The sequence below is a fragment of the Crinia signifera genome, unplaced genomic scaffold, assembly GCF_055691185.1.
Source record: "Crinia signifera unplaced genomic scaffold, ASM5569118v1 HAP2_SCAFFOLD_574, whole genome shotgun sequence".
Lineage (NCBI taxonomy): Eukaryota > Metazoa > Chordata > Amphibia > Anura > Myobatrachidae > Crinia > Crinia signifera.
Window position 1 is genome coordinate 1 of NW_028142467.1, and position 62,253 is coordinate 62,253.

At 43.9% G+C, this 62,253-nt stretch overlaps 1 protein-coding gene across 1 annotated transcript; it reads right to left on the reverse strand.

Annotated features, from left to right (window-relative positions):
- Positions 1-4,357: 4,357 nt before the first annotated feature.
- LOC146055757 (FERM and PDZ domain-containing protein 3-like) lies at positions 4,358-42,081 on the reverse strand. Its single transcript, XM_083168311.1, has 2 exons — positions 41,206-42,081; positions 4,358-9,113 (listed from the first exon to the last, which is right to left on the reverse strand). Exons 1-2 carry the CDS (start codon positions 42,029-42,031, stop codon positions 6,622-6,624), a joined length of 3,318 nt encoding a protein of 1,105 aa, XP_083024437.1. The 5' UTR covers positions 42,032-42,081; the 3' UTR covers positions 4,358-6,621.
- Positions 42,082-62,253: the final 20,172 nt, after the last annotated feature.

Below are 62,253 nucleotides of genomic sequence, written 5' to 3' on the forward strand. Positions count from 1 at the left end.
TCACGGGGGGCACTCAGGGGAGACAGCGTACACACGGGGGGCACTCAGGGGAGACAGCGTACACACGGGGGGCACTCAGGGGAGACAGCGTACACACGGGGGGCACTCAGGGGAGACAGCGTACACACGGGGGGCACTCAGGGGAGACAGCGTACACACGGGGGGCACTCAGGGGAGACAGCGTACACACGGGGGGCACTCAGGGGAGACAGCGTACACACGGGGAGACAGCGTACACACGGGGGGCACTCAGGGGAGACAGCGTACACACGGGGGGCACTCAGGGGAGACAGCGTACACACGGGGGGCACTCAGGGGAGACAGCGTACACACGGGATCGGGGCACTCAGGGCCCAGGGAGACAGCGTACACACGGGGGGCACTCAGGGGAGACAGCGTACACACGGGGGGCACTCAGGGGAGACAGCGTACACACGGGGGGCACTCAGGGGAGACAGCGTACACACGGGGGCACTCAGGGGAGACAGCGTACACAGGGGGGGGGGGGCAAAAAGAGGTTCTTCAGCTGCTCGGTCATACCTGTCGGCCTGGCCTCCTGGCTAAGCGTGCAACGCCATGCTGCGGGTGTGTGGAGGGATGGGGAGCCCCCCGGGAGCCGCTGCCTGTCACCGGCTGGAGGAGTGTGGACTTCTCCCCGATCTCCTCCAGCTGCAGCAGCATGCAGTAGGCTCCTTCTTCCTGAGCCATGCCATTGCGGGATGGGATGCCCCCGGGAGCCGCTGCCTGTCACCGGCGGCTCCGGGTGTGCGGCGGGATGGGGAGCCCCCCCGGGAGCCGCTGCCTGTCACCGGCTGCGGCGCTGTCACTGGCGGCTCTGGGTGTGCAGCGGGATGGGGTGCCCCCCGGGAGCCGCTGCCTGTCACTGGCGGCTCTGGGTGTGCAGCGGGATGGGGTGCCCCCCGGGAGCTGCTGCCTGTCACTGGCGGCTCCAAGTGTGCGGCGGGATTGGGAGCCCCCCCCGGGAGCCGCTGCCTGTCACCGGCTGCGGCGCTGTCACTGGCGGCTCCGGGTGTGCGGCGGGATGGGGTGCCCCCCGGGAGCCGCTGCCTGTCACCGGCTTCGGCGCTGTCACTGGCGGCTCCGGGTGTGCGGCGGGATGGGGTGCCCCCCGGGAGCCGCTGCCTGTCACTGGCGACTCAGAGTGTGTGGCGGGATGGGGAGCCCCCCCTGAGTCCTTTAATTCCGGTCTATCCCCCCCGCCCTTAACTGGAATAATATAATTGCTTGCGCCGGACAACAGGCTTTGAGCGGCCATCTTGGTACACCCAAGTGAAGCCTATTAAGTACTCCCCCTCCTGGCGGCTGTGTACTGCGCATGCGCAACAAGTTGGAGCTCCTATCTTTATAATGGGGGACGTTTCACTAAATTTAATAAAAACTGTACCTATCTGAAAATCCTCAACCCCAAAAGGCACTCCACTGGGACAATATCTACCTAATAAAACAAACCCCAAGTCTCAATTGTTCCTCTACCCCGAGTTATGCCTTCCCAAAAAACCCCTCATAGACTAACATGGGTGACAAAGTGTCATTTCTGAAGTCTCAGAAAAAAACTGGCAGTTGGAAGTTTAGATCGTTCCCAATTGCTCATTTTTTAATATTTCACCCTGAAATTTGGCACGCAGCACCGGTTGACGATTCTACGCGTACCTGCCAAATTTCAGCTCAGTACGCCCAGTCACTTTTGAGGTGCAGTCCCTCAAACACCATGCCCCCATCCGAAAAGTTCCCTATGGGAAAAATCCGTTCGTTGGATTCAGCCTTAATATAAGGGCACTACCGTGCCCTTATAATTTGTCAATTAATAAATTTGACATTCATATTTGCAACGCCAGCACTCATGTCTGTCTCATTATTTTAGTGTTAAGTTAAGTAAGGTTTAGATAAGTTATTAAAGTGTGGGGCATAAAGATTGCCGATGGTGAGTTTATGGATATCAAGATTATTTTGAGATTTGGTACATCTGCATATAATTTGGTGCTTTTTGAACACTTGTTTCTTTTGATACACTACTAATCACTTGTCTCCTATTTCTATATCTGGTTGTGAGCAACATATTGACAGGCGACACCCTGCCATATTAAATATTCCAGCAACCCAGATTTCTTATATTTTCATTTGCAGACACACTGGACCCGAAAGATACTGCTCATTGCCCATCAATGCTATAAGCACATGGGAGAAAGCAGTGTATCCAGTAATCAACAGTGTCTATCAAATCTTGCTTACAACCACTTTCCCTCATCCACAATTGAGGGAACACTACTCTGCGAGGGCAATTTCCAATCAGGAGGTTCCCCACTCTAACATGGAAAGAAGATACACGCTAATTTTATATTGAAACACGGATCAACCAGCTCTATTGTGGGGACTGGTTAAGCCAATCCGGATACAGCAATCAGTAGCAGGTATCGTGTATCAATCACATCGCAGGGATATATTAACATAAACTTCTCTTTTTCAGTCTTCTCTCCCTGTATACCTTTATCATTATTAGACCACTAGATGGCACCAAAGTCACATATTGGATAGCAGATCCAACATACTTATAATCCCACAGATACAACGGGCCAAAATAATAATTATCCTAAATATTGGTTCACCATATGCAGTGAAGTGTAGATAACAACACTATTTAATTACTGTCAACAAGATAGTTTTGTTTATTGGTACACTTTGTTAGTCCAGACATGTCAAAAAACAGAATGATCATATAAGTGTATACCATACGAACATTGGGGGAAATTTACTAAGAAGTGTTTTCTACCTCACATGTGATGTTGCTATAGGCAACCAATTAGAATCTACTTCTTATTTATTTAACCCCCTGTAGAAGATAGTAGACAGGATCTGATTGGTTGCCCATAGCAACATCACATGCGAAGTACAATACACATCTTAGTAAATTTCCCCCATTGTATCTTATTCTAGTTCACTTGCACTGGCAAATTCCTTCTCAAATGGACAAAACCATGTGCACTGCAGGTGGGGCAGATGTAACTTGTGCAGTGCAGAGATAATTATATTTGGGTGTGGGTGGGGCACACGAGTTTACTGCCAACCCTGAGAAATGTGCCATTGGTATTATTGAGGCCAAGTTTTTTGGGTACATTGGGGGCAGAGGACAGGTTAAACCCCAGCCTAGTAAGGTAGAAGCAGTCCTCACCTGGTCAAAACCTAAATGTACAGTAAGTCACAATTTAGGACATTTCTTGGTCTGGTGGGATATTATCACAGGTTTCACAGCTAGCCAAATGTCTTAGAAAACAGTCCTCAGACAAGATAACATGGTCTAGACCAGTGGAAACTGCTTGGCAGGATTTAAGACGAGTTTAGCATACCAACACTGTCTTGCAAGCTCCTGACTTTAGAAAAAAAATTGTGTTACAGACAGATGCCTCTGTGACAGGATTAGGAGCATTCCTCTTCCAAGAGGTAGATGGAGAGGAGAAGCCCATTCCCTACCTTAGCCATAAATTATTGCCCAGAGAGAAGGAGTACTTGGCCATTAAGTGGGCAGTTGAGTCATTAATGTATTATTAATTGGAGCAAGAGTTTTTGTTGGTCACAGACCATGCACCCTTACAGTGAATGCATACAAATAAAGAGATAAATAATAAAGAAATGAGAGGTTGTGTGACCTGTTGGCAGAGGCGTTGTGAGGGCGGTGCCGGTGGAGCACAAGATCTTGGCGCTGGAAGCTATAAGGGCGCCGGAGCCGTGCCGGCACCGCCAGCTCGCCCGCTCCCCTGCAATCTTGTCTGCCTACTCTGTCTCCCTATGCTATCTCCCAGCTCCCTGCTGTGTCCGGGAGACGTGGTGCTATTTAAAATTCACGTCATTTGCTGGACTGCTAGCCAATAGGCGCTTGCGGTCCAGCAGCCAATCAGCTGGTGGCTGCTGGGCCGCGAGTGCCTATTGGCTAGCGCTGTCCAGTGGGAGAGGTGATTTTTAAATAGCAGCACAGTCCACGTCTCCCGGGTACAGCGGGGAGCTGGGAGCGGGCAGGCCCGGCGACAGGGGGAAAGGGGGTGCACGGATTGCACACACACCAGAAAAGAGGTCCCCCACTGGTGGCCATGTGACTGCAAGCACCACTGCTGTGCCGACCGCACACTTCCCCTGACAGCTGGGGGGCTCCACACTACTCCCTCCCACCCTCACTTCACACTACTACTCCCACCCTCCCTCCCTTTTCCACACTAGTCCCTCCCTCCCTGTTCCACATTACTCCCTCCCACCCTCACTCCACACTACTACTCCCACCCTCCCTCCCTGCTCCACACTACTACTCCCACCCTCCCTCCCTGATCCACACTATTACTCCCACCTTCCCTCCCTGCAAGCAATTTCAGTCCCCCTTGGCAATGAGCAATTTCTGTCCCCCTTGGCATTGAGCATGAACCCCTGGCATTGAGCATATAGGTAAGTGGCACTTATGTGTTAAATGTGTAATGGGCATTACGGTTTGTTAAATAGTATGTGATGGGCATTTCGGTGTGTTAGGGTGTGTTATATAGTATGCAATGGGCATCATGTGTGGCATTATGTGTAATTTGCATTATGTGTAATTGGTATTGCAAAGTTTGCTAAAATGTGCAATGGGCATTACGGTGTGTGGTATAATATTGGGCTGTGCCCACTTTTCACTGCGCAGGAGCCTCACCTACTACAAATTGGGGAAGCGCAAAACATGCCCTTGCTCCGGGCGCCGTGGCACCTAGCTACACCACTGCCTGTTGGTTTTTGGCCTTGCAGCCATTTAAGTTTGAGGCGAGGCATCTTCCAGGGAAAAAGCACTTCAATACCGATTCCCTTTTCAGGAGGTCTGTAGGTCCTGATACTCCAAGCAACCCTATGGTGAAGCAAGCGGAGGATGAAGAAGGTAAGGTGAACAACCTCTGGAAAGTGGTGGAGGGCTGTTTACCAGGGTGGATGTTACCAGTAGAGGTGGGCGAGGCAAAATGCTTGCCTGCAAATTGTGTAGCTTCACTATGGTGGTTGAAGCTAAGGGGGGGGGGGGGGGGGGGAGTGTGGCAGAGCCAGCATACCCTACCACAAAAGTAATGTGGAGGATCCAGACCAGGTTTTGGTAGCAGTAACAGAATCCCAGGTGTAATCAGCAGCACCTGGGATTTCCTGATATAAGGGTTTCCATGGCAGTGTTATAGTATACAGACCATTGGAGCCTTTTAAGAGTGTCTGTCTGTGGTACCAACTGCATTTGAATTTAAAACCTTCTATGCTGTAAAATGCTGTTGAGAATAAACAACAAAGTTGTCATCTGAGTTTGTGATCCTTGTCACAATTGTCTATAAAAGAATTAGAATAATATAAATGATTAGCATAATACACAGAATATATGAAGAACACAAACATGTTATTAATATGTTCTTAATATGTTTTTATGATTCTAATGATTTTTTATAGGTAAATTGGGTTATACTGGGGTATGACAAGTGAGGCTCAGCCTCTACTGCCAACCCTGAACCCATAATCAGTTATGCATTCAAATGTACCATTGTAACAAGTACAGTTGAGCCCCATTGATCCCTTACTATAATTCATTTGTTTAAGACAAAATGAAACACACTAGTGTTCAGGTTATAAATAAAAGCATTTCACCTAAAAATGGAATGAGTGAAAAGATTGTAGAAAATAAATTTAATTGACACTTTCCACCATACTGATTTCCATACAGTATGAGACCAAAAATATTTTACATTGTTTTTAGGAGAGCATTGACAAAAACTTTATGTGCTAGTGCTGTAGGTATAATTTTACAGAATGAAATCTATTGCACACCCATGTATTTTGTAGTTTTTGATTGCAAAGGAACACATAGTTTGCCATAACTGTAAACTTTTCACTTAGGATGTGAAACTATACTGAATTTGATCACAAACCAATTTTATTATGTTGCCATACCAAAAACATTTTCATGATCTGAGTGAAAGAAATATTCCAGCTGCTGTATTATTTGATATACTACACACTGAGGAATATAAGGTACAGTAGGTAAAGACGAACACTAAATATTATTTTGTATTCCAATGAAAAGTCAGACCTGTGATGCTAAGATTATTTTGAATGCATAGAAACGTAGAAGCATTTATTTCTTAATGTCTTTTCATACTGATTGTTGCCCTACTGTGTGCTGATGCTCCCAATATAGTGTAAAATCCTGTTTCAGTCAAGAAGGGAAATTACGCAAACTCCCATCATCCCTTTTTCAGATTGTGGAATTTTCTTAATGTAACTTTTTGAAAGGATAATTTAGGAGTAAAGCATGTCACAGTGGGAAAGGTACTGTAGTTATGCACAAACACAATTCTGTTTGCTAAATAGATGTATGGCAGCTAGATATAGCATATTATCATACAGTCATAAGTAAGCTTAAAGTTCCTGCTCCAATATACTGTACAGTATGTTATGTACAGATAAAATACATCTAACTTAATAACCATAACAATCTATTACTATTGTTGATTAGATTCCCATTTCCAAGTTAAGGCTGGTACTATTCAAATGGGAACTCATTTTTGTGTTCCATCACAAAAGCTCAAAACATAATTAACAATGTAATCGTATATTCAAACATTACTTGCTCATAAGGGTTTTAATAGAACGGGAGAAAGTGCTAACTGCTGTTGCCACTGTGGCAGACTGCTTAGCTAACTGTCCCACTACAGTCTGACTTTGTCCAATTGTCCGAGCACTGGATTCTTCTGCTGCTCTGAGCAAGAATGTGTAATTTCTCACCACCTCTTCTACCTTGCATAACAGTTCCTGCCGTTGACTTTCTGAAGGGATCACAAACACCAGTTTTACAAAAGTCTCAATTAGGCCACAGAGAACCTTAAAACTGCAAGTTACTGCAGTCAGCATATGCTCTGGATTCTTATCTACTCCAGCCATTCTCCTGCAGGATGCACGGAACTCTTTAAAGCGCAATGTTAGTTCTTGTTTGCATTGAGCAAGATGTACTCCATCTAGCTTTGGCACTCCAACCTCAGTGCTGACCAGACATTGGCGTAGCACAGTAAGTAGTTCATTGGTGGCAAGTTGCACAGATATGAAACCATCAGGAAGAGAATAGGAATGCCCACGTAAAGCATTTACCTTGGCAAGGCTGCCTTCAAAAGTAGCAGTACGAAGATCAATTTCCTGTGTTTGATTATCTTTAGGTCCACTACACACAGTGGCATCTAGTACTTGAAGGGTCTGGCTTAAAATGGGTGTTGCTTCTGGATTAATTCTGATTCCTGGAAGTACCTGCATAGGAATGGAGTAAGATAATTCATCTCTGTCACTGTTCTCATCACCGGATGAACATCTTCGACAGTTAAAGCAGTGACGAATAGAACAACATTTCTCCCCTGAAACTGCTTCTTCAGACAATTTGGTCTGGACAGTAAAAACCTCTTCTTGCTGTGGGGTAATAAGTGGAGATTTTTTATCATCCCTGATTCCTGATATATCTTGTGTTTTGTTTTTCTCTACAATGGGCTCACTTTCTTTCTTCTGCGACTTAGTAGGAGGTGGGTTGTAGGGCACTTCTTTTTTTTTTTCCTCATTGACATTGTATTTTTGTGTCATTTTTGTGTATTGAAGAGTGCTTTTATCATGTGCTGCACAAGAGGTTAGACATGAAGTTATTTTTTCTGTACCCCTGGACTCAAGACTGGAGGAACGTACAAGTCGAATTCCCATATGACCTTTGTTGTGAAATAATGTTCTGTTTCTTTGTTCAGATTCCAGAGGAGGGTTTAATTGGACCTGTATGCCTCTAGTAATGCGTTTGCAATCACAACTGCGTCTCTGTTCTCTGGACATACCTGGCACTTTTTGTACAGGACTACTACGTACCTGACATGAACAGCGTCCAGGTACTAGTGGGCAAGTGAGTTCTTGTCGCTGAGAACCTAATTTACCCTGTGGCCTCAGCAGTTCTTCAAGAAACTCCATCTCATACTGTTTAACCTTGCGCAGCTGTGCTTGACGCTCATCAGTTTCACGTTTCATTCGTGTGGGGAATGTGGCAGAAAACAGTTTTCGTAACTTGAAAGGAGCTCTTGCTCTTGGTTTTGCAGGGGCATCACATTCATCAAGTTTATTTGGAGTAGCCACTTTTTCAGAAACATGTGTAGTTATGTCTATGTCTGATTTAATTGTTAATTGTGCATTGTTTCTAGTTATCATAATGCTGTTAGGAACTGAGGCTATTGTGTCTGGTTTTTGACTATGCTCATTTGTGTCTTTGTTTCTTTTGGTATGGTTTGGGGAACCTAAATCATCTACAACAGATTTATCAATCCCTTTATTTTCTGCAATTGTGTGGCTTTTGTGCTGCTCTTCCAAACTTTTGGTAGAACAAGCTTTGGCATGGAGTCTCTCATCATCTGTTGGGGATAATTGAAGAACATCATGACCCTCATGCCTACTTTCACCCAAAATGTCTGTTGAGGTCTCTCTTTGTGACAACTGGTAACTGCATGTGATATCTGGAGAGGTTTTATCATCTTTACTATCTTTATCCCTCTGTTTTTTAGCACTTTTACTGATAGACTTTTCAGTTGAAGATGACAAGATATTTTCTGAAGATTCTACAGTGGGAGCTAGATTTGGGCTAGACTTCTTCTTTGGAAGGCTCATTGCGATCTTTGAGCTAACTTGAGGATTTGTAAAGCTAAGTTCTTCCTTGGATTTTTCAGGAGATTTAAGTCTTGATTTTCCATTGTTTAAATTAAATAGTGGGTTTAAAGAAGCTTCTGTTGACATTTGTTGCAATCCTGCTCCTATTATATGTTGTTGTAAAAAAACAGGTTTTAATACAGGGCTAGTTTCCATGTGACCCAGTGAATAAGGAGAAGTGATTACAGCCTGAGCTGCGCAGGTCTGAATTCTAAATGGGAGCTCCTTCCGTGCAAGTCGACTTTCCTTGTTGAGGTGGTGGGCAAGGAAGTAAGCAGTGTTGCGATTTTGTTTCATAGTGGTAACCATATGTGATGCATCAGTCAATTGTGAGGAGTTTGTTTCATGACCAGAATCCAGGGATGACTCAGGGGTGATGGCTGCAAGGACTATGAGGCCTAGGAAAAAAAGAAATATTGGAATAACTAAGTGATCCTAACCAACATATTAATTTTCAGGTAACAAGAACTTTAACCCCACTCTATCTATGGTCACCATTGCTACATCGGTAGTGGGCCACTAGTGGGACTACAATACATGCATAAGACAGTGTGCATGCACATTGTGCCACACATGTCACACATGTGGCACAATGTAGCCATATGAGGTGGCTACATCTGTATATATCTACTGTATAAATATATTAAAGCATCTATCTATAAATATATTAAAGATGTCCTTAAATATAATAAAAAAAATAATTTTGGCATTCTATAAGTTGATAGTTCCATATTCTTTAGATTGCAGATTAGTTGAACATACAGTTAACAACAAATATTAAAGTGATTTTGCCACCATACTAATGTTGGAGAGAAGTGTGCTTCAATCTCCTTACAAGGAAGCTGTCCAGGCACCTTTACTAAGATGGCTGCTGGGTGTGCTAATGTGCATTCAGAAACCACTCTATTCTCTATTAAGTATTACCAGTACTGGAAAAATAGGTCCAGGAACTACAGGGAGGGAGGGAGAGAGAGAGAGAGAGACAGAGACAGAGAGAGAAGGTCCAGGAACTACAGGGAGGGAGGGAGAGAGAGAAAGAGAGAGAGAGAGAGAGAGAGAGAGAGAGAGAGAGAGAGATGAATCATTTGTATTTAGAAACAAAGGCAAAAGAAAATACATTTTAGTCCAGAACAATCTCAGGAACCCATTTCCTGATGATGTCATATTTCAGCTGAGTTCCTGTTGGTTCCTGCTAAAAAATGGCACTGAGTATTACAATTCTGCATAGACATTTAGAACATAGCTCTTTAGAGGTGTGAGTAGCTATTATTACTGATATCACTGGTATATGGTTTCAACACTGCTATATACATTACAGTTAAATTTAAAAAATTAAAAAAACTAAATTCTATTTCACAATTTTGCTGGTACGGTTATAAACCTCCATGGTTCTATATGGCACCGACAGGACATATAAACAATTGAAACTAAGAAAACTACTGTTATAGTGATCACCTTAGAAAATGAAGACAAACCAAAATATCATGATTTATGAGGTACAGAACTCTTTTTTTTTTGACAACCAAAAATAAATGAAGGTATCAAAAGTAATGCAGCAGTAATCAGGATAATACTTCTAATTACTTTAACATACATACATTTATGGATAGCAATATTAAGATGGCGCCCTTTATAGTGACTTTAGCAATTAGATCAGTAAAGCCTTATGATAATTTTCAAAACAAGCAAAGTAAAGTCCATAAATTTCAAACGTTTAATAAAAGTCTCTTTTTCCACACAATGTTAGTGGTTGTTCCAGACCGTTAAAAGGTTCAGATAATTCATAGTAGCATGCAAGCGTTCCCAATGCGTTTCATCCCCACATGGGACTTCATCAGGGGTTCGCAGGAAACACAAATGTTACTTTCAATGGCTTTCACAAGCGGAGTATCTCCACACTAGGATGATTTAATAGGTCCTTGCAAAGAATTCTAAAGGTACACTGTCACTCAGACTCTTTTTATTCAAAAGTTGGGTCCATGTAGGAGTCTCTTAATTCACATAAAAGGTCATAGCTTTAAAAATCAAAAGTCTACTGACCGCTCCATGCATATAGATGAATCCGATAAATGGTTTTTCTAAGCCCAGTTGGTATTTCTAGTGGAATGTGCTGTCTATGCTCAGTTAAAATAAAGATATATTCTGTACAGAATCAGTATTTATTCAGGATGCAATTCCCACTTTCTAGAGATGTGCACTAATAAAAAGGTTCTGTCAGAATGTAAACAATCTACGCTAGTCCAGGTGTAAACAATAGAAGATTAATGGTTAATCAAAACTGAACCCAAACAAGCCATTCTTAAAAATGTGCTTTCAAGCACGAAACGCGTTGAAGAGGCTCATCCGTGGTCCCTCTGTGTGCACCCCCCACCCCTGGAAGAAAGCTCCATACCATCGGAGCCGAAGCTGCACCCACCGCACCAAGTGTACCGCTCGGGTAGATGGAGGAGGAGAAGAGACGTGCGGCATTTCCACCAGCCGCAGCACGCCAATTTCCAACCCGACAAACCCGCTCCTTGGTTCAAGAGGTAGGGAAAGGTAGTCTAGCACGCACCACGGACATTCAAATAAGCTCAGAAGAGCTGTAAACGCTATATTAACCAAAGTTTTATTTTTTTCATACTTCTTATTTCTCTATCCTTTTCTTATTGTATCCCTTTTCAATAGCGCTCATCCCTCCAATTTTTATTTCACTTGTAACAGAATATTGAGCTGCTTTTCCCTTTTTCAGCGCGGTGAAAAAAACTTTTCTTAATCAAAACTGTTGATAAATTAAACTCAATTAAAATTAAAATAAAAGGCAAGAAAAAAGGTTGTGCAAACAAAATCAAACTATAAAATTAATATACATTTTCTTACATGAGAAAAACATTATGTGTACTGAGACCTGGAATAAAATACATTTTATATTACAGTAAGTGGTAAATTTATTAAGAAACATGTCTGACCAAGTGTGCATTGGGAGTTTGCTCATCTTTTCCAACAAAAAGACAGTAAAATTAAACACGGGATTAAAAACATGATTTGAACTGTGAAACTAGGGTTAACTTACAAATAAAAGTTAATACGCCATCAAATCACCTAACAAGTACATTCGATTTAAATGAATACAACACATACATTTAAAAAGAATTATGTTAAAAACGGTTAAAAAAGATTGCCAACAGAAAAATCGTCAGTAACTTATACCTTCCGTTGGTGGAAGCGAGAATGGCCTTAAAAAAGTTGCTCAATGAAGAACAAAAGCTTTCTGTCACACTGCTTAGATTTTTTGGAGTGGGCTTTCAACCAAAACCTAGTTCGCTGGTACATGCGGTAAATGTAGCATGTCTAATATATGATCTTCATATAAGAAGCAGTGTATATCATACGCTGCTGGCTATATATTTAATGACTTTTGATAGATCAATTAGTAATTAAATAATCAGTTCCATGAGGATCACGAAGACACTGGACACTTTAATAGATTATTAAATACTCCAGTGTTCGCGAAAACCACCCAAAAAAGTGGGTCCCGGGGACCCTTCACTTCTAAAAATTGGGGTCCTACCTGACCTTTTCTGGGTCCCAACGGAATAAATCCTCCTCTCCCCAGCATGGCACATGTTAGTCGGGGGGGGGGGGGGGGGGGGGGTATCAATTGGCCCACTCGCATAAAGATACATATATACTAGAAACTATATAAACCTGAAAACTAAACAAGTCACAAGCACACACAAACACAACACAGAATCAGAAATAAAATGAATGAAATAATGTCCAAATAATGTCCATATCAATCCACACAGCTGTAGTACAGAAAGCTTCATTATACACCTTCAGTTCTCTCTCAACACAAAAGTACTAGAAAAGCATAAGCACACAGCAGGTTACATACAGTAGGACAAGCCCTTTACGCTCCCAGCATATATAACATACATTGCCCAATTGTCTGCCATAGCCCCATTACACAGCAGTCTTCCATAGCCCCACTATACAACACATGGTACCTGGTGGTCTGCCATAGTCCCACTACACAGCCCATTTTAGCCTGAGGTCTTCCATAGCCCCATTACATAGCCCCCACTACCCTGAGGTCTGACATAACCCCAGTAAACAGCCCACATTAACGTCAGGTCGGCTATAGACCCATTACACAGCCCAAAATACTCTATGGTCTGCCAGGGCCCCATTATACAGTCCATGTTACCCTGCAGTCTTCCAAAGCCCGTTACACAGCGGTACACCCCACTACATATTATACGGTACCCCGTGGTCTACCATAGTCCTACTCTACAGCCCACATTACCCCGACGTCTGCCATAGCCCCATTACAAAGCCCACATTGGAACAAGCTCTATCATAGCCCCAAAATGCAGCCCACAATACCCTGAGGTCTGCAATACTCCCATAACACAGCCCAAATTACCCTGAGGTCTGCCATACTCCCATAACACAGCCCAAATTACCCTGAAGTCTGCCATACTCCCATAACACAGCCCAAATTACCCTGAGGTCTGCCATACTCCCATAACACAGCCCAAATTACCCTGAGGTCTGCCATACTCCCGTAACACAGCCCAAATTACCCTGAGGTCTGCCATAGCCCCATTATACTACCCAAGTTACCCTTCATTTTACCAAAACCTCATTAGCCTGCCCATGTTACCCTGCAGTCTTCCATAGACTCATTACACAGCCCTCATTATCCTGCCGTATGTTATAGCCCCACTACACAGCACAAGATACCCCATGGTCTGCTATAGCCCCAGCACACATCTGCCATAGTCCCATTAAACAGGGCACATTACCCTAAGATCTCCCATAACCCCATTCCGAGGCCCAAATTAGTCCAAGGTCTGCCATAGCCCCATTACACCTCCGCCTCCCCATATAGAATGACACATGAAGTATTATGGGGGTAACCTGATAGCACCACTTCTAATGCGGTGCTGTGCAGCAGTTACTCGTCTCCGTGCTCTCCCTCTGTCTGTGTCACTGACACAGCCCCGGGACGCTGCTGTACGCGCTACGTCTACGGACAGCCAGAAGGAAGCGGCGACTTCTGCCCACACTCTGATGTCACAGTATGGGAGGGGCACTCTGGCCTGAGGTGCTCGGCTCCTCGCTTCCAGAGTGGGAGGTTAGTGGGCGAGGTTCTTCAGCCCACACTGCAGCATCACAAGAGACGCAGTGACAGCCAGACACAGCGTCGGCTCACAGGTTCAGCACAGCGCGTCCTCGGGGACCCCTTTAGTTTTAAAAACTGAGTCCCCAGGGACTGGTTTAGGGTAAAATACGCGCTATAGCGCGTTTTTGCGAACCCTGTACTCTATGTTAAAAAAATCTATTTCATACGGAAACATACATACTGTACATTCATTCATTAAAAAAGAAAATACATAAAAATATAATTCATAAATTAATTTACATACATAATTCATGAAAGATAAAGAAATATAGCATCCAGATTAGTAATAATAAGTGCAGTGGGGTCCCCATTCTGGGTGGGTCTTATAAACTGACAAAGTGTTACAGGGATGCCTTGAAAAAACAAAAATTATATTTTAAAAGAACAAGAACCTTAGAACTATTCTAGCACCAAACCTATTACCCTCTATACCAGGGACCACAGGTTCGACACGGCTCCTGTCTTAACCACTTAGTAGTTATAGATGTAATAAGAATATATGCCTTACCTGTAAATTTATGTCCAATAAAAAGAATGTCATTATTTCAACAGCTACCAATAAAGCTTACCCGATTAAACAGTTTTCTTTAATCCATGGAGGAGATCTGGAGGGCCATTCTATCAAGGCCATTGAATATATCCCCACTACCAATAGGGGTGGAGATCGTTTCAGAAAACTCTTCCTGGCTGAGACTTCCTGGATCTTTAAATTAGATGCACTCAGTCCTCAAGGACTAAATGAGGCTTTGGATTTTTCATGTATAGATTGATCTTTATAACTGGTAATTAATTTATTTACTATTATTATTTAATTTTTCCTTTTTTATATTGTCCTTGTACCTAGAGTTCACCTTTAATTATGACTGGTACTAATATTATTTAATTTATATAGTCAACCGTTTTATAGAGTCATTGCCTTAATTCCATATGGGTTGGCGAGACAGCCAACTATCCATATGACATTTATATGCCATATAGGATTTGCAGTTGCCTCTTTCCTCACCCCCTCAGGAACCAGTAAGGTAATTTGCCTGAATGAATCTATTTTAGATACATCTGTTTTTTAATTTCATTCAATTTATGTTATATTTTGTGTCTCTTTCTCTCCTAGCATATTATACATAATGTGGTTACAAATGTATTCATTTAAATTTCTCATTTAAACCTTCATGTGTTAGAGCCTTTATTCCTCTCTTCTTATTTTTGCTTCTTTTTATGTCCTGCTACCTATATATTAGGTCTAACAAATTAAAATTGATATAATAATAATAAAAATACAAATAAAAGTAAAAATAGATTAATACATTTTTTATAGGGATGAACAGGTCTGGATCTCTGAGATCTCTGAGATCCAAACCTACCCGAGCAATGGTATCCGAGGAGGGATCCGAGCTGACTCGGGAGTTGCCGCCTCTTTCCAGACGAAAACGAGGCAAAACGTCATCATCGCGCTGTCGGTTCTTGCGTGTTCTGGATTTTATAATAGACACACACGCCTGCTGCCATCTTCACTCCAGCATAGGAGAGGTTAGAGGGTGGTTGTGCTGTGCTAAACTTCAGTGCTAATAATATTTTATTTGTTTGGTGCTGCTGTGTTGATTAAGGGCTGCAGGGGCTGCTGTACTCAAGTCCAGTGTACAGGTGCTGCAGTGGCCAGTTTACAAAAGGCTGTGTTCAGTGTGACAGGGCCTGTGCCCAATGTGACAGGAGCTGTGTCCAGCGTGAGAGGCGCTGTGTCCAGTGTGACAGGGGCTGTGTCCAGTGTGCCAGGGGCTGTGTCCAGTGTGACAGGGGTTGTGTCCAGCGTGACAGGGGCTGTGTCCAGCATGACAGGGGCTGTGTCCAGCGTGACAGGGGCTGTGTCCAATGTGACAGGGGCTGTGTCCAGCGTGACAGGATCTGTGTCCAGCGTGACAGGATCTGTGTCCAGCGTGACAGGGGCTGTGTCCAGCATGACAGGGGCCGTGTACAGGGTGCATTGGCCCCTGTTACCAAATTCCATCTAGGTTCCACTTCAGCAGGAAGGCAATACCAAGACTGTACATGGACATTAAAAAAAGCTTTGCTAGTGTCCTAAAAAATGCCACTGTACCAACTGTCCACTTAACCACGGATATGTGGACAAGCAGAACAGGGCAAACTAAAGACTACATGACTGCAAACTAAAGACTACATAACTGTGACTGCCCACTGGGTAGATGTATTACCTTCAGCAGCACCAACAGCAACAGAAGTAACATAATTTCCCATGGTCATTCAGAGGCAGGCTACTTTGTGTTTCACCGGTTTTAGTAAGAGGCATACCACTGAAAAACTCCTTGAAAAACTATGGGAAGTCATCGCGCAATGGTTTAACCCACTTGGAATCTCCTCGGGATTTTTGAAATCCGACAATCCCACCAATATTGTGAGAGCATTACATCTGGGCAAATTCCAACATGTCCCATGTTTTGATCACACAATACATTTGGTGGTGCAACATTTCTCGAAAAATGACAGGGGTATTCAAAATATGTTGGCAGTTGTCCGGAAAATTTGTGGACAGTCTGCAAGTGCATGCAGGAGATTGCAGCACTTGCATGAAATTTTAAATTTGCCCTGCTATCAGCTGAAGCAAGAAAAAACCAACAGTTAGCCCAAAGGCTATTAGAAGCGCTGGTGATATGTATCTAAGATCCCTTGTTGCTATACACTTTTGCAGCCCCTTGTTAGAGGTTGTGTACCTCAAGCAGAACAAGGAAAGGTAAAGCTCACGTAGTTTGCACTAACATGGGCTTCCAAGGGGCGCAGTTGTGTTAGCACAATAATAGACAATGATTTCAATAAAAATAGATTTTTTATTTTAAAAAGGAAACAACAATATCCAAATACGAAGTGCACTTCAATGATAAAACAAGACAATACAAGACATACAACATATAACAAACAGAGGCTAATTCAATTGGTTTGATATATCTGGTATGAGGCTTAAATTAATCAGGCATCCATCAATTGGTATTGATATACAGGCATCTGCAGCATATATATAGTTACCAGTCCCGCATATGTAATCGAGAAAACTGCTGTCTTGGGAACTCTGGGCTCCTGTGATGGACAGTCCAACCTCTAATTCAATGGAGGTGCTCCCCTGATGTATAGGGGGAGGGAGACGGTTCCTCAGATTTATCAATGGCCGTTTTCTGCTGGGTGGCTTTTTCCGGCAATCTTTACAGCAATCACTGGATGCAGGTACTGTGGCACAGCAACAAAATGCGTTTCTCCACCTGGATCAAAGTCAGCGGCTTCCTCAGAGTTCCCAAGACAGAAGTTTTCTCGATTACATATGCGGGACTGGTAACTATATATATATGCTGTTTTATCATTGAAGTGCACTTCGTATTTGGATATTGTTATTTCCTTTTTAAAATAAAAAATCAATTTTTATTGAAATTATTGTCTATTATTGTGCTAACACAACTGCGCCCCTTGGAAGCCCATGTTAGTGCAAACTACGTGAGCTTTACCTTTCCTTGAGCTGAAGAAAGAGCTGGTCACAAGGAGGAACCCTCTATATGCTTAATCGGATGGAAGAGCAGCAAAAGGCCATCCAAAGCTAGACCTATGACATAGGGAGAGGAACGGGAATGCACTGTAGTCAAGCCCAGTGAAGAATAATGTCCCTGTTATATAAGATCCTTATGCCCTTCGAGGTTGTCACACGTGAAGTTAGTTCTGACACTGCCAGCTTGAGTCAGGTCATTCCCTTGATAGGCCTTTTGCAAAAGCAAATGGAGAAATTGAAGGAGGAGTTGAAACAGAGCGAATCCCCTAAATTTGTATGACTAATAGATCTAGCCCTTAATTTGCTTTGCAAGGATTCAAGGTTTGTCGATCTCTTAAAAATAGATCATTTTATTTTGGCGACTATCCTTGATCCTAGGTTTAATTCTTACATTGTGTCTTTGCACCTCTGCAGATTTTTGCCCGTTGGTAACAAAGACCTCTTGGTCCGAAAATTGCCAGCTGAAGCAGAACGTGGCATGCATACATCTCCTCCTTCAGTTTCTTCCAATGGGGTTGTGAGGAAAAAACTAAATTTTCCTAAGAGATCCACTGCTATTCAATCCGGAAATTTATTTGACATCTGGGCCGGACTGAATGGGATTCCTACCATAATTACATATCTACTGCTACTGCCTATGATGCTATACCATTGAAAGAATTGCAGATAATTACTTTGGTGATAGCATCCAAATAGGCATGTCAGGCTGTCCATTGTGTTATTGGCAAGAAAAAAAGCAATATTGCGGCCCTTGCACAAACTGGCTTTGCATTATTTAAGTTGCCCACCCTCCAGTGTATATTCTAAGAGAGTCTTCAGTGCAGCTGAAAACCTTGTTAGCGATCTGAGTAGGAGGATTCTTCCACAAAAAGTGGAGAAGAAGATATTCATTAAAATTAATTAATTGTGGAGAAGATGATATTCATTCAAATTAATTAATTTTAAATTCCACCAACAGAACCTCCTTCACCAGCAATTACGTCCTCCTAACACACAGTCCTGTATTGGTTGATTCCAGCGAACACTAATTAATTGTGTGTGAAGAAGAGGATGGGGTTAAGAGATTGGTTTGTTAAACTGTGCATGTCCTGTATACAACATAAGAGTGAATAAAGGAAGAGTGAAGAGTGAATTCCAAGGAAAATTTCATCTTGCACCTCTTTGTATTTTTTGCTCTTAGGAGCATTGCTGTGTTTTTGGGGGTAGTTTACTAAACTGCCACCCTGACTGCCCTTGCAGTGCTACTCTGCTTCCAAGATGTGCCATGTACTATGTCTTTATTTGAATTTTCTGCCCGAGCCAGCATGGCTTCTTTATTTCTATTGCGCCAAGTATTTTTCACCAATTCTATGGCCATGAAATTGGTGATTTATTTCACTGAGCAGTTGTGTTTTTCCTTAAAATGGTTGGATAAGGAATGGTTTATTAGACCTTTTTTAATGTTCTTTAAATGTTCGCCCAACCTGTTTTTTTCTAAATTTTTGCATTACCCTATTGTTGAATAAATTTGTCTATCCCTACAATATAATACTATTTTGGATTTCTTAACCCCTTCATGACAGAGCCAGTTTTTGCCTTCCTGACAGAGCCCTTTTTTTCAAATCTGGCATGTATCACTTAAGTGGGGATAACTTTTTTTTGCTTTTACTTATCCCAGTGATTTTGAGATTGTTTTCTCGTGACACATTGTACTTCAAGTTAGTGGTAAATTTTCGTCGATACAGTCTGTGTTTTTTTGTGAAAAATACCAAAATGTCGTGAAAAAATGGAAAATTTTGCGATTTGCAAAATGTCACATTTTCTGCTTGTGAGACAAATAAACATACCACTCAAAATAGTTAATAACTAACAAAGACCATATGTCTACTTTATGTTGCCATCATTATTTCAACCTCCTTTTCATTTTTTTGGACACTAGGAGGCTTCAAATATGAATAGCAAATTCTCAAATTTTCAAGAAAATTTCAAACTCTGATTTTTTTAGGGACCAGGTCAGTTATGATGTGACTTTGAGTGACTTGTATGTGAGACACCCCCATAAATGATGCCATTTCAAAAACTGCACCCCTCACAGTATTCAAAACAGCATTTTGGAAGTTTGTTAACCCTTTAGGTGTTTCACAGGAATTAAAACAAAGTGTAGGTGAAATTTCAAAATTTCATTTTTTTTGCAGATTTGCAATTTTAATACATTTTTCTAAGGAACACAGCAGATTTTACTAGAGAAATGTGACTAAAAATTGATTCCCCCAATTCTTTGGTTTTCATAAATATCCTATATGTGGCCCTAGTGTGCACGGTGACCAAACCACAGGCTTCATAATAGAAGGAGCACCTACTTGATTTTGGAGCCTCCTTTTTATGAGATTATTTTTTAGGCACAATGTAGGTTTCTAGGCACCATAAGATGCTAAAAGTTAGGTACCCCCCCACAAGTGACCCCATTTTGCAAACTACACCCTTCAGGGAATTCATCTAGGGGTATAGTGTACATTTCAAACCCCCAGGGGTTTCACCAATTGTGGTACAACTGGGCAGTGAAAATGAAAAAAAAAAATAATTTTTCATTTTCACAGCTCAGTTGTATCAAAATTGGTGAAACCCCGGGGGGTTTGAAATGTACACTATACCCCTTGATGAATTCCCTGAAGGGTGTAGTTTGCAAAATGGGGTCACTTGTGGGGGGGTTCCACTGTATGGGTGTTTCGGGGGTCATTCAACCAGAATCTGTGCTGCAAAATCCAAAAATCACTCCTTCCCTTCTGAGTCCTGCCATGCACCCAACTGGTATTTTTGGTCACACATGAGGCATTGCCGTACTCGGGAGAAATTGGGGCACAGATTTTGGGGTGCTTTGTCTCCTTCATTCCTTGTGAAAATGATAAATTTTGAGCCAGATCTGCATTTTTGTGTAAAAAAAATGTAATTTTTTACAGAAAAATGCAGTTCTGGCTCAAAATTTTTTATTTTCACAAGGAATGAAGGAGACAAAGCACCCCAAAATCTGTGCCCCAATTTCTCCCGAGTACGGCAATGCCTCACGTGTGACCAAAAAATACCAGTTGGGTGCATGGCAGGACTCAGAAGGGAAGGAGTGATTTTTGGTGGTGGAATGAATGGTGGGTGCTATGTCGCATTAGCAAGACCCCCGAAGCACCAATACAGTGGAACCCCCCCACAAGTGACCCCATTTTAGTCACCAGCTTTGGGAGGGGGGCTGGCGCTGCGGCTGGCGGGGGGGTGGGAGGGGTGCTGGCGCTGCGGCAGCCGGGTGGGTGGGAGGGAGGGGGGCTGCCGGGTGGGAGGGGGGGGGGCCTGGCGATCGGTGCTAATCGGTGCGGTATACACACACACACACACACATATATATATATATATATATATATGTGTGTATATATATATATATATATATATATATATATACATATATATACACACACATATATATATATATATATATATATATGTGTGTGTGTATATATATATATATATATATATATATATATATATATTTTTTCAGTGCATATATTTTTTAACTTTTTCTGCAGCTTGATGCTGCTGCTGCTGCTGCGGGGGGGAGGGGGGAGGAGGGCAGCGCTGCGTGCGCTCCAGACGCTCCGGGGGAGCCGGGGGAGCTGCTGCTGCTGCCGGGTGAGTGCCCGGCGGGTGCGAGGGGGGGGCTGCACATCGGTGGTGATCGGTGCTGTACTTGACAGCACCGATCACCACCGATCCCTGTGTTACCGAGCGGCTTAGCCGCCGGTAACACAGGAAACGCTGTGAATGGCTGTTCAGATTTGAACAGCCAATCACAGCGATCGCCGACCGGGGGGGGGCACCCCTGCCCCCCCTGGGCGGCGAGGGGGGATGTCTGCTGTCAGGGACAGCAGACATCACCTAACTGTCACTGCGTCTCTAGACGCAGTGACAGTTAGAAGTCATGACGTATATATACGTCATGTGTCGGGAAGTACTTCCCGACCATGACGTATATATACGTCAAATGTCGTGAAGGGGTTAAACATTTATTAGTTATTAATAACCCTGAATTATTGGTAAAATGGAATGAAGCACTGGACAATTGCTCCTTGACATTAATGCAACTTCTGGTGCCATATAAGGAAGACTGTGTGTCTAAAACTATAGAAAAAATAGAGAAGGTAAAGGATGAGCTACTACCCTTTAAAGATAGTATATTGTTCAAAGAAAGAGATGAACAAATAAATACTAGAGTGGAGAGATTCCAAAAGGATATGATTACCAACAAAAAAAACGTAAATGGGAGACCAAAACAATTACCAAAAAGGGTTAATAAGAACTTACCATAAATCTACATATGCCTCCCATAGAGATACTACACCCAATAGGTCAAATAATAATGTTATACACTCTAAATATAGACAGAGAAAACCATCATACCATCATTCAACAGATAGAACTAAATTATATGGAGATTTATAATTTTAGACCCATTCGTTCCAACTCTCAAAATAGGCGGGAAAAAAAGAACTCCCCAACCATTCGGGAACTGAGCAATGGGTTGAACCCAATCAGATTTTTCAATCCAAAGCCGGGAACAATCACAACCCCTATGTCAATCTTAATCATTACACTCCAAAAAGATCTAGAGAAGGAGGGGGAGATGAGGTAGAAAGAGATCACAGAAAAGCCAAACTTAGACGATAAAGGTATATTTAATTTGACGTCCCATCAACTCACAGATGCCCAAAAGACTTGTTTGTGTAAAGGTCTCAACAGGAACCCAACATTTTTTTATTTCTTTACTGATCTTAATAAATTCACGAGAGACCTGTGCAGAAAGCGATATTTCGCAACTAAAGCCCTAAAACAAAAACAACTAGATGTAAACTGTCACCCAATTATTTTGGATGACAATGATATCCCAATCCGACAAGATTTGGAATCATTATCTAGGGAAAATAATACATCTGAACTAGAAATTTTCGCTATTAACACTCAATCTACCAGTACAATTAAGCATCTTTTTAAAAAGAAGTCAAACTTCTTTCCATTTGAACAAAAAAGTCCAGCCATAAATGTTTTTTATAACAAAATGAAATAAATGCAATTTCCTAAAATCAGATTTAATTCAAGTGTAACTGAACATAAGGCATTGAAACAATTAAAATCTGACCCGTCTATTGTAGTTAAAAAAGAAAATAAAAGGGGGGGGTTGTCCCTATGGACAGATAAGCATACTTAACTGAAGCTCTCAGACAATTTAATGACACTATATGACAATACTATGAACAACTGTCTTTATACCCTACAGGCCTCTATCAGACAGAATTGAAAAAACCTGCTGGATAAAGCAGTGATGGAGAATGCGATATCCAGAGATGAGTCACAATTTTTATTCACTTATCATCCGGTCACTCCCATTTTTTACCCAAAATTCACCAAAATCTCACAACACCCCCGGGTAGACCAATTATTTTGGGAGTGGGTACTCTCACCTCTAATTTGTCACATTTTGTTGATTTTCATTTACAGGACTTTGTCACAGCACTTCCTTCACACATAAAAGACACAACACATATTGTTAATAAGAGGTATGAACTACACTGGACAGAGGGGTGGGCTTTTCTCACCCTCGTGTCCAGGCGCTATACACAAATATTCAACATGGTGAAGGAGTAAAGGCAATTCAACACTACTTAGATTCTGATGGGGATCTATCTGTAGAAAGGAAAAATGTCATTCTTGATTCAATTATCTTCATACTTACACACAACCATTTCATTTTTTTTTTAGGATAGTCTTTACTTACAGCGATGGGGACCAGATTTGCACCTAGTTTTGCAAACCTCTATATGGGTCACCTTGAGGCACATCTAATCGGGGTGGCCCATATAAAGAAAATCTGGTCCTCTATGGCCATTACATAGAAGACCTCTTTAATATTTGGAATGGTGGACAGGACCTGGCACTTGATTTTGTTAGATTTCTTAACACTAATAATTTCAATCATACTTTCCCTCACACTTTTAGTTAAAACTCAGTTAACTTTATGTATATACTGTAGTATTCTCCATTGAGAATAATATAGTAGAGTTAACCAATTTTGTAAAACCAGTAGGCACTAGTAACTACCTCCATTATGTGAACATTATAGACCCTGGATCTTCAATATCCACAAAAAACAAATTTCAAGACTACGCCAAAATTGTACAACAGATAAGCTCCCATCTAAACCACTTGGTAGTTATAGATGTAATAAGAATATATGCCTTACCTGTAAATTTATGACCAATAAAAAGTATAAATGTCATTATTTCAACAGCTACAACAGCTACTACTTACTCGATTAAACAGTTTATGAATTGCGACACAACCTACTGCATGGACAGATGGAGCCCTCCTCATTTAGCCTGTTAATTGGATTAAGTGAGTAAAAGGATTACTATGCTAATCCCCAACTGTATTGTTCTATGTATTTTATTGCTGCTGAGAACAATAGGATAGCCATAGCTAGCCATGGTGAGCCACGACCTAAGGAACAAAGTTCACAGGGGCTCCAACTGTATATCCTCCAGTGTGCTTGTAATTTACAGTACGTTGGGAGGACTTGTAGTATTAATTGTCATTTTAGGGAACATAGGACGGACATTCTTGAAAAAAATCCCAATCACAGCATTCCCCACCACTTTTCTTTAATCCATGGAGGAGATCTGGAGGGCCTTTCTATCAAGGCCATTGAATACATCCCCACTACCAAGAGGGGTGGGGATCGTCTCAGATAACTCTTCCTGGCTGAGACTTCCTGGATCTTTAAATTAGATGCACTCAGTCCTCATGGACTAATTGAGGCTTTGGATTTTTCATGTATAGATTGATCTTTATAACTGGTAATTACATTATTTGTATTAATATTATTATTAATATTATTATTTAATTTTTCCTTTTTTTATTGTACCTTGTACCTAGAGTTCACCTTTAATTATGACTGGTACTAATATTAATTCATTTATATATAATCAATCGTTCTATAGAGTCATTGCCTCCTTCCATATGGGTTGGGAAGACAGCCAACTATCCATATGACATCAATATGCAATTTAGGATTTGCAGTTGCCTCTACTGCACGGGTGTCTAACATAAATCCGGCCCGCCAGACCTCGTCATGTGGCCCGCGCAGCCGCCGCCACCCACCCCCGCCTGGCGCCGATTACATTACTGCGGGAAGCCATCACAGTGTGAGTGTCACATCACATTCAGTGACACTCACATGACGACTCGAGACTGAGAGACATACCTAACAACGTGAGGAAGCCAGGTGACACAGTCACTCCGCCGCGGCACTCGCTGGGAGGAGGAGGGAGGCAGGACAGTGGACACAGACTTGTTAATGTCACTGTGTGACGTGCCCAACTCCTCCCCGTCTCCTTCTGCGGGCAGGGGCTACGGCGCTGCCATGTGTGACACATGCCCGCCTGACAGCAGTGCCAGTGACACCGTGACGTGCATGCTGCTGCGGCTGCCTGTCGGACTTGGACACCAGCCCGGCAGTGAGCTGCCTCCTGCCTATGGTGCCGCGCTGCGCAGCAGTGGCATCAGTTGGTTCAGTATATTTACTGTAAGTTCGGCAGTGGGGTGGGCACAGTTGTGTTGTCTCTTGTTGTCCAGACCAGTCTGTCCAGTCCAGAGTCCGTGGCCGGGCAGGCAGAGAGCCAGGCCAGCAGCACACAGCCGCAGCCTGAGCCCACAAATCTGCAGTGCGGCTGCCTGTGTCCAGGGTCATTATCAGTATCTGTCCCACTGTCAGCACCAGTCCAGAACTCTAGCGAGAGTCCTGCGAACCCAGAGGCCTAGGTCACCTGCTGGGCGATCTGACGTCACGTCACTGTGCCCTGTCCCAGGCCCTCAGCCAATCTCCCTGCTAGTTATTACTTACATTATTACAAAAAACAGTAATAATTGAATGCAGTGACAATCATTTATGATAATAAAGAGTGGACACATAGTCCTACAGATACAACCGGCCCTTTGAGGGTGACCAAACTGCTGATGCGGCCCCCGATGAATTTGAGTTTGACACCCCTGCTCTACTGGAACCAGTGAGGTCATTTGTCTGAATCAATCTATTATAGATACATCTGTTTTTTAAATTTAATTCAATTTATATTATATTTTTTGTCTCTTTCCCTCTTTGCAAATTATACATAATGTGCCTTTCCCACAAATGTAGTTACAAATGTATTCATTTTAATTTCTTATTTAAACCTTCATGTGTTAGAGCCTTTATTCTTCATTAGCTTTTATTCATAATAATAAAAATACAAATAAAAGTAAAAATAGATTAATACATTTTTTATAGTAATGCGATTTCAACTTTATGCATAAATGTATAGCGTAATAGACACTGGACACATTTACTTTTTATTTGTTTTGCTATATATGATTAGTTGATTAAGCAATTTGACTATGCCTGTCTTGAGAATGTATTTTTCTGTGGGAGTCAAAACACGTCATCATAATTTCCACCTGTGGTACATACAGATTCTACTGTCTGCAGGTCCCCACTATTCACTTCTGGCGAGCTGCTGCTACATACATTTCCTGGTTTGCTATACCTGGACTCTGCCACCAGTGACTACACAGGCATCTGCCACAACACACAGCTTTCAACAGTGTGCCTGACGCCGGTAAAAATCTTATTGCCAACAACCCGAACGGATCCTAGCCCCAAACCAGGGAATTAACCGGGTGAGCTGAATTGCTCCTGCACTGCTTGCATGGCAGTGATGGTCCACCTAAATGGGTGAGAACAACGTGCTTTGCTGGCATTCTACTGCTTTACTTCAAACAAGCTATCACTATTAACATTCTGCATGTCTGCATACTCGCAAATGGGCTTTTCCTTCAACCAAGCATACTAACCAAGCATCTACTAGTCAAGCACACTAACTTTTAACATCTTTGAACTAAGCAATTAACATCTAAAGAGGCTAATCACCTTTATTTATAAACATCAGTTTATACCACCTGCCTAGAACGGGGACCCCACTACACAATAACTACATTTATATATTTTTCATGAATTATGTATGTAAATTCACTTAAGAATTACATGTTTATGCAATTTCTATTTTAATAAATTATTTCTCCTGCAGAGCAGAATGTGTCTTTGTTACACATCCCCTTGCATGTTACCGAAGGACAGCGACTGCAGGGGAGAGGTGGTGGGGGCCTTTGAATGGTGGGTGGCCTCTCTGGTGCTCGGTTAGCTGCAATCTTCCAAGAACATTTGCCAATGCTCTTGGAAGATTCAAACTTTGAGGGTTTTGGACTATGTTTTTTAATTACCATAAATCCCGGAGTGCAGGATCATTGTTCATTGTGGGTTAGCCACTCCAAATCTTGACTCTGACTGCCAAAAACTGATGAAGCACCAGATGAAAACTTAGAATATAAATCTGAAATGTCATGCACACTTTGAAGCTGAAATGGAATTAGCTTTAAGAATATCAGATCTATAAATAAAAATACTCTCTGCAGTTGTCTGGCTGTAATCCTCTATTGGGACTCTGGAGCTGCAGCACTTGTATCTGCAACTGATATAAATGACTCTGGTGAGTAACTAGATCACAATCCCTTTTGAAATATTAGGCTGAAATCAATTTTTGGAGTAGATAGATGGGTGTCCTTTATCCAGGCAAACAGATATAAGCAAAGAAAGCTCAGAGGAACTTAAGTACAAAGCTGAAAAAGCTGTACTCAAATTGATGTCCCACTGCATGGCATTACAATTTTCCGCAGTCATTGGGTATATGATTTTACTTGAAGTGGTTGAAACTAGTAGATCTTCCAAAGAGATTATGGAGTTGGATTGGGCTCAGAGAACCTTGAGTATTGATGTAAGATGCTTGATACCTTAACTTGGATTGAGGCCCTGAGATACTTGCATCTCCTAAAAAAGAAAGTGGACTCTGGACAGTTTGGCAAGGAGGCAAAATGGGATGGCAAACTGTAGTTCATTCTTGGTACAAGCCGGCCAAAGTCCTTTGCTTGGACCAACAGATGGAGACAGAATTTATTTGATATTTGTATTGGCTAGAACCAAAGAAGACTGAACTGGACCAAAGGATAGAACCAGAGCTTGAACTGGCTGGAGCTGGAAGACTATTTGGAACTATGGATGGGACTGGCTACAGGCTAGAAATATTTGAATCAGCTAAAACCACATTTAGCCACATTTGCTTCGCCAAGCTTTAATGGTTTGGCGTTTGGCTCACACATTTTATGAGTGGTCAGATCAAGATAGAGAAACCCCGTTATGGTTCAATAGAGCATATAACGAAATGGTTAAATTATCGAAAGACAATATATGGGTTACTCAGGGCCTGATATCAATAGACCAGTTATATAGTGACGGTGTGTTTAGGTCCTTTCAGCAACTGAAGGAAAGTTTCGGAGTACCCAATACAGCCCTGTACCGTTACTTTCAGTTAAGGCATGCAGTGGCTGCACAGTTTCCGCAGGGTCCCCCTATGATTTCAGATTCAGCCATTAAGAAAATGTTACTCAACCTAGTACAGAGGGGCAAGATGTCCACAATATATGCACTTATCAATGATATACCAGTTCCAAATCAAATTACTAAACTTAGATTAAAATGGGAAATAGATGTGGGGTCTCTTTCTAATGAACAGTGGAATAAGATCCTGGGGTCATTACAATATACTACTCCATGCATTAGATATAGGCAAGTATTTTTCTATGTTCTTGTATTTGTAATAAATGCTGGCTACTGAGGGATTACCTGCATCAGGATATTTAAATATTTAAAGAAATGGGTATTCAAGCCTTAGATGTTATGTATAGTAAGTGTCTATATGTTTAATTTTGTTTATGTCGTACTGTATGAAATGAATAACAACAATAAAAAAAAATTACTCAATTAAAAAAAAACAGAGGAGACTGAACTGGGAAAAAGAATGGAACTGGATTAAGTATGGATAAGCTTGAACCGGCTGGTAACAGAGGACTCATTTGACCTACCGATGGACCGAAGTGTCCACAGGTACTTAATTCTGTAAAAGCAGAATACAAGTGCATACAGAAGTTAAAGTCTGTATCTGTGGCTCTATGAATTCCAACTGAGACCTTGACTCTGGATACCTCCCTTAGGAGGCTGAAATGCCAGAGTAAACTCTAGATGCCCCTTGGAGTATGTGGATCCAGTACCCCACCTGGGTTAACAGAATAAACAATTCTCCTACAGTAGGACACTTCTTGAGCCAGAAATCAGATACCACAACTGGGGTCAACAGGACAGATGTTTCTTCTAAAGCTATATTATTAGTCACCCCTCCTGCTGCTAATCTTTGGGCACCTCTTCTGTGGTAATATTATCAGATGCCTCTTCTTGGGCTGTGTCAGGGAACTCCTACACTATATCATATTAGCCATTAGAGCCAATCTAATGGAGGGCCTTTGCCAATAACAGTCACTCTTGTTCCATTAGTGCTGATGACATACTGGGGCATGCACTCAGGCTGGAAGAGAGAACCCTTTAAAGGAAAGGTTTTTTTTTATTGTCAGGGCAGTAAAATTGCGGAACGCTCTTCCAGAAGATATGGTGTCAGCAAACACAATAAATAATTTAATTAAGTTTGGACAAGCATGTATTGGATAAAAACATCCAGAGGTACAACCAATAAACATAATTTAGCCCAAAGTGGAATCAAAGTAAAAATTTCAAAGGATATTTAACATCTAGAGAACAGAGGGTCCTTTAAAAGGTTGAATTTGATGGACATAATGTCTTCTATCAACCAAAACTACTATGTTACTACATTATGTTACTATGTTACTGTATTTGAGAGCCTACCTGGAATTATCCCCCAGACAGTTATGTCTCACAAAATAGGCAGGAAACTGCTCCATATCTCTGGAGTAGCAGTGCACCATATAGGATCAGAGAGCTGAACTGGTATAAGGCAGGAATACACAAATTTTCCTGAGCCAAATTCATCTACTAGAACTGAGGGATTACACTGGAATCTAACCTCTACCCCACTGCCCCACATCTCCGATTCCCAGCTCATTAAATGAACCCATCTCGGTGAAGGAGACAGCAAAGGCGATTAAGTCAATGAGATCCCCAGCATCTCCTGGCCCTAATGGGTTTTTGGTCCAATACTATAAGATATTTCTTACAGAACTAACCCCACACCTTACCTCTCTCTTTAATAATATTATGGAAAGGGCCTCCTTTGATCCTGCAACTACACATGCAGGTATTGTGGTAGTCCCAAAGCCCGATAGAGACCCCACCCAATGTCAAAATTATAGAGCGATTTCCCTTTTAAATGTGGACCTTAAAATTTACGCCAAGGTCTTAGCATTATGCCTAACCCCTTCCTCTTTGGTCCATCCCAACCAAGCTTTTCATCCTTTTCTTAAAGAAATTGAGCTTTAAGCTACCTTTTCTGAATATAAGATCAATTACAGTAGAACTGAAATTCTGGATTTCTATTTATCAGTTAACATCAAAACTATTTTAAAAGCATCATTCCCTTTCAAATGGCATAAACAAAGGATTAATTATTTGGGAGTTTTTCTGACACGCAATCTCCATCAACTTTTTCAGGGCAATTACCCACGCCTTTTAGACCAAGTTAAGTCTGCAAATATGGTCTGCAACTTCAATCTCATGGATAGGTAGGGTGAACTCGATTGAAATTAATGTGCTTCATAGTAACATAGTAATTAAGGCTGAAAAAAGACATTAGTCCATCAAGTTCAGCCTATTTCACTTGTAACTACTGACTTGACTAAGTCATATCTATAGGATTCCCTTAGTGGCCAAAAATGTATCCAGTTTTGATTTAAATTCATTAATAATAGTTGCTGTAACCACCCCCACCGGCAATGAGTTCCAGAATTTTACTGCTCTAATGCTGAAGGATTCTCTTCTTAATTCAGTACGGAATTTTTTTTCCTCGAGCCTCAGTACATGCCCGCCTGTCCTAAGTATAGTACTTTTAGTGAACAAATCATCTCCCAGTTCCATATGATTCCCAATCCTGTATTTGAACACACTAATCATATCACCTCTCAACCTTCTTTCCTCCAGTGAAAACATATTCAGCCTGGTTAACCTATCTTTGTATTCTAGTGATTTGAGACTTTTTACTAGCTTAGTTGCCCTTCTCTGTACCTGTTCCAATTAATTTACTTCCTTCTTAAGGTGCGTGCCCAGAACTGAACACAGTATTCCAAGTGTGGTCTCACCAATGCCTTGTAAAGAGGCACTATCACATTGGCATCCCTTGAATCCATTCCCCTTTTAATGCATGCCAGTGTACGATTACCCAATTTTTCATCTATGATGACCCCTTGTCCTTCTCTACAGCAGAATTCCCTATAATAACGCCATTTAGCCTATAAGTAGCTTGTTAATTATAATTAATTACTTTACATTTATCAACATTAAACCACATTTTCCACCCTTCTGCCCACCTTTCCAGCTTAATTAAGTCACTTTGTAGTGCATCTACATCCTCCTGAGTTCATTCCTTACTAAATTTCATGTCATTCACAAAAATTGCAATTTTACTCTCCTATATCATTAATGAATATATTAAACAAGGTGGGTCCCAATGTTGAACCTTGCATGACTTTAATTTGGACCATACCCCAGCTGGAATGTATGTCATTTACCACCACTCTCTGTCCCCGATTGGGCAACCAGTTTTTAATCCAATTACACATTTTATCTACTAACCCTAAATTACCTAGTTTCATTAATAACCTTTTATGAGGCACTGTGTCAAAAGCTTTATTACATTAACAGATTTCTCTAAGTCCAGCCCCCTACTTAGTTCCTCATAGAAGCTAATTAAATTAGTCTAACATGATCTATTTTTGATGAACCCATGCCGAGCCTTACTTATCACTTTCTCCTGTTCTAAGAAATTTTGGATACAATCTCTTATTATTGCTTCTAATATTTTCCCCACAATGGATGTAAGGCTGACCAGTTTATAATTTTCAGGGTTAGTTTTGCTACCTTTCTTCCATATTGGTACTACATTGGCTATGCGCCAGTCCCTTAGTACCATCCCTGAGTTTATTGATTCCTTGAATAACATATATAATGGTAGTACTATGACAGAACTCAATTATTTTAGTATCCTAGGGTGTATCTCAGCTGGGCCAGGAGATCTGTTACTATTTAAGTTCTGTAATCTATTTTTGACTATTTCCTCACTCAAACATACAGTTTAGGAGCTATCAGTGGCACTATGCATGGCTGCCTAGGCGCTGTGCAGCTCGGTGGGTATGTGTTCCCTGTGTGATAAACTGTACTGTCCCTGCTTATATTGTCACCTATCTGCAATAACCAGTGGCGCCGCTGATGGCTGCCTAGGCCCTGTGCAGCTCGGCAGGTATGTGTTCCCCGCATGTAATGTGTCACAACGGAAGGGTTTGATGAGGCCGTGTGGTGCTCAGGAACTGGAGACAGAAGAGCGGTTAAATCAAGCAGGTTTAATGAAGGATTTCATATAGGGATGACTCAAATACTTCTTTGAGAAACAGTCACTGGTGAACAAAAAGAGCAAACTTTGCAAGGCACTTTGGGATAAACGAGGATACTGAAGTGTGGGAAGTAAGGACACTGGAAGTTTTCAGGTTGGATGTATATGCCCAGGCTGTAGTTGACTCCAGAGAAGAATGTGAATGTGATGACTGACATCCAAGGACTGAAAGATGGAGCATACTGGATTAGGACAACTGGACCTGGAGGCGGTAGCACCAAAAAACCCAGGAATACGGACTGGCTACCAGACTAGACTGGGACCGCAGCAATGGGGTCAGAGGCCAGCTAGCTGAAACTGACGGCAGGACAGGATATGCAGGAGCACTAGAAATAGTCAGGAGTCTTCTCAGGAACTGCACAGCTCAAGATACTTTTTATACTGACCCTGAACAGCCTAGGCAGATCCCCTATATAGAGGGCGGCTGTCATTAGATGACAGGGTAGAATGGGTGGAAAGCCCCTGACCTGGCCCAATCACCTCTTTGCCCTTAACCAAGATGGCGACACTGGGATTTCCAGCGCCGCCAAACTACAGAGTCAGTGCTGCACCTCCTGCCTCCCCCTGCTGCCTATGACCACCGAGAGCTGCCACCACCCGCAGACCGGAGAATTGGGAGCCCACACACGCTAGCTGATGGCGGGCATGGACTGGTGAGTACTGTGCCCGCCGTGCTCCGCCACGGTGGCACATGACAGTATCCTCCTCGTTTCGGGTGGCCTCAGGACACTTACGAACCTTCTGTGGATTCCTTTGAAAGAATTGCTTAATGAGACTTGGAACATGTAGATCAGCAGAGTCCACCCAAGAATTCTCTTCAGGACCAAACCCAGCCCACGCTACCAAAAACTGGAGACGAGAGTTGCGGTAACAAGAGTTTATAATTCGTTTGACCTCGAATACCACATCCTTCTCGGTATTGATCTTCGGTGGCTTAGGCACCCTTTTTTGATAGACATTTTATTTTAATGGTTTGAGAAGAGATCTGTGAAAAGAGTTTGAAATCTTCATAGAAGATGGAAGTTGCAGTCTATAGGTCACAGGGTTAATGACTGAGGGTTAATGACTTGGAAACGGACCAATAAATCGAGGAGCCAACTTCATAGATGGTAAACGGATATGTAGATTACGAGTTGACAGCCATAAAAGGAAGTTTGTAACCAATCGCACAGGAAGAAATTACTATAACCCCTATATCACAAATATATTAGTAATGTAATAGTGCTTCATGGGGTGTGCTGCCACTGAGACAGGGAATTGATGAAATTGCATGAAAAAGAGAAGACTGTCATGTGCTGTGGCGCACTTGGAAGATCAAAGAAGAACAATTATAAAATATAACTTTTAATTAATATCATTCTAAGAACTGCGACATATAAAAACATTTACCATAGAAGGTACATAGAAAGATAGAAAGATTTCTTTAAAAAATGGGATAATATCCTCTTATGGTGAACCCCAATGTCGATGCCCTGTATCAAATTGGTCAGGGCATCTTACAGTGTGTATCCGCTAACTGTGTGAGACTTGATAAGTCCTGTATCATTATGTTACAGCAAGCTATTGTTTATTGGAATGTGTCTCCTATACTTGTGCAGTTGATACACTTAAGCTATCCCATATCAGAAAAATACTTTATTTAGGATAACTGCCCAAATGAGGCAATAGGGAGTGGGAGCGAGCGGTTATGTATATTGGTAGTACATGCAGCAGTGTGTTCTAGAACTGCCGTATGCAGTTAGACATGTGTTCCTTTAACACTTAAACTGCTGGCTGGAGGAACACACTGGCTATTTTTGTGCCGTTTCTCCCTCTTCAGACTGTGCGCACCAGTATCAGCCTCTGAGAGGAGAACGCGATTAGGTGTAACTACGCGACTCTTACTCTGTCAGTGCTGCTGGTGATGTGTTCAATCGCTTCCCGTCAGTATCAGGAGGCGCCGGTATCTGAAGAGGGATCGTGGTCAGTATGGTGACGCTACAATTCTCACCCTATCAGGCCCGTATTGCTCTCTACTGCACACTGATCCCACAGGGCTGATGATTGTGACTATTGTATCTGCACTCTTGTGCTAAGTTCACCTGACTGTACAGGGTACGTGGTCAGGATCTGACCCCACGACTCTGGCCCAGTGCCTCTGTGTGCTGATACCGGTCGCCCTCATACATATACAAAATTAATTTCAAGGGAGAACCCACAGGTCGATTGCTTTGTGTCAAATTGGTCAGGGCGTCTTACGGTGTGTATCCCCTTACTGCGAGAGACTTAGTAAATGTATCAAACTGTTGCTGCCAATTATTGTTTATTGGAGTATATCTCCTCTCCTTGGGCAGTTAGTACAATCTAGCTACCCTGTATCAGGAAATATTTAATTAGGATAACTGCCCAAGTGAGGCAATGGGGAATATAAGCGAGTGGTTAGGTGTATTCAATATACATGCAGCGAAGTGTTCTAGGATTTCTGTTAGAGGCTAATATCTGCTGACGTATGCAGTTGGACCTATATCCTTTAACACTTCAGCTGCTAATTTGGAGGAAAGCACTGGCTATTTTCTGTGCCATGTTTCCCTCTTCAAACTGTGCGCACCAGTTTCAGCCTCTGAGAGAAGATCGCGGTTAGGTGTAACTACGCGACTCTCACTCTATCAGTTCTGCTGGTGATGTGCTCACTCGCTTCCCGTCAGTGTCAGAAGGTGCCAGTGTCTGAAGGGGGATCGAGTTGACAGCCATACCCGATCTCCAATTTTCAGGCTAGGAACTGCTCTTCTCTTCTTGTTGGCCACTCTCTTGTACTGAGCAGAAGATTTGAGAAGGGCACTGTGGACATCAGACCAGATTTTAGCAAAACAATGTAGAGAGGATTTTACTGCTGGTACCTCCGGTAATGATAAATTTGAGAAGTCAGGAGACCGTGGATACTTACCGAATATGGTAAAGAAAGGTGTAGTTCCAGAAGATGAATGGTATGAGTTGTTGTGCGCATACTCTGCCCAGGGTAGCAGATCAACCCAGCCATCTTGAAAGTAGGAAACAAAAAGCCGAATAAAAGCCTCCAGATCCTGGTTAATACGTTTGGTTTGACCATTAGTTTGTGGATGAAAGGCTGTGGAGAACTTATGTTTCACCTGGACGGCCAAGCAAACAGCTCTCCAGAATTTAGCGACAAATTGAACCCCTCGGTCAGATATGATTTCTTTGGGCAGACCATGAAGTTTGAAGATGGTGGAGATGAAGAGTTGCACCAGTACTGGTGCTGATGGAAGAGTTTTCAGTGGGAAGAAGTGAACCATTTTAGAGAATCGGTCGACTACCACCCAGATCACAGTATGTCCCTTTGCGGAGATAGTTCGGAGATAAAGTCCATTGACAAATGTGTCCACGGCTCTTTTGGAATAGAGAGTGGTAAAAGAGTTCCAGACGGTGATGTCCTTGGAGTCTTATGCTGGGCACATTTTACACAGGAAGTGACAAAGTTGACCACATCAGTTCAAATAGAGGGCCACCAGTAAGATCGTAGCTGTAACATCAAGGTTTTTTGAGCTCCGGTGTGACCAGCAAAATGGGAAAAGTGGGCCCAAGACAGTAGCTTATTTTAAACTAGGCGGGTGCGGGGAAGTATACTAAGAAACCCTTCCCGACACTGTCTGACTTTCCCGTATATCCCCTACATCAATATAAGTGAACGAATCCTGCACAAGGTGCTCAGCCCTTGCTGTCACCCAGGTGCAGCGTTTTGCGCCCTTGACATTGTTCACTATCTGCACGCATCCTGCACAGAGTGAGCAGCATTTGCTGTCTCCCGGGTGCAGTTATTTGCGTTTCTAAGAACTGTGAAACAGAGACAGTAACACAGCGTGCTACACCAGCACCACCCCATTTATTATCTTTATTATTGCTGCACCTCTTTAGTGTAAATTCAATAAATTGTTTTTATCACCTCAGCATTTCAGATTCCTACTTGCAGCCACACTCACTGTTAGCGCAGACCTCTAAACCCCCCCATCCACGATTTCTATTATTGCAGGGGGCCAGGCCCCCCCCCTGTTTTGAGGTACAGTAGCTTGTGTTTGTTACACTTATTCTAAAGTTCCCTGGGACCAGCGCCAACCAAAACATACCTATCCATAGCATTTTGGGCTATGGTCAAGCGGCTTTTTCCCTATGGGAATTTTAGACATACGCTTAGGCAGGGAAAACCGAGCCACACAGATATTTGACGATTTAGACATCACCACCACACTTCAGGAAGATGGGAAGAAATTCTCTGATACTTTCCTATCATTAGAAAAATTAGTGACGAAAGAAACCAAACTATGGTGGGATGTCACCACCTTACAATGGTACATAGACCATAACTTAGTACCCAAAGGACTTAAGATCAAAAAATCACCAACACATCATCTAGAAGACAGTAAATTCATGACAGAATGGAACACAATTACCCATGACTGTTCATTAAAATTAACCCAATTGATAATAGACACCCAACACATTGAGTTAAAAAACTTAGAGAAGGAGATTGACACACTCAATAACCAACTAGACAGCTTCAGAGACCAAGCAGAATTCCAGCAATTAGAGAGCCTTTCACAACAGAGATTACTGAGGAATGAACAGACCATTATAAACACAAAGAGAGACAAAATCATTAGAGACAAGACAGGCAAAAAACAGCACAAATTGAAAAGACTGAGGGAGAAACACGTAAACAAGAAAGATCTGACGAACATTAACCCACAAACACCCGCCAATAGAAAACCCACGAAAAAGAAGAACACTCCAATCTACAAACGCCTCAACCTTACATATCAACAATATATGACAAAATTACACACAACCACAAATATACCAAGTAATAACCTGACACCCATTCACATAAGAGAGACAGATAACCTCAACCTTGACATTAGTGCATCAAGCAACGATACATGCGATACATCCTTCTCCACCTACAGCATTGCGGACGAAACACCTCAAACTTGCAAAACTTGCAAGGCAATCATTAGAAAGAGGCACAACGCTCCCATTCGTGACAGTGAGACCCACTCCTGATACACATGAAGAGATACTCAGTAACACTGACACGGTTCAGACACAATGTGCAGATCAGGTTTTTTTAGGAACAACTCAAGTATACCTGACATACATAACGACAGTAACAGAAACACTGGGGTTAAACAAGAACAAAAGGAAACTCACCACGCTAGAAGAGGATGTAGAGGAGGAAGGAACAGACACAAAAAGAAACAAGACACAGAACACACACAAGGACACAAAACCAAAAATACAGACAGTACTGGGATTTTCAACATTAGCAGCCTCACACTCGAGGAAAGGCACATAACCCTCCTTAACAAGGGATTAAAATTCACTCCCACAGCACGACTGGATAAATTCCAGACCTACATCGATCTACATAAATTCACTAGGAAACTAGCTCTCGCCAAGTACCACCACAAACCCCCACCACACTACCCTAAAAAAGACACAACAGACAACTACAGACACTCAGAACTCAAACCAGTATCCAAATTTTACCCACAACACATGCGAGGACATCTGGTCGACACATTTGAAACATTGGTAACACATGATTTAGAAAACCTCAACATTAAAGAACACAAAACACACATGAATCTGACCAAACGAGAATTAGAGACTATGAAAGAACTCAGGGACCCCAAAGAGATCACTATAAAACCAGCGGACAAAGGGGGAGGAATCATCACACACAACTACACGAAAGAAGCATTAAGGATATTATCAGACACCGAAACATACAAACCCCTTATTAAGAACCCCACAGACGCATTCCAACATGATCTAAGAACTCTACTACAGAAGGGTAAAGACAAAGGCATATTAAACAAAAAGGAACACACCTTTCTTGACAACACCAACCCAGTCATTCCCGTTTTTTATTACCTTCCCAAAGTACACAAAAACACAGAACACCCACCAGGCTGACCCATAGTATCCGGTATACAATCACTCACATCCAACTTATCCCAATACATAGATAGATTCCTACAGCCATACGTAAACACACAGAAATCATACATAAGAGACGCCACAGACATAATCAAAACACTACAAGACATAGACTGGCAAGACACAATTTTGGATATGCACCAGCAACATCACCTCTCTATACTCAGTCATTGACCATAATCAAGGGACAGAAGCCATCAGACATTACCTCGAACAAGACACATCCCTCCCCAGCGATCAGACACAGTTCATCCTAGACTGCATCAGACACATTCTGGAACACAACTACCTATGGTTTAGTGACACATACTACAAACAGATCAAAGGGACCGCTATGGGCACCAGATTCGCCCCAGCTACGCCAATCTGTTCATGAGCTGCTGGGAAGACCGCCACATCTGGGCAGATGGCGAGCTGGAGGAGAACCTGGTGCTCTGGCGAAGATATATAGACGTACCCGAGCACCCAGAAGGCAACAGACTGTACGCTTATCACGGTCCCGATAGCAGATTGCCTTATCCACTTTCCTAATAATACCCCTTTTACACCAAAAACCCTGGTCGGACCCTGGTCTTTGAACACGGATGTTTCCAGGGTCGGACCCTGATTCCTAACCCATTTACACAGCAATTCGACCTGGGTCGGACCAGGGTCTGCACCATTTACACTGGACCTGGGTCAGCCCTGCCTTGTCATAACAAATGGCCTGCAGCAGCACCACACAACCTTCCCTGCACATCATCACCCGCCCTCCCTGCAGCATCACATCACACCCCACCTGCACATTTTCACCCCCCGCACATCACCACCCCCCTGAAGCAGCATCATCCCCCTGAAGCAGCATCACCATCCCTGCAGCATCAAATCACATACACCTCTGAAGCAGCCTCACCCCCCCCCTGCCCATTATCACCGCCCCTGCAGCATCAAATCACACCCCCCCTCCCCCCTGCAAATCATCACCCCCCTGAAGCATTACATCATTACCCCAACCCAGTGCGGGGTACAGCCTCCAGGCAGCGGGGTCCGGCAATGCAGGGCAGGGGGGCGAGCTGTCAGGCTGCTGAGGGGGGAGACGGATGGGATGCTCGCTGCTGCTCGCGAGCGTCCCTGCGGCGGCTGGGAACTAGTAGCGGCAGTTCCCAGCCTGCACAGGGACGCTCGCGGGTTACTTCCCATACACTGGAGGGACACCGCCGGTGACTTCCTATACGCTGGATGGACCCCCTGCCCGCCTGCACTGCCGGACCCCGCTGCCTGGAGGCTGGACCCCGCGCTGGGGGGCTGATGATGTGGTGCTACAGGTGATGATGTCCCCTGCCCACATGCACTGCTTATTCCCGCTGCCTCCACTCCCGACCCCACGGCTGCAGGGGGGAGTTGTTACAGCAGCAGCGAGCATCCCATCCGTCTCCCCCCCTCAGCAGCCTGACAGCTCGCCTGCCCCCCTCTCCCCCCCGCAGCAGCTGGGGACAGCTTTTCCAGCACTGCATGCCATGCACGGACCCGCTGCGGGTGCCTCAACCCGCAGCGGGACCATTTACACCGGCCTCTACACGGGTCCTAACTGTGTTCTACCCAGGTCAGGACCTGGGTAGAGGACCCGTGTAAATGGACACGGCTTGACCCCATTTACACTGCCGAAGATCCGGGTCTGACCCGCCACTGACCCGGATTTTTCGGCGGTGTAAAAGGGGTATTATTGAATCCCCTACCACCACTATCTGTCTTTGGCCCTTCTTATAAGAATTCCCCTCCTTGCCAGAAGGGGTATTCCTCTGGTTGCTAGAGATTATTACCTTAGATGTCCTTCCCTGCCAGCTCCCCCAGCTCCTTGCTTCCAACCATAGTATCTTCGTCCAATCGGGCGTATCTACTAGGGTTTGGCAGCTCAGAGCTTGCCTGACGTTTCCTCCATCGTCAACTCTTCTTAGATCCCCTAACTGTCACCCAGCTACCTACTCTCTCATTCTTATCATTCTTATCAGACTCACTCACCTAGTTTGGCATGACCTATGCCCCACAAATCCATGCTGGTTCTAACTCAAAATATTATTGATTTTCAAGTTCTGAATGCGATCCTTTAAAATACACTCCAGTAATTTCTCCACTATTGATGTAAGTCTTCACGCCAGAAATAAATTAAAGATTTAAAGCTTTTCAACCTGAGAATTTCTGAAAAACCCAGGTTTTCCTTCTGTAGGAAAGGGTCAAACCGGGTCTCAAATTCTGTCTCGCCGACCCTGTTCTTGACCAGGTTCGGCAACCCGGGATTTAAGACCCAGGTTGACCCTTTCACATTTTCAGCAAATTCTCGGGGTGAAAAGCTTTAACCTGGTCATTTGTTTCTGGTGTGAACTCGAGTCAGACTGCACCAGGCAAAATGACCAGGCACACATAAATACCGGATAATTGCTGGGTTGGTGGTATAAAAGGTGTATCACTGGTCTATAATTTCCTGGCTGTGTTTTACTCCCCGGTTTATGTATTGGCACTACTGTACATGTTGTATTGGCCAGTCCCTTGGTACCCAGCCTGATGAAATTGAATCTGTGAAAATTAAGTATAATGGCCTAGCTATTTATGAGCTTAGCTCCATTAAAACCATTGGGTGTAAGCAATCTGGCCCTGGAGATGTATATATCTTAATTTTGCATACAGAAGATGCTTACAGACTTTTTCTTCAGTTAACCAAGGATTAAACGGACATTATTATTACTATTGTTTTGTAATAATCCCACTATTTGATCCTCTCTAGTAAATTCTGTCAAGAAGAAGGCATTTAATTCCTCTACGTTGTCCTTATTTAATCCAACTACCTTACCTTACCTTACTTTCTTACCTATGTAAGCCCTGTGAGGAGCATTAGTAGACACTATATTGAAAAGGGTATTATTTGGGGGAGTTTGGATAATGTCAGGGTATTTTTTGTAATTTTTTATTTCATGGTGGCTAACATTTTGAAATCCATTCCCCATCTGGAACTATAAATTCATACTGGTGATCTTAAGTGAATGGGGTAAGGACTTGTATTTTACTTATGATAGCTAATTTTCCAGTAAAATTAAATGATTTACTCTACAGACAAATTGGGTATGCAGGCTAGTTAATAATTATTGGACACTGAGTTAAAAAAAATTAACATTCAATCTTTCCACAAAATATTTAAATAAAGTTCTGCGTAACATATCAGCCAAATAATATAGGGTGCTTTTCTTTACCTGTTGTGGGCTGAGTTGTTGGGCTGGGACAGTCTTCAGAAGCAGCAAGCTCTTCCAAAGCTTGTAGAGTAGAAACCAGAGCATCATCCAGCTCCCTTGCATGGTCACTGACTGTACGTGTCTGGACATTATCAATTAAGGTCACTGGCAAGTCATGATAACCACATACTGACACCACATGAACTTTTTCCTGTTTTCTGCCCTTTCCCTGGCTCTTTAGGTCAATTTGTTTTGTTTCTTCCTCATCTGAACTGTTGTCTTCAAAACCTGGTGGAGGGGGTGCTGCTGAAGGCAAAATGGTTGCAGTCTCCCCTGCCTCCCTTTCATTTGTCCCAATCTCTACTTCTTCCTCATTGTCTTTCTTTTTCCTTTTCACATGCTCGGGAGGCGGCAAGGATATGAGATCGACCATATTGTCCCTACAGGTGGAATTAATGCACTTCACATCCGAACCGCCTCCTTCCAATCGGCTCTTCATTTTAGCCTTACAGGAGTCACAAAAGAAATAGGTGCTCTCCAATTTCACCTGGGTATCCATAGTGAAGGAACGGGACCTGCAGACCTCGGGCGGATCCTTTGTCCCCTCCATTCCCTGTTGATTGAAGGAACCTTTGGGTGTGGGGTCAGACTTTGTTCTTGGTCTGGTCTCCTTCGTGACAAGATTCTGGTTGACATATCTACCCTCCTTGTCCTGTAAGTTGAGGTAGCACAGACTGATAGGCTCCTGGTTCTCTGATGGGGTATGTAATGCAGAAGCTGGGCCCTTTGAGTGTGAGAAATCAGAGGAAATTCTGGAGGGAGAGCCTGCTTTAACAGAAGCTTGCATGCGTGGCACTGTGGGCACACTGATGTGATCTGAAAAAAAGGAGAAAATAAATAAAAATGTAAACTATTAAACTTTAGAGAAAAAAATGCCCCGCCCCCCCCCCCCCCCCCCCCCAAAAAAAAAAAAACACAGAAATAATTTAGGTCTATTGTAGATAAAACACTGTAAATAGATTTTGAGATGTGTACAACAACTCAGTGGTGAATTTTGTCACTTATAATTAAGTCGAACACTTTGCCAGAATGAGTGCTATTTGGGGCAGCATGGATAGTGTAATGGTTAGGGATGTGCACCGGCCACTTTTCGCGTTTTGGGTTCTGATTACCTTCAGGTTTTGGGTTCTAATGGGTTTTGCCAAAACACCCCCTAAACGTTTTGGGTTCTGATTTTTTTTTTGCTCCTATACTACTAACCTCAATAACATTAATTTCCACTCATTTCCAGTCTATTCTGAACACCTCACAATATTGTTTTTAGGGCAAAAGGTTGCACCAAGGTAGCTGGATAACTATGCTAAGCCACACAAGTGTGTGGCACAAACATGTGGCTCATATAAGAGTGGCACTGCAGCAGCAGACAGGATGGCAGTTTAAAAAACTAGGCCCCAAAAAGACCCCTATCTGTCTTGATCGTGTTTACCATGTGCAGCCAAGGAGCGGTGGGCGTTTCTTGCAGCACAGAGTTTGTCTGCAAGTGTGTAACTGTTTAGATCAGTTTAACATCCAACAAGACCTCTATCTGGCTTGATTGTGTGATTATGATTATTATTATTAATTTTGTGATTATTATTCATTTATTACCATTCGTCTCTTAAATCATTGCCTAATGGGTGGAGGGGGCTAATCAATTACTAGGTGGCAGATGGGAGAGTTCCTCCACCTCTCTAGTACCCCTGGGTTGGAGATGTATCACTTTTCAGCAACCGGTGGTTTCCTACCTAACCGTACATGTACAGTACAGTTAAGCAGCCAACAAGACCCCGATCTGGTTTAATCGTGCACTGTTTACCATGTGCAGCCAAGGAGCAGTGGGCGTTTCGTGCAGCACAGAGTTTCTCTGCAAGTGTGTAACTGTTTCGATCTTATGGACAAGAAAAAAGAAAAATTCCCGCATCAGTACCTTTTCTTATTTTCGATCCTCTTCCCCCAGTTATTTTCCACACACAGGGAGACACAATCTTCACCTAAGATTAGTCTGGGGGGTGCTACCCACAACTTAAAGTTAGACCAAAACACCCACAGAGAAAAATAAGTTTCTTTCTGGGTGCACTGAGAATCAATTTTTTTCATAAAATTTAACCTTTATTTTGTTCTATATAATGATGCCTTGAAAAAGTGCAAGTGAAATGGTCGAAGGCAATCAGAGAGGGTGTTATGTGTGTGTGTACAAGTCAGCTTAGTTGAGCCACATAGGGATAAATTAGCCAACAACCTTGTCAGGAAATTGTTTATGTTATATCAGCCATATAGGTGTATATGAGTGACAACCTGCAGTGTATATACAGGGGAGGCACGAGGGAGCAGTGAGAGCTGGGGACACGCACGCTGTGTTACCCGGGATATAGAAACACGCTGACAGCGCCCCGTGACAGAATATCATTACAGAGACCAAGCGAACCTTGCAGCCCGGCAGTGAAAGAGGGCACGGTGTATATCGATACACGGACCCCTTGATACCTGCAGGCGGTCTGAGATATATCAGAGTGCTCCACTCGTGAGGTCACTACTGTATGTTAAACAGCCCCGCCAGCAAGCATAATACGGTGGTGGAAGGGACTTTACCCATATGAGACTAGGAATTACACCTGTAATAAAATAATAAATGTAATAGACAATCTTATGTGCTAAACAGTACCTGTAATAATATTATCATTTACTGCGCTACCTGGCGGTGAACCGCTCATTAACGGGTATAATAACAGGGTGAACGGGATTAGGGGGACATTATAATACTTATCCCCAGACCCTTATAAATTGGCCCTGTGAAATGTATGACTGTCACAAAGCTGACGGACAATTAGAAAAAACAGCCACTGCAATCCAAGCGATAATATTGCTCAAATCTTCTGGGTAACAAATTATATTTGAAAAGGTAAAGGCTGTATAATAATAGTAGCATTTATAAAGAGGATAGGTCCAATAAAGTTTCCACTGCACTATGCCCAGCGGATAAACATGGACATATGCAATTAAATTTAACTTGTGTAAAAAAGCCTTCTTCTTGGTGACAAGATACATGCAAGGGTCTCTCCCAATGTCACTCAGCGCAGATAAATAAGAATCCTCGTGTAGTCCCTACAGATAGGCACAGGAGGAGTAGCACTTGTTGTCTAAATATTGTAGATGGGAAAACGTACACACTGGAATATTATTGAAACATTGTTGGCAGAGGGATACAATAACACTATAATAGATTGCTAGGCATCAATATAATAATAAAAGTGGTGTCTGCCAAATAACTGCTACAGTGTAAGCCCTAAAAAGCATAGAATCCCTGTGGTTACACAACTGCTACTAAATTGAAACATTAAAACAGCAGCAAGTATCAACTTACAATAAAGGTAAATTGAAGCCTAAGAGTGTGAAAATAGGCTAACGCACACACATTCATCTTTCTCTTTCTCTTTTAAGTTTATTGTACACTATTTTTCTATCTTTATTGCACATATCTATCTTTTAATATTTCACTTTAAAACAAAGTTATATGGTCTTCTGTTGATAAGAGACCCTTTTATATAGAACAAAATAAAGGTTACATTTTATGAAAAAAATAGATTCTTAGTGCACCCAGAAAGAAACTTCTTTTTCTCTGTGGGTGTTTTGGTCTAACTGTTTCGATCAGTTTAACATCCAACAAGACCCCCTGGCTTGATTGTGTGATAATGATTATTATTAATTAATGTAATCTGATTGTTTAATTTTGTGATTATTATTAATTTATTACCAGTCATCTCTTAAATCATTGCCTAATGGGTGGAGGCTAATCAATTACTAGGTGGCAGATAGAAAAGAGTTCCCCCACCTCTCTAGGAACACTTTTACCCCTGGGTTGGAGCTGTATACCATTTCTTACGTGTCACGGCTAAAGGGCTGGATGGAGTCGTGTTGTGCACAGGAACTGGAGACGGACCATGAGGAGTAGGGTTAAAACGTGCCAGTTTAATAACGGATTTCATAAATGATAAACTTCACTCAAATACTTCTTTAAGTGACAGTTGGATAACTTAAATAGAGTCCAGCACAATCCTAATAACGGGCAGGTAAATCTGAAAACGTATACTTGATGAGCCAGAGTACATAGAGGAAGATCCGGAAAGAGGTTGATTTGATGATAGAAGAAATGGATCCGGATGACTGAAAGATGATGGAATGAATGAGTTGAATGAAGGAGGACAGCGGAAAGCTGAGCAGGGTAATTCTGGGACACAAGCAGGAACAAGCACTAGGTAGGACTTGCAGCATTGGTGTCAGGAGAAAACTTCCTTGTAGAAAGATGCAGGGAGCAAGGCACCAGAGTCAGGAGAGAAAGAGCCAGGATCCGGGAATCAGCTAGGAGTTGTGAATGACTCCAAAGACTCATTGCACTGACACTGATCAGCCTAGGCAGATCCCCTATATCCCCAGGGGGTGGCTGCCATTGGCTGTCAGCGCAGGATGAGGAGGGAACCTCCACTCTGGGCCAATCTGTCTCCTGCCCTTAACCAAGATGGCGACGCCGGCCTCCCGGCGCCGCTATCTGCAAGGACGCCGCTACCCGATGCTCCCCTGCTGCCATCCCCACCTGGAGCTGCTGCTACCCGCACACTGCAGACCGAGACCTGCACACGCTAGCCGGCGGTGGGCGCGGACGGATGAGTACTGTACCCGCCGCGCTCCGTCGTGGCTACATGTGACAGCACCCCCCCTTTTCAGGGTGACCCCAGGGTGCCTATGGGCCTTGTGAGGATTTCTCTGGAGAAATTGCTTTATCAGTTTCGGAGCATGCAAATCAATGGAATCCACCCAAGGGTTCTCTTCGGGACCAAACCCAACCCATTCCACCAGATACTGGGTACGAGAATTGCGGCAGCGAGAGTCTATAATGCGTCTTACCTCGAATTCAGCCCCACTCTCGGAGTTAATCTTGGGCGGTTTGGGAATCTTCTTTTGATAAGAGTTCAACCTTAAAGGCTTGAGGAGGGACACATGGAAGGAGTTCGAAATCCTTAGGGAAGGAGGAAGTTGAAGTCTATAAGCGACCGGATTAATGACTTGGATGATAGGGTATGGCCCAATGAACCGGGGAGCCAGCTTCATAGAGGGCAGATGGAGGCGTATATGGCGGGTAGACAGCCATACCCGGTCTCCGACTTTCAATCTGGGCGCTGCCCTTCTTCTCCTGTCTGCCATCCTCTTGTATCGGGCGGAAGATTTAAGGAGAGCGGTGTGGACATCCGACCAGATCTTAGCGAAGCGTTGTAATGAAGTGGTTGTTGCAGGAACTTCGGAAGAGGCTAATTCTGAGAAATCCGGAGATTGTGGATGTTTGCCGAATACTGTAAAGAAGGGGGTGGTTCCGGAGGAAGAGTGATAGGAGTTGTTATGCATATACTCTGCCCACGGAAGAAGATCCACCCAGTCATCTTGGGAAGACGAGACAGTCAGATAAAGGCCTCCAAATCTTGATTCACCCATTCTGTCTGGCCGTTGGTCTGGGGATGAAAGGCAGTGGAAAACTTGAGTTTAACCTGTGCCGTGGCACAGAGAGCTCTCCAGAACTTTGCAACGAACTGTACTCCGTGGTCAGATACAATCTCTTTGGGCAGTCCGTGGAGTTTAAAAATGGTTGAGATAAATAGCTGGGCCAGTACTGGAGCAGAAGGGAGACCTTTTAGTGGGAAAAAATGGACCATTTTAGAGAATCGGTCAACCACTACCCAGATTGCAGTATGACCCTTTGAGGGAGGTAGTTCGCAAATGAAGTCCATTGACAGATGGTTCTGTGGGAATGGTTAGAGGGCGGAGAGGACCAGCGGGAGTTGTTCTGGGCACCTTATGCTGAGCACATCTTACACAAGAGGCGACGAAGTTGGTTACGTCGTGGCGGATGGTTGGCCACCAATAAGAACGTGACAGGAACATCAAGGTCTTTTGTGCTCCTGCGTGCCCTGCGAAGCGGGAAGAATGTGCCCATGTCAATACTTTCTTGCGGAGTTCGGAGGGAACAAACGTTTTACCTGGAGGAGGAGATGGCTGTATGCTGACTTGGGCGAAGACCACCGGATCGAGGATTGGACGAGGAGGTGTCTCTAGGTCAGAGGTTGTCTCAAAGGAGCGGGATAAGGCGTCTGCCTTAGTATTCGTGGTTCCAGGTCGGAATTTAATTTGGAAATCAAAGCGTTCAAAAAACATGGCCCAACGGGCTTGGCGGGCAGTAAGGCACTGAGCCTGTTTAAAAAAGGACAGATTTTTGTGGTCTGAATACACAGTGATCTTATGCCGTGCCCCCTCCAGAAGGTATCGCCACTCCTCTAACGCAGTTTTGACTGCAAGCAACTCCTGTTCCCCAATGGGGTAATTCTTCTCTGCCGGAAGGAATTTTTTGGAGAGGAAGGCACAAGGGTGTAATTCTTGATCCTCACCTTTTTGTGACAAGATGGCCCCGATCCCTTCCGAGGATGCGTCCACCTCGAGAATGAAGGGCCTGTCGAGGTCTGGTTGAAGGAGGATTGGTGCCGTCACGAATGCTCTTTTTAACTGCTGGAAGGCAGAGGATGCTTCTGGCGACCAGCGGCTTGGATCGGCTCCTTTGCAAGTGAGAGCAGTGAGGGGGGCAGCGATAGTAGAGAAGTTCCGGATAAATCGCCAGTAGTAGTTTGAGAACCCTAGGAATCTCTGAATTCCTTTGAGCGTTGTGGGGGCTGCCCAGTCTTGGATGGCTCTCACCTTCTCTGGGTCCATCTCTATCCCGGTGGCGGAGAGAATGTGACCCAAGAATGGAATGGACGTGACCTCAAAAACGCACTTCTCCAACTTGCAGAACAGTTGATTTTGGCGAAGACGTCGTAGGACTTCGGACACTGTCTGTCTGTGAAGTTGAAGATTTGGAGAGAAGATGAGTATATCGTCTAGATAGACTACGATGGAGTGGTACAGCAAATCCCGAAAGATGTCATTTACAAACTGTTGGAAGATGGCGGGAGCGTTACAAAGGCCGAAGGGCATCACCAGGTATTCCTAGTGACCGTCGCGCGTATTAAAAGCCGCCTTCCACTCGTCACCTGGACGGATCCGGATCAAATTGTAGGCCCCTAGCAGGTCCAATTTAGTAAAGATTGCCGCCCCTCTGATCTTGTCGAATAGTTCTGCGATAAGGGGTAAGGGATAGCAGTTTTTAATGGTGATGTCGTTCAGACCCCTATAGTCGATACATGGCCGAAGACCGCCATCCTTCTTTTTTACAAAGAAAAACCCGGCCCCGGCCGGAGAAGTAGATGGTCGAATGAAACCTTTGTTTAAGTTCTCTTGAATGTACGAGGACATGGCCTCAGTCTCGGGTAGCGACAGGGGATAGATGCGGCCACGAGGAGGGAATTTCCCCGCCACCAGTTCTATCTGGCAGTCCCAAGGACGGTGAGGAGGCAGGGTGTCGGCACCTCCTTTACTGAAGACATCTGTAAATGAACGGTATGGTGCGGATATAGACAAGGGTGGAGCTGAAGAGGATGAAGGACAGTTATCCTCTCGTTGTGGATGGGTCTGGTAGACCGGAAGGATCTGAGGAATGCAGGTAGACTGGCAATCTGTTCCCCAGGCCTTGACCTCCATATTGGTCCAATCGATGTGTGGGTTATGTTTAGAGAACCAGGGAAGGCCCAGGACCATTGGATGTGAGGACTGTGGAAGAATGAAGAATTCGAGGGTCTCTTGATGTAGAGCTCCTATGAGCAGTGTCACTGGGGTGGTCTGATGGGTGATTTGTCCACTACGAATTCGACTCCCATCCACTGCAGTGAGGACCAGCGAATGATCCAGTGGTTGCACCGGCAGGGCATGTTGGGTGACAAAAGAAGACAAAAGGAAGTTTCCCGCTGCTCCAGAGTCCAATAGGGCCTGAACCCTTTTTCTCCCTTGGGGACACACAAGGGTTACCGGAATGGTGGAATCAGAAGAAGACGGAGATGGAAGCAAGACTCCTAATCGGACCTCCCTCGGGGAGATTAGGAGCGGTCGTTTCCCGGCCGCAGCAGGCAGGAAGCCAATAGGTGAGCTGAGGAGCCACAGTACATGCACAGGTTCTCTCGCCGTCTTCGGGACTTCTCTTCGAGAGAGAGACGGGAGCGGTTGATTTGCATGGGCTCATCTGTTGACAGCGCAGAGGGCGGGGTTGGTCTGGAAGCTGGTGCGACATTGGAAGGGAATCGAGGGCGAAGGCGATCAGAGCGATTCCTCTCAAGTTGGCGTTCTTGGAGTCGCAGATCAACCTTGTTACATAATGAAATGAGTTCAGCCAGGGTGGAAGGAGAATCGCGAGTTGCTAACTCGTCCTTGATGCGGCCGGCTAGGCCGTTCCAGAAGGCAGAGACGAGAGCCTCTTCGTTCCACCTGAGTTCGGAAGCCAGGGTTTGAAATTGTACAACATATTGTCCCACTGGGCGACTGCCCTGACGAATTCTTAGGATCTCCGTGGCTGCGGAGGACACTCTGCCAGGCTCGTCGAAGATGCGACGGAAGGAAGCCACAAATTCTTCATAGTTGTTGAGGATGGGATCCGCACGCTCCCAGAGGGGGGACTCCCACTCCAAGGCTGGACCCGCCAGTAGGGACACGATGTAAGCCACTCGAGTCTTGGGAGAGGGGAAATTGGAAGGCTGGAGGGTAAAATGGATGTCACATTGATTCAGGAATCCTCGACACCCCCTTGGGGACCCGTCATATTTACTGGGGGTTGACAGCTGCAGATGGTGAGGAGCAGCTGGCCCCGGAGGAGCAGCAGAGGCCGAAGCTCCGGAGGTAGGTACTGCCGAAACTGAGGGAGCCGCCTGAGGTGGTGACAAGGTCTGGAGAAATTGAGCCACTTGACGCTGGGTAGCCTCTACTTGTTCCAAGCGAGCCATGATGCCTTGAAGAACATCCGTCATGGAGGCCTGTGCTTCACCCGATTCCATCGGGTCAGTGCAAACTGTCACGGCTAAAGGGCTGGATGGAGTCGTGTTGTGCACAGGAACTGGAGACGGACCAGGAGGAGTAGGGTTAAAACGTGCCGGTTTAATAACGGATTTTATAAATGATAAACTTCACTCAAATACTTCTTTAAGTGACAGTTGGATAACTTAAATAGAGTCCAGCACAATCCTAATAACGGGCAGGTAAATCTGAAAACGTATACTTGATGAGCCAGAGTACATAGAGGAAGATCCGGAAAGAGGTTGATTTGATGATAGAAGAAATGGATCCGGATGACTGAAAGATGATGGAATGAATGAGTTGAATGAAGGAGGACAGCGGAAAGCTGAGCAGGGTAATTCTGGGACACAAGCAGGAACAAGCACTAGGTAGGACTTGCAGCATTGGTGTCAGGAGAAAACTTCCTTGTAGAAAGATGCAGGGAGCAAGGCACCAGAGTCAGGAGAGAAAGAGCCAGGATCCGGGAATCAGCTAGGAGTTGTGAATGACTCCAAAGACTCATTGCACTGACACTGATCAGCCTAGGCAGATCCCCTATATCCCCAGGGGGTGGCTGCCATTGGCTGTCAGCGCAGGATGAGGAGGGAACCTCCACTCTGGGCCAATCTGTCTCCTGCCCTTAACCAAGATGGCGACGCCGGCCTCCCGGCGCCGCTATCTGCAAGGACGCTGCTACCCGACGCTCCCCTGCTGCCATCCCCACCTGGAGCTGCTGCTACCCGCACACCGCAGACCGAGACCTGCACACGCTAGCCGGCGGCGGGCGCGGACGGGTGAGTACTGTACTCGCCACGCTCCGTCGCGGCTACGTGTGACATTACGGGTGGCTTCCTTCCTAATCGTATATGGCTTGATCGTGTTTACGAATGTGCAGCCGAGGGGCAGTGGGCGATTCGTGCAGCAATCAATTAATCTCAGCAGTGGGATTGGTCAGCTCTGTGAGTGATTATAATTGATTAAATTTATTACCGCTGTCAAGAAGAATGCAAACAGTTGTATGCATTGAAAGTCCTGTTACCCCATGAATGACTGTAGGAAGTGGGATTAATGAATGGCGATGCAAGATGGAATTGTTCTTGGGCCCTCCCACCCACCCATATGTTGCGAAAATAGGACATACACACTTTAACAAACCAAACTTTTCAGCAACAGGGCCTACAAAACTGTGGCTGAAATGATTGGTTTGTTTGGACCCCCACACAAAAAAAAACAATTCATAATATCTCCCTGTGTAAACTGGTTCTACAGCGACAAGATGTCATCGTCACTCGTCATCCTCCTCCTCTTCTGATTCCTCGCCCACTTCAGTGTGTACTTCCTCATCCTCACAGATTATCAATTCGTCCCCGCTGGACTCCACAATCACAGGTCCCGTTATAATCTCTGGAGGCAATTCCTGGTTTTCATTGAATAATTGATCATTTATTTTTATAAACATCATCTTCTCCACATTTTGCGGAAGAAACCTCCTTTGCCGCTCACTAACCAGCTTCCCCGCTGCACTAAAAACACTTTTGGAGTTCACACTGGAGGGGGGACAACTTAGGTAAAATAAAGCCATTTTGTAGGGCTTCCAAACTGCCTTTTTTTCCTGCCAGTACAGGTAAGGACTGTCTGACATGTCTACTTGGATGCTGTCACCAAAGTAATCCTCCACCATTTTTTCAATGGTGACAGTAGACATGTCAGCAATCTTTTCCAGGTCCTTGAGTCCGGACCAGATGTCAAAACTACCTCCTGCCTGCCCTGCAGGTTGTGTGTGAAATCACAGCTGTTCCCTCAGAGGTACAGGTGTGGGAGAAAATTAAGGAGGAGCTGGGGCCGTGACACAGTCCCCTTCAGATGACAATCTCCTGACCAGCAGGTCTTTGCACCTTTGTAGACTTGTGTCCGCTGGAAACAGAGACACAACATACGCTTTAAACTGAGGAACGAGCACGGTGGCCAGAACATATTACCCTGACTTTAACAGACTGACCACCCTCGTATCCTGATAAAGCGTGTGGAGGGCTTCATGCACAAGAATGACATGCTTTGCGGAATCACTACGCTTTACCTCCTCCTTCACTTTCTCCAACTGCTTCTGCAACAGCCTCATCAGGGGAATCACCTGACTCAACCTGGCAATATCGGAACGGACTTCACGTGTGGCTAGTTCAAATGGCTGGAGAACCTTGCACAACCCGAAAGGTTAAGCCCTGTCATCACCTCTTTTTGGTTTAGGAATTTTTTCAGTAATCTGATATCTTAAAGAAGATAGCAAATGCCTCGACAAATCAAAGTGCTGGGTCACCGGCTGATCGCTGGTACCTGACAACAAAGCATGTTTAATGGCAGATCTATGCCCTGCAGCCCTTTCCTTAAAAGACAGGATCGTCTTGCTGACGTAATGTTGGCCACATGGGCAGCTGATCAAGTAACCAACAAAATTACAGGTTACCCGCTGCCTGATCTTGAAGAGTTTTCCTGAAAAAGGGTGCCAAAATGTGTCCCCTGGCCTCATATAATTGCATGTGGTGCACCCACTACATTTGAAACACCCTGGTTTGGGGGTCCATAGAAAGAAAGTTGGACTAGAGGACACTGTGTCGACCACATAATTTTTGACTAAGTAATCCTTTACATTCCTACCCCGGATTCAGTATTGAATCCTGGCGGTCGGGATCCCGGCATTCAGAATCCCGACGCCGGAATCCCGACAGCCGAAATGCCGACAAGGGGGGGATGTGGATCGCCCCCCCTTGCGGGCTCGCTGCGCTCGCCACGCAGCGGGCCTGGTGCCTCGCTATGCTCGGCACACTAATTTATTCTCCCTCCAGGGGTGTCGTGGACACCCCAGGAGGGAGAATGTGTCGGCATTTCGGCGGTCGGGATTCCGGTGTCGGGATTCTGAACGCCGGGATCCCGACCGCCGGGATTTTAACTGCATCCCCCTACCCCTAGTGTAGGCATACATCAATTGCGAATCCTGTAATGAACGCAATGATGGATCAGTACGAATTATGGGCCAATGAGATTTTGCCATCCTATTGAACTATTTTTGGGATAATATGGGTTAACCCAAATTAATTTCTCTTCCTTCTTTTGTGGAGAAGCAGGCAGGGCTTGTTCCCTAGAGAGGGCTAGAGCTTTTAGTTTTGCCTTCATCAAATCTGTAAGCTGATACCCCCATTCTTTAAATTTATCCCCCATCTTAGACAAAGCCAATTCCAGTTCTTCCTGGTCGCTTACAATGCACCGGATCCGTAGCAGCTGTGAAAACGGGAGTCCTGTTTTTAGCTGAGTAGGGTCATATCTGGATGCAAGAAGCAAGTTGTTGTGATTGGTAGGTTTACAAAATAACGACGTCAATAAGACACTGTTATTGTTAGTGATGTTAACGTCTAAAAACTGAATGTTGACTTTACTGATGTTAAATGGAAACTTCACCGGGGATGATGACTCATTATTTGTAACAATCAACTCTTCTAACAACTCCTGAGGACCAGACCACAGGACCAGCAGGTCATCTATGTACCGTGTATACAGCACAAGATGTTTGCTGATCCTGGGGTCATCTATGAACAATTGATGTTCAACAACAAACATGTAGCTATTGGCGAGCAATGGGGCCACAGAGGACCCCATCCCACACCTGCACTGCTGGAGATAGAAATGATTTTTGGACATAAAAAAATTGTGTTTTAACATTAACTCCAACATTTGTATAAACAAATCAATGCTCAGACCTTTCTATAAGGGATTGTCTGTTATTAAGGACCTGAACGCCGTGAGCCCGTCTCTTGTGAAATGCACGTGTAGAGGCTTGCGACATCCACGGTACACAGCAGAAACCCTTCTGGGAGATGTCCCAATTGCTTCAACAATAAAGAATTAGTGTCCTTCAGGATCGTTGACTGTCTTTGCACACAAGGTTGCAGGAAACTGTTCAAATAGATTGAGACAGGCTAGTAAAGAGATCCCTGGCCCGAGATCCCTGGCCCGGGTCTGCCCGGGGGATCTGTCACGCTCTTATGGACTTTTGGAATCATGTACAGCAGTGAAATGATTTGTAATTCCATTGTTAAAGCCTCCTTGATGGTGGCATCAATCAGAGACTTTTGTACCGCTAATGTCAAAATGGAGTCCAATTCCTTTTTGTATCCAAGAGAAGGATTTGAAGTGGTAGATCCACCTCATGATGGAAAAGTTGTTGGGCTATTTCCTGTAGGTAATCAGTTGCATCCTGTAGCACAAGGCCTCCCCCTTTATCCGCCGGATGGATGGTTATGGATACATCAGAACTGAGGGCTTTTAATGCATGCCACTCTGAGAAATTAGAATTGGTAGTTGCAGGAGACTTAAGGATGATTGCGGTGTCATGTTCAATTAATATGTTGAACATCTTGATAGAAGGATTAGAAGACAAGGGGTCAAACTTGGATTTCTTTCGAATCGCCGCTGGTAGATGTTCAGAACTTTCCAAAGTTGATTCTTTATCCTAAAATATTTTTTTTCAATTTAAGCTGACGATTAAGTTTGAATTGCTCAATTTTGATTTGGAAAGGATCTGCCTTATTAGTTGGAATAAATTTAAATCCTTTTAACAATACCTTGCCTTCTTCCATAGACAATGGTCGGGAGGACAAATTAAAAATTGACTCTGTCATTTCTACCTTGCCTTCTTCCATAGACAATGGTCGGGAGGACAAATTAAAAATTGACTCTGTCATTTCTTGTTTGCGGGGGTTTTTGCGACCTCTTGTGCTTTTCCCTGCAGTTTATCATGCTTAGTTTCCTGTATTGTGTTTTTAACAAAAATTATAAAATAAGTTATTTGCAAGTGACCAGTCTAAAACAGTCTTGCGGTCTGGATAAATAGCCGTAACTGTCCAGTATGAGCTTTGTGATTTTAATGTATAGTTTAAGTTCACTAAGGTTTTTTTTTTATTTGTTTATGGGGTGGGGTTATTCACACTAATGTAATGTATGTTTTACTTTGTAACATGTTTTTCTGCTGTTTATATTGCGTGCAGACCGGGGATTACCTCCACAGCCTCATCGGCAGAGCCTGGTGACATAATTTGATTCACGCCAGACAGGACGCCGGGGGGCATGTGGACGGTCTAGATCTGGCATCTAGTGTCTTTTAACAATCATGTTGTCTCTTGCATCTTGATAAAAAGCACAGAAGGGGCTTGAAACATCGGAAAACAAGGACTCCTGTCCATCTTTACTTCAACGAGTGCCACCGTTAACAGGTCCTATGTTTTATATCTCTCCACCTGGACTGCGAACACCCTGCTGCACATTGATATTGTGTGTATCGCAGAATTGAAAAGGACACAGCCGGAGAGTTGTTCTATTATTGTATCACCCCTGATAAGGCCAATAATTATGACGTTATGATATTTGAATATCAGCTGTTTTATGACTTACGAGTACCAGCGCCGGCCATTATTTAAACGTGAACACCAGAGAAGTTTCCCTCTTATACGAGCGAAAACTGTCTTAACGGATTGATCACGTGTATTACCCCTGAAGAAGTCCCTTAGGGATGAAACGCGTAGGGTATCTCAGACCAACTACATCTATGGTCAAACCAGGAATTAATACACCTTTGTGAAGACAATCATCGGAAAACTTCTGATTGTTGTATTTTATACGTTTTATTGTTTGGAATAAACATTTTCAATTTTAATGTGTTGTTGGTGAAACACATCGAAGCGCACCTCTACACCTTTCACTCTATCTCTTTCTATTGGACCTCTATTAACAGCGAGGCCCCAGAGTAGTGCTGCTTCCTAAAGAGCGCAGGACAAGGTCACAACCCCTCTTTTTCTGAATATATATATATATACATACACACACACACACACACACACACACACACACACTAGAGATGAGCGATTCAGATTCCGTGGAATCCAAACTGCTCCGAACATCTCCGGCCCGACGGCCCGCAAGCCGTGCTCGCAAGTTTCCTGCTTTGTTTGGAAACACAAGCGTGACCGAACGAGGGAATCTGCGAGAAGCAGAGTCTATAAAAGCTTGGCATCCTGAGAATTCTACACCATTTCACACTCATGCCTCCAGCTGCGCACACCTCTGCTCATGCCCGGCGCGTCTAGTTTTGCCGTGTGCAGGAGCCTGGGGTGTTGAACTTCAACTTGAATCATCAATCACTTGTCACATCAATCATTAGTGCGCAGAGAGGTGTTGTGTAGTGCAGACAGCAGAGTGGTTTGTGCAATACAGACTCAGAGGGGTGTTTTTCAGGGTAGAGGGGTGTTGTTCAGTGAAAAGGGGTTTGTGCTGTGCAGAGGGGTTTGTGGCAGTGCTCAGCAGAGGGGTTAGTGCTGTGCAGACTGCAGAGTGGTTTGTTTGCTGGGTTATATATTAATATATAATGTACTTAAATTATATTGTAGTAATTGTACTGGTCGTGCGTTAGGCAGGCTGTCAGTCAGTGTAGTGGGGTACACAGTCAGGCAGGCTGTCAGTCAGCTTTTCATTGTTTTTTTTTTTGAAAATATATTTATTCAGAGTCAACAATAAGACAATTACAAAACTTAGGTGTGTTCTGGCACCAGTCATAAGAAAAGAAGCAAAATTTTCAAGTAACATCAACTTTGCATATAGCCAGAGTTACAGCTGGGACATTGTTAACTCATCGGTTTTCTATTTAAGAGGGGGTGGGTATGTTGTTGGTATATGGAGGGATGAGGGGAGGAGGGAGGAGGGGGGAGGGGGGGGAGGAGGTATCATGATAATGTACATTGTATGAACATTCATAATGTAATAAAGTTACACATTTGTTCATTCTATACATTGTGCATGTCGATTGTTTTATAGATATCATCTCTCACTGATTGCGTGCGACTGTTGATGAATGGGCCCCACACCCTGAGAAAGCGAGTGGGGGGTGTGTTTGTATGCCGAAGTACATCGTATCGGTCATAGTATAGGTATTTCAAAAGTAGGGACTCTACCTCCATGATATTTGGGATGTGGGGTTTGATCCAGGCATTTAGGATTACCTTTTTTGCCACCGTGACTATAAGAGTCAGGATGGGGATCAGTTGAAGTTGGGGTGGGGTAAGAGCCCACTCATCAAAGTTCGCAAATAGGAGAGGTATTGGGTGTAATTGGACCTGTAGGCGGAAGTTGGAGTTGATAAAATATATGAGTTTATACCAAAATATCTTAATATATTTACAGTTCCAGAGGTTGTGCAGGTAGGTTGCCGTTTGATGTTTACATTTGGGACAAAGACCTGTTTCATCTTGTATATAATGGCTTCTTTGCTGTTGGGTGATGTACGCTCTATGGAGCGTTTTAATGTGCACCTCTTGAAGGATTGAGGCCTTCAGTGTATGTATAGTGCTGTGATAGTATTTGTATAGGAGGATATTATCATTTATCTGAGGGAGGTCTTGTGTCCATTTGTGTGTGATTTTTTCCCAGGTTGATTTTGCTGGTTTTTCAGCTAAGGCATTGTATAGGAGTTTGGTTTTGTATTTGTTGTTCTGGAATTTTATTACCATGCTGCACAACCCCTGATCTGTCGGGTTAGGGAGCTGTATTGTAGGAAGGGACTTTGCATAGTGTCTTAGTTGGTATAAAGCGAAGAAACTATCTGTTGGGAGCCCAAACCTGTTTTGTAGTGCCGAGGTTGCCAGTAGTTCTCCTCCAGGGTCGAATACCTGAGAGATGGCCTTTAGGCCTTTGTTTCGCAAGCGAAGGAATATGGAGCTGTTGACTCCTGGTGAGAACATCGGGTTTCCCCAAATGGGGAGCCAAGGCGATGAGCGAGGGTCATGGCCCTGAGCAGTAGAGATCGACCACCATGCTGTGTGTATGTCCTTGAAGAGAATGTTGTTGTAAATTCGTGTGGGAATGTGTTTTTTGGGGGTATGTATAAGTGCTCCTGGGGAGAAGGGGGCGAACATGGCGCTGTCCACGTGGAAATCGGAGTAGTCACTCCTTTCAAGTAGCCATCCCATAGCAAATCTGCACAAGAGTGTTTTAGAGTATTGTTTTAAATTCGGGATGTTTAGCCCTCCCATAGATTTGGGGAGATGAAGCTTGTGCAGTGCTATTTTGGGCTTCTTGGCGTTCCAGAGGAAATTTGTCAGTAGGGAATTTATTTTGAGGGTGTCTCCATTCTTCAATGAGATGGGGATCATCTGCATGACATACATCAGCTTGGGCAGTATCATTGATTTTATAACCTCAGTCCTGCCCAGCATCGATAAAGGTACAGTAGGTCTTTCCACGTGGATAGTGACTTTGCTATGGATTGAATTATAGGGTCATAGTTTGCGGAATATAGTTGGCTTGGTTTTACAGGGATGTGGATTCCTAAATATTGAATCTGTGTTTTTTGGATTTTTATGTTGCAAAGGTTTGTGTCGTCTGGGAAGGAGGGGGGAGTGCCTCTTAGGGTCATTAGTTCGGATTTGTGGATATTTATTTTGTACCCGGAGAAGGATCCAAATTGCTTAATAATGTGGTAGGCGTTAGGCAGGGAGTGTTGTGGGGCAGTAAGAAACAGTAGCATATCATCTGCGAACAGAGATACTCGCAAGTCTACAGAGCCAATTTGAATTCCTTGGAATGTTGGGGTCTGTCTAAGGGCTATCGCCAGGGGTTCCAGGGCCAGGGCGAATAGGAGCGGAGACAGGGGGCAGCCCTGTCGAGTGCCTCGTAGTATTGGGAATGGTTCTGATAGGATTCCGTTGCAAGATATTCTGGAGGCAGAGCCACTATACAGTGTTTGTAGTAGGGAGATAAATTGTTCAGGAAATGAGAATTTGCGTAGGGTGATGTAGAGGTGTTCCCAGTGGACCATGTCGAAGGCCTTCTCCGCATCCAGCGACAGTACCGCCAACGCGGGGCCCGACATGTTCCACTGGGAACATTGCAACACTGACAAGACTTTTCTGATGTTTGTCACGGGATTGCGTCCCATGACAAACCCAGTCTGGTCCCCGTGGACCAAACAGGGAAGCAGTGGTTTCAATCTGTCTGCCAGGATTTTTGTGAGAATTTTGTAGTCTAAGTCTAATAATGAAATGGGTCTGTAGGATGCGGGGTCTGACAGATCCCGACCTGGTTTGGGGAGGACTTTGATCGTCGCTGCGTTAAAGTATAGGGGGGCTTGATCATTATGTAGTATAGAGTTATAGACTTTGACTAGGGGGAGGGCGATTTGGGGGGCTAAGAGTTTAAAATATTCTGAGGTCAGTCCGTCTGGGCCTGGGGCTTTACCTGGTTTAAGGCCTGCTATGGCTTTTAAGACCTCGTCGGTCGTGAAATCTGTGCATAAAGTTGTAGAGGTAGAGGTTGTCAAATGTGGGATAGGGAGGTGATTCCAGAATTGTACGGCTGCAAGATCGTCCGATGTAGGAGCAGCATATAAGGATGTGTAAAAGGCGTTTAGGGTCTGGGCTATTTGAGCATTAGTAGTAGTAAGTGAACCGTCTTGGCGTTTTAGGGGGTGAATTGTAGAGGGGGATTGGTGACCTTTAAGGAGGTTGGAGAGTAATTTACTTGACTTATTGCCATATCTGTGGAATTTGGCATTGGCGGCAAAGGTGTATAGTGCCTCAGATTTGACAAATAGTCCCTCGAAGGTAGATTGGGCTTGGTTGTATTTACGTTTTGATTCCGGGGATGGGAAGGATTTGAATTCAGTGAATGCATTTGTTAGGTCAGATTGGGCCTGGGCAAAGTCTAGGGCTATGGTTTTCTTTTGGTGGGATGTATGAGCTATTATGGCTCCTCTTATTACTGTTTTGGATGTTTGCCACAATAGAGCTGGGTTGGAGTCCATTATGTCTCTATTGTGGTGGGCATAGTCTGCCCATGTTTTTTGCACAACAGCTTTTAGGGATTCTGAGGTTACTATGTTAGATGGGCATCTCCATGAAATAAAAGAGCTCTGTTCATGTGTCAGTCGCAGTGAGATCCATACTACAGCATGGTCTGATAAGCTTATAGGTTCTATGTGGGTCAGTAGGATTTTTGGGAATAAATTGGTTGAGGCAAGGATGTAGTCAATTCTGGACAGCGTGCCTTGTGCGGCAGAGAGACACGTGTATTCTCTGTCAGTGGGGTGGAAAATGCGCCATAGATCTAATAGGTGGAGTTTGGTCGCTAGAGCTGGGACTCCCAGATTTGGCAATTTTCTGGTATTAGGGAACTGCCTGTCTAGGCCTGTGTGAGAAATTAGGTTTAGGTCTCCACATAGTAGGATAGGGAGGTGCATATGTGGGGTTAGTATTTTTAATATATTTTGGAAAAAGGATTTGGTATATGTGTTTGGTGCATAGACGTTGAAAAGAATGTATTGTGTTTGTGCGATCGTTAGGCGTGTGAGGGTATATCTACCATCTGGATCGGAATAGAGTGTGACAGCCGTCAGTGGTGTGCGTCCCCTGCTCAGGACCACGACTCCTCGGGCCTTTGAGTTATACGAGGCGGATGATAGCACCTGCCACTGGAGAATATTGAGTTTGGCAACCTCCGCTGGCATCAGGTGGGTCTCCTGTAAACAGACAATGTCTAAGTTAAGCTTGTTTAAATACATTAGCACTTTTTTACGTTTTTGCGGGGAGTTGATACCGCCCACATTCCAACTACCAAGGGTTAATGTTGACATTTAAGTAATAGGGGGATAGAAGAGTGTGTACACATTTCTAGAAGACAGGAATTTTGTTCCATATATATTAATATTGCAGCATTGATACCTTTTAGGGGGAAGGGTGGTAGGAGAGAGGGGGAAGGGGATAGAGTCACAAATTATAAATAGACTTCCATATAGGAGTATCAAAATTACAACAACCACCGATATTATATTCATCGGTGTTATGACGGTGCTCATTAGAACCGAGGATCCCAAATTATAACAAAACAGGTAACAGAACCTTTTGTATCGCCCGCCAGGCGTTTTAGTTAAACCAAAGAGAAGGAAGGGGGGGTGGATAGGGAGGGTAGAGTATTGCGAAACAGGGAGTAATACGGGTGGTGTAGACATAGATCCAATATAATCTACTGTAAGGTAACTATCATTAATGACTAAGGTAACACTATCGCTGTATAACACTTATTAACTATAACATATGCAGATGAGAACTTGTTATCTAGCTCATATTCAGGAAGCGTGTGTCCATACTGAACCATAACTTTTAACATCAGGAACTTTGTGTTCATATAAAGGCAGTGTGGTTGTGTCCTGAGGGAGGCAGGTAGAGGCAGTGGTGACGAAGATTGTTCTGTAGCAGAACTTTGGTAGCATTCTGACTGTGGATAATGTCCAGTGGAGATGGGTGTAAGGTACCCATGGGTAGGGGGAGGGGGGGGGTTGTGAGATTTGGAAGCAGATGAGACGTAGATGGTAAATGGATGAGAGAGGTGAGGTGAGGATGGTGCCTCTCCGTTAGTTGGGGTCTGCTGCCCAGTCGGTTTGGTCTGCTTGCTGTGGGGCGTCGCCTCCCAGAGGTAAGCTTCTGCGTCTAAGTGCGATAGAAAAGCTTTAAATGAGTTGCCATCAAAGATTCGTAGTCGAGCAGGATATATCATTGCGAATTTCACCCCATCACGGATAAGCTTTGCGCAGGTCGGGGCAAAGTCTTTCCTCGCTTTAGAGAGTTCAGCCGAATAATCTTGGAACACTAATATCTTGTGTCCCTGCCAGGAAATGTCTCGCACCTTGCGGGAGGATGCCCAGATAAGTTCCTTGTGCTGGAAGTTCAAAGTTTTAAAAATCACAGCGCGGGGTCTGGCGCCCTCCTGTGGTCGTAGTGTTCCCAATCTGTGTGCACGTTCTATAATCAGATCATTACATCTGTCAGTAATATGGAGTAATTCTGGCAGTGTAAATTTAATAAAGTCAAACAGCTCTTGCCCCTTCACTGATTCCGGTATGCCTATCAGGCGCAGATTACACCTTCTCGACCTGTTCTCCAGGTCTTGCACTTTGTTGTGAAGGTGGTCTATTTCTTTGTTTGCAGATTGCAGGGAGGATTTTAGGTCAGCTATGTCAGCGAAGTTAGCTCCCACCGTTTGCTCTGT

Bases quoted from the DNA above. Each gene is read 5' to 3' on its own strand.
- LOC146055757 (XM_083168311.1), bottom strand. From the start codon at position 42,031: ATGCAAGCTTCTGTTAAAGCAGGCTCTCCCTCCAGAATTTCCTCTGAT. The intron at 9,114-41,205 runs GTAAAGAAAAGC...TTTTTTTCCTAG, and splicing joins AACAACTCAGCCCACAACAG to GCCTCATAGTCCTTGCAGCC.